We start from the raw sequence: 72,089 nt of genomic DNA, 5'->3' as shown, positions 1-72,089 counted from the left end.
AATTAGCCGACGGAGTCTAAACGAGAGTTGTAGAGCCTTTTCACACCTACGTGTGCATATAAAGAACGTCAAAATTGGAGCTCGTACGCGAAAGTTACGGATTTTACAAGTTCGGGACACAAAACCCGAGGCTGACTCAGCCTCACGATGTGAGGGAACCATACTCACGACGTGAGCTCGTGAGTGATGGGTTCCAGAGTGTCAGCCACGTCAATGCGTCGAAGTGGATCATGCTGACTAAGCCTCACGACGTGAGCAATCCAAAACTCACGACGTGAGACCCCAAATCAGCCCCTATAAATAGAAGCTTAAGGGTGCCGGGTTTAGTGCTCATCTCTTTCCATCTAAGTGCCGTTACTCTGCGTGATTACCTCGAGAAGCCTTCCCGAAGCCCCGGTTTTTCATACTCGAGTCCCGAAGGAAGTTCTACACTCCCGAGATCCCCGTGAATCCTGAGATTTCAACTCTCTCTAGTCGAAGTTCGGCTCGATTCTTCTCTCGACTACTTCAAAACAACCACTTCAATCAGGTGAGTTCATACCCCCATTTCTACGCTTTTAACTGATTTTAAATGCTTTTGAACACTTTACGTGGGAGAATACAAGTAAACAAACGGTTAATCCTGTGTGAAAACATCTATCTTTCGTTATACATTTCAGACTGTTTTTAATAACTATCACATGGATCATGTCTAACATACAAAACATCTTACTTTACTTTACCCTCACGGAATGGAATATTAGTACAAATATCATAAGCTCTATTTATACTTTTACATCATATTTAGGGTAACCACTTTCGTTATGACATCTTTATATATACAAGAACATACAAATCATTTTATGCCTTTATTATCATTATGAAAAAGGATAATCGTTACAGAAACAAACATATACATTTTAATACGTGACTTAATTGAGAATTCGTGAGGCATTCATCTTCAATATACCTTTCAAAGGTACCACTAGAAGTCCTGTTTATAACCAGAATCTCCCGTCCGGAGAACGTGACAAGTGTGTATAGATCTATGTGGGACTAATGATCCCGCGCCCTGACTGCTAGCTACAGTCCCCGGGGTGACAAGTGTCATCTCATTTCGACGCCTGAAGAACGTCGCTATAGGCAAACTATGATAGTACGGTTATAAAAACTCACTGGATAGACAATTATTATGGTATTACGTTTTAATGGGGAAAAGTAACAAATACAGCTCTTTTCACATTCACATTCAAATACAAATCTTCTTGTAGTTTTGTTTTATAATAAGACTATACATCATCTTTTGAGCATGTCATATTTGCTTACAGGTTACGGTCTTGGACATTTGAGACTACATTTCACTTTTAGGAAAATATAGGATTTTCCTGGTTCAAATACATACATTTTATACAACGATCTTTCATACTCATATCATACACGAACTTTCGAATGGCATACATTTTATCAAAACACTACTTATGAACTCACCAACTTTGTTGTTGACACTTTTTCTTTGAAATAACTTGTATTCTCAGGAAAACGCTAAGTCAGGTAGCAACTACTTTTTTGAAGACTAACGCGCTGGCATTAGTAACATATTTTGGATCACCATATTGTATTTGATATTTAAACATGTAACACATACAATCATGTAAACTTTTCAAATATATTTATATTATGGTGGTGTGTACTTTCTTTACTATTCAATTGTTATGATACTATACATGACGTCCTCCGCCCCCGAACGTTTCTGCCGTTCTGGTTTGGGGGTGTGACAGATTGGTATCTGAGCATTGTTTATAGTGAACTAAGTATATCAAAACCATTTATTTTTGATATACAACTATAAACACAGCTGGGCAAAAACACTCTGAGTGAGAGTTATACTTTTAAAATGAAATTTTTATAAAGTATACATGCATACATTATCTAACAAGGTCAGTATCATGATGAAAAAAATATAGAAGTATTATAGATGAGTTGTGCACTACAATTATGCCTTGAGATATGTAATTGGAACTGGGATGAATATAGCCTGATCAACTATATTTGTCCGAGAGCCGACTAACGTATGCCAGGGAGTAGCTGTAGTGGACAACAAGTCTTAAACTTACCAAACATAACCTCTTTGAATCAAACATAACATTTAGAATACTATAGGAGTATTTGGTAAATGCAATAAGTTTAAACTTTGATACTTCAGTATGTGCTTTAGTTTATAGTAAATTCTTAACCCTATTCTCGTATAGACACTATGGCTGGATTCCACCTACCAGGAGACCCCTACTACCCCAATCAAGGCAACGGGGGATGGGAGGAAGACGACCCAGAAGAGGATGAGGAACCCATGGAGGAGGAGGAAGAAGAAGGCTCTGATGGGACATACTCGGAACCAGAAATAATCAATCCACCTGCCGTCCAACCTCCTGTGGTTCGAAGAGGTTTTCAGGGACCAACTCCCGTCTGGGGGAGTCACATTCACCATTGGAGTCAACAGCAAGGATTGCGCCCTCCCTACGGCATGTGTCGGGACTTCTACGACGTCAGTGGTGGAAGTTCAGCTGACTGGGCTCTCCCAGTCATGGTGGGAAAAATAGCCAACCAGTCCTACCAATCAGGAGTTCAAGCGAACCGGATTCACAAAACCGACGTAGAGGTACAAGGTAACGCAGCCGATATCCGTCGCCTGGACAGGATGCAGGAGGATGCCCAACTCCACACCGACACACTCCAAGACCAACTAAACACAGCCCTCTCTGAGATAAGAGAAATGAGGGAGCAGCAAGCCACCTTTGACAGGCGTCTCATGCGGGCCAAGCACTCAGACACGGAGTCAAGCTCCAAGCGCAAACCACATCGCAAGTAGTACTTGCCCGAACCCCCAATATTTTGTTATAGAATAGGATCTCGACTAAAAGTCTTACTTTTCTCTAACTTTTGCAATCGGAGACCTTTAGAAAGGTCGAAAATTTTCCTGACTCCAAAATGTAACCCAATATATGTTTAATATATAAGGAAGTATTCTTTTTGTGTGTTAATTCTTTGCCTACCACTCGAATTCATAAGTTATCTATAAACTCTAATTATGAATCAAAATCGAGAACCTTGTTTATGTCAAACCCAATTCATGAAATGTTGAAAATGGTTAACTCATTAACACACGACTTTCAAACATGTGAGACTTATTGTCTTCCATTAACTTTGTTTCAGCACGATGCCTCCTCGTAGGTCAGCACGCCGAAATACGACACCAACCCCGCCACCACCACCTCCAACTTACGATCCCGCTATGGTACAGGCTGCCATCGCCGCAGCAGTAGCAGCTGCGTTATCCCAAATAAACTCTAATGGAGCCGGAGGGAGCGGGAGTAGTACCAATCATCAGAACCATGGCACTAGTCATGGTCATGTTAGGGAATGCACCTACAAATAATTCTCGAACGCCAAACGAAAAATGTTCAATGGCACTGGAGGAGTCATTGCACTTATGCAATGGTTTGAAAAGACCGAGACGGTCTTTGAAATCTGTTCATGCCAAGAAATAAGCAAGGTCAAGTTTGCTGCTTGTACCTTCACGGTCCGAGCCCTCACATGGTGGAAGGGCCATGTGAAATCCGTATCTCTTCCAGTCGCCAACGCCATGAGCTGGGAGGACTTGAAGGTCCTACTGTTAGAAGAATACTGCCCGAGGGGCGAAATTCAAAAACTGGAACAGGAATTATGGAACTTGAAAATGGTTGGTTCTGACCTAGCCGCCTATACGGCCAGGTTCAGTGATTTGTCAGCCCTATGCCCGGGAATGGTCAACCCGGAGCAGAAGAAAGTGGAAAGATACATCTGGGGGTTGTCACCCCAGATTCAAGGGCATGTTTTGGCTTCCAACCCAGTCACATTCAATAGCGCAAAGCGCCTGGCTCAACGACTAATCGATCACGGGGTTAAACAGGACACTATCACAGTTACTGCTGACCCTCTGAAGGAGGTAGAGGACCGAAGGAAACCCTGCAACAAGAGAAAGGGGCAAGCCCCGCAAGAGAACCCCAAGAGGCAACAGTTAGTGACAGCTCACGCTATTACTGTCCCTACCACCCCCGCACCAACAAAGCCGTACATCGGCAATCTGCCGAAGTGCAATAGGTGCAACTTTCATCACCACGGACCTTGCCGTGAGATGCATTGCACCAATTGCAACCAGAAGGGACACAGTGTCCGCTTCTGCAAGGAACCAACCCAACCAACCGCTCCAGTCGCAAATGTGGGAATAGGTCGTGCTTGTTACGAGTGTGGAGCAACGGGACACTATCGAAGGGACTGTCCGAAAGCGAACAATGGGAATACGGGTGGAAGTGGCCGAGTATTCGCAATGGGCCAGGAGGAATCCGTTGCGGACCCCACTATTGTTACGGGTACGTTTCTCCTCAATAACTCATATGCCTGTATGTTATTTGATAGTGGAGCGGAGAGGAGTTTTGTGAGTCATAGTTTTAAAAACCTACTCAAACAAATCCCTCAATCATTAAGTGAAACTTTTATAGTAGAAATGGCTAACGGGAAAACAGAAAGCGCCAAGGAAATATACTTAAACTGTACCCTCTCATTAAACAATAATTCCTTTCCAATCAACCTCATGCCAGTCTCAATAAAAAGTTTCGACGTCATCATAGGCATGGATTGGCTAAGTTCTCATCGTGCGGACATTTTATGTTACGATAAGGCCGTTCGCCTTAATCTGCCAAATGGCGAAGCCCTCGTTATTTATGGCGACAAACCTAGCACCCCTCTTCGTATCATCTCTTACATCAAGGCTCAAAAATATCTACGCAAGGAGTGTCACGCGTTCTTGGCACATGTTGTGGATGTGAATCGAGGAATAGAAGACTTCAAGGGCGTGCCTGACGTCTATGACTTTCCTAATGTCTTTCCTGAGGATCTTCCAGGAGTACCGCCTGCGAGACAAGTCGAATTCAGAATCGACTTAATTCCTGGAGCCACCCCTGTGGCCAAAGCGCCCTATCGCTTAGCCCCAACAGAGATGCAAGAACTATCCAGTCAACTGAATGAATTACTCAGCAAAGGATTCATCCGACCAACCTTCTCACCTTGGGGAGCACCAGTGCTTTTCGTGAAAAAAAAAGACGGATCATTCAGAATGTGCATCGACTATCGGGAACTCAACAAACTTACCATTAAGAACCGGTACCCCCTACCACGAATAGACGATTTGTTCGATCACCTCCAAGGAGCAAACTACTTTTCCAAGATCGATCTGAGATCGGGATATCACCAGCTGAGAGTCCTAGAGAGCGATGTTCCTAAAACGGCCTTCCGAACCAGATACGGTCACTACGAATTCGTAGTGATGCCGTTCGGACTAACCAACGCACCCGCCGTGTTCATGGACTTAATGAATCGAGTATGTCGTTCGTTCCTGGACAAATTTGTGATAATATTCATAGATGACATACTCATTTATTCAAAAAGTAAAGAGGAACATGGTCAGCACCTGAGACAAGTCTTAGAGACGCTGAGAACTGAGAAGCTTTACGCAAAATTCTCAAAATGCGAATTTTGGATTAGGAAGGTGGACTTCCTAGGTCACATGACCAGCAAAGAGGGAATCCACGTGGACCCTTCCAAGATCAAGGCTATCCAGAATTGGTCTGCGCCAACAACGCCAACCGAAATTCGCCAATTTCTAGGCCTTGCTGGCTATTATCGCAGGTTCATACAGAACTTCTCCAGCATTACAAAACCTCTTACCTCCCTGACTCAAAAGGGTGTAACCTATAACTGGGGGAAAAGCAAGATACTGCATTCCAAACCTTGAATCAAGCCCTGTGCAGTGCACCCATCTTGTCCCTTCCAGAGGGGACAGAAGACTTCGTAGTATATTGCGATGCTTCCAATCAAGGGCTGGGTTGTGTGCTAATGCAGCGAGGAAAGGTTATTGTGTACGCCTCACGGCAACTGAAAACACATGAGGTTAACTACACCACTCACGACTTAGAACTTGGAGCAGTGGTGTTCGCTCTGAAAAATTTGGAGGCACTACCTATACGGTACGAAGTGCACCATCTTCACAGACCACAAAATCCTTCAACACATATTCGATCAGAAGGAACTTAACATGAGGCAAAGACGTTGAATTGAGCTACTTAACGACTACGAATGCGAAATTGGTTATCATCCAGGAAAAGCCAATGTGGTGGCAGATGCCCTTAGTCGTAAGGAGTACTCTGGCCGAAGAGTGAAGTCATTGACTATGACGATCCATTCACACCTGTCAACACAAATCAAGGAAGCTCAATTGGAAACCTTGAAACCCGAAATCATGACAGGTGAAGCACTTAGAGGGATGGACAAGAATTTTGAGATCAAAGGTGATGGAGTTCGTTACCTCATGAACCGAATCTGGACACCGAAGTTCGGTGGGTTCAGAGAAATGGTTATGGACGAAGCACACAAGACCCCATACTCCGTGCACCCAGTTTCAGATAAGATGTACCTGGATCTCAAGCAACTCTACTGGTGGCCAAACATGAAAGCAGAAATTGCTACCTATGTGGGCAAGTGCTTGACTTGCGCCAAGATCAAAGTAGAACATCAGAAGCCCTCAGGTCTACTCCATCAGCCCGAAATACCTGAGTGGAAGTGGGAGCAGATTTCCATGGACTTCATAACCAAACTACCCAAGACTCAGGGTGGTCACGATACCATTTGGGTGATCGTCGACAGGTTAACCAAATCTGCCTACTTCTTGCCTATTAAGGAGACCGATAAGATGGAGAAACTAACAAGAACCTACATCCGAGAGATTGTGCGACTTCATGGAGTACCAATATCTATCATCTCGGACCGAGACAGTAGATTCACTTCAAGGTTCCGGCAGACGCTACAGAAAGCTTTGGGAACTAGGCTTGACATGAGTACAACCTATCACCCACAAACTGACGGGCAGAGTGAGAGAACGATCCAAACCCTAGAAGACATGTTGCAAGCATGTGTAAATGATTTCAGTAAAGCATGGGACGTCCACTTGCCATTGGTGGAGTTCTCTTATAACAACAGTTATCACACTAGCATCAAGACTGCGCCATTCGAAGCCCTTTACGGCCGCAAGTGCAGATCACCTCTGTGCTGGGCGGAGGTGGGCGACACGCAGTTGGCGAAAGGTCTAGTCCCTGATAGTACTCTCACTGGTCCGTAAATCATAAGGGAAACGACTGAAAAGATCGTTCAAATTCGAGAGCGACTGAAAGCCTCACGAGATAGACAAAAGAGCTATGCCGACAAAAGGCAAAAACCCTTGGAATTTCAGGTTGGTGACCGCGTTCTACTGAAGGTCTCACCCTGGAAGGGCATGATACACTTCGGAAAACGTGGAAAGCTAAACCCAAGGTACATTGGACCCTTCGAAATTACTGTAAGGATTGGTCCAGTAGCTTATAGACTCCAACTTCCAATCGAACTTAACAAAGTACATCCGGTGTTTCACGTGTCTAACTTGAAGAGGTGTCTATCCGACGAAACCCTTGTAATTCCACTCGAGGAAATCGAGCTGAATGAAAATCTTAACTTTGTGGAAGAACCCGTCGAAATCATGGATAGGGAAATCAAACGAACTAAGCAGAGTCGCATACAAATAGTGAAGGTTCGCTAGAATGCTAAGCGGGGACCCGAATTCACTTGGGAGCGAGAAGATCAGATGCAACAAAAGTACCCGCATCTTTTCCCTAGTTCATAAACTTTTGCTTTGTAATCAATTTCAGGACGAAATTCCCTCTAACGGGGGGATGATGTAACAACCCGATATTTCAAGACAATGTATTGACTAAAAGTCAAATGTGGTAATCCCTTTTTGAATTAATTGAAATAACATCAAAAAATGAAATGTTCGAAAGGCTCACTTTGAGTGTACTAAGTGGTAGATATCGTAACAATGTTTCCAAAAACATAAAGAACATTAAAATCCGAGTTATAACGAAGGAGTTATGACCAATCGAAGATCCACAACAAAACCGACAAAACACTGTTAAGCGTAAAATACGAAATTCCGATAAAATACTTTTTAGCCTTAAGTATCTAAATGAAAGTCGTAGATATCATTAACCCGTAAACATACATAAAAAGAACGCCCAAATCTGACTTCGTATGAGGAAGTTATGATTTTTCGAAGTTTCTGACCTAGCAGTAGACAGCTAAAAACTCGAAATAGAGATCGAGCGGTCTTTAGCCGACACAACCTAAACGAAAGTTGAAGACCCCGACAGTAGGAGTACAACAGTAAAAAGTCTGACGAAAATGGACATCGGATGAAGGAGTTATGGAATTTAAACGGACTTTTGCAGGCCCGGCCTGTTAAAAATAATATAATAAAAATAAATTCAAAATTAGCCGACGGAGTCTAAACGAGAGTTGTAGAGCATTTTCACACCGATGCGTGCATATAAAGAACGTCGAAATCGGAGCTCGTACGCGAAAGTTACGGATTTTACAAGTTCGGGACACAAAACCCGAGGTTGACTCAGCCTAACGACGTGAGGGAACCATGCTCACGACGTGAGTTTGTGACTGATGGGTTCCAGAGTGTCAGCCACGTCAACCCGTCGAAGAGGATCATGCTGACTAAGCCTCACGACGTGAGCAATCCAAAACTCACGACGTGAGACCCCAAATCAGCCCCTATAAATAGAAGCTTAAGGGTGCCGGGTTTGGTGCTCATCTCTTTCCATCTAAGTGTCGTTACTCTGCGTGATTACCTCGAGAAGCCTTCCCGAAGCCCCGGTTTTTCATACTCGAGTCCCGAAGGAAGTTCTACACTCCCGAGATCCCCGAGAATCCCGAGATTTCAACTCTCTCTAGTCGAAGTTCTGCTATATTCTTCTCTCGACTACTTCAAAACAACCACTTCAATCAGGTGAGTTCATACCCCCATTTCTACGCTTTTAACTAATTTTAAATGCTTTTGAACACTTTACGGGGGAGAATACAAGTAAACAAACGGTTAATCCTGTGTGAAAACATCTATCTTTCGTTAAACATTTCAGACTGTTTTTAATAACTATCACATGGATCATGTCTAACATACAAAACATCTTACTTTACTTTACCCTCACGGAATGGAATATGAGTATAAATATCATAAGCTCTATTTATACGTTTACATCATATTTAGAGTAACCACTTTCGTTATGACATCTTTATACATACAAGAACATGCAAATCATTTTATGCCTTTATTATCATTATGAAAAAGGATAATCGTTACAGAAACAAACATATACATTTTAATACGTGACTTAATTGAGAATTCATGAGGCATTCATCTTCAATATACCTTTTAAAGGTACCACTAGAAGTCCTGTTTATAACCAGAATCTCCCGTCCGGAGAACGTGACAAGTATGTATAGATCTATACGGGACTAATGATCCCGCGCCCTGACTGCTAGCTACAGTCCCCGGGGTGACAAGTGTCATCTCATTTCGACGCCTGAAGAACGTTGCTACAGGCAAACTATGATAGTACGGTTATAAAAACTCACTGGATAGACAATTATTATGGTATTACGTTTTAATGGTGAAAAGTAACAAATACAGTTCTTTTCACATTCAAATACAAATCTTCTTGTAGTTTTGTTTTATAATAAGACTATACATCATCTTTTGAGCGTGTCATATTTGCTTACAGGTTATGGTCTTGGACATTTGAGACTACATTTCACTTTTAGGAAAATATAGGATTTTCCTGGTTCAAATACATACAGTTTATACAACGATCTTTCATACTCATATGAACTCATACATTTGTTAAAAAATATCGGATTTTCTGGAAAACATACACGAACTTTCGAATGGCATACATTTTATCAAAACACTACTTATGAACTCACCAACTTTGTTGTTGACACTTTTTCTTTGAAATAACTTGTATTCTCAGGAAAACGCTAAGTCAGGTAGCAACTACTTTTTTGAAGACTAACGCGCTGGCATTAGTAACATATTTTGGATCACCATATTGTATTTGATATTTAAACATGTAACACATACAATCATGTAAACTTTTCAAATATATTTATATTATGGTGGTGTGTACTTTCTTTACTATTCAATTGTTATGATACTGTACATGACGTCCTCCGCCCCCGAACGTTTCCGCCGTTCTGGTTTGGGGGTGTGACAGCCCAGCACAGAGGGGATCTGCACTTTCGGCCATAGAGGGCCTTGAATGGAGCAGCCTTTATGCTCATGTGATAACTGTTGTTGTAGGAAAATTCGACAAGGGGTAAATGAGTATCCCATGCTTTCCCAAAGTCTATCACACAGGCTCGCAACATATCTTCCAAGGTTTGGATAGTCCTCTCACTTTGTCCGTCGGTCTGTGGATGGTAGGATGTACTCATGTCTAGCCTAGTTCCTAGGGAACTTTGTAGCGACTGCCAGAACCTCGAAGTGAATCTACCATCTCTGTCTGAGATAATGGATATGGGAACACCGTGCAGTCGTACAACTTCCCGAATGTAGGTTCTTGTAAGCTTCTCCATCTTGTCTGTTTCTTTGATAGGCAGGAAGTGTGCGGACTTGGTCAATCTGTCGACGATGACCCATATGGTATCAAGTCCACCCTTTGTCTTGGGCAACTTGGTTATGAAGTCCATAGTGATCCGCTCCCACTTCCATTCAGGTATCTCCGGCTGTTGTAGAAGACCTGAGGGTTTCTGGTATTCGACCTTGACCTTGGCGCAAGTAAGGCATTTACTCACGAAGGTAGCAATCTCTGCTTTCATGTTAGGCCACCAGTATAGCTTTTTAAGATCCAGATACATCTTATCTGAACCTGGGTGGACGGAATAACGAGTGTTGTGTGCCTCGGTCATGACCAAGTCTTTGAAACCACTGTGTTTCGGTGTCCAGATCCGATCCATGAGATATAAGGCTCCGCCACCCTTGACTTCCAAGTTCTTATCCATCCCTCTCAGGGATTCACCCGCCACATTTTCAGGTTTCAAAGCATCGAGCTGAGCCTCCTTAATTTGTGTGGACAAGTGTGAATGGATAGTCATAGTCAATGATTTGACTCTACGACCATAGTATTCTTTCCGACTTAGGGCGTCAACTACTACGTTGGCTTTACCCAGATGATAACGAATTTCACATTCGTAGTCACTGAGTAGCTCGACCCACCATCGTTGTCTCATGTTGAGCTCCTTCTGGTCAAATATATGTTGCAGGCTTTGGTGGTCTGTAAAGATAGTGCTTTTTATACCATACAGGTAGTGTCTCAAGATCTTCAGAGCAAACACAACCACTCCTAGCTCAAGATCGTGTGTGGTGTAGTTGACCTCATGTGTCTTCAGCTGTCTCGAGGTGTAAGCGATGACCTTACCTCGTTACATCAGAACACGTCCGAGCCCTTGATTTGACGCATCGCAGTAGACAACGAAGTCTTCTATCCCTTCGGGGAGGGATAGTATTGGTGCGGTGCACAAGGCTTGCTTGAGCGTTTGGAACGCTCTCTCCTGCTTCTCTTCCCAGTCAAAGGCCACGCCCTTCTGGATCAGTGTTGTAAGAGGTTTCGCGATGCGGGAGAAGTTCTGAATGAACCTGCGATAGTAGCCAGCGAGGCCTAGAAATTGACGAATTTCTGTAGGTGTCTTCGGTGCTGACCAGCTCTCAATGGCTTTGATTTTGAAAGGGTCCACGTGTATTCCCTCTTCGCTGACCACGTGCCCTAAGAATTCGACTCGTCGGATCCAAAATTCACATTTCGAGAACTTCGCATAGAGTTTCTCCGAACGCAGCGTTTCTAAGACTTAACGTAGATGTTGACTATGCTCCTCCTTACTACGAGAGTAGATAAGTATGTCATCGATGAAGACGATGACGAACTGATCCAAGTAAGGACGACACACCCTATTCATTAAATCCATGAATACTGCGGGCGCGTTTGTTAATCCGAACGGCATCACTACGAATTCGTAGTGCCCATAACGAGTTCGGAAGGCTGTCTTCGTAACATCCTCCCCTAGCACTCGTAGTTGGTGATATCTGGATCTTAAGTCGATTTTCGAAAAGAAGTTCGCCCCTTGAAGTTGGTCAAATAAATCGTCAATGCGAGGCAGAGGGTAACGATTCTTGACGGTCAGTTTGTTGAGCTCCCTGTAGTCGATGTACATACGAAACGATCCGTCTTTCTTCTTGACGAACAAGACTGGAGCTCCCCAGGGACAGTTCTTGCATCTCTGCAGGTGCTAGACGATAGGGCGATTTGGCTACGGGGGTAGCCCCTGGAACTAAGTCGATTCTGAACTCGACTTGACGTTGCGGAGGAAATCCTGGGAGTTCTTCCGGAAAGATGTCGGGAAAGTCGCGTACTACTGGAATGTTCTGGATGACTTTCGTTTCTTGGCTCACATCGACCACATGAGCAAGGAATGCGCGACATTCCTTTCGCAAGAATTTCTGAGCTTGAATGCTCGAGATGATACGAAGGTTTGTGTCGGGTTTGTCACCATAAACTACTAGAGTTTCGCCAGACAGCAGATTAAGGTGAACTGCCTTTTCGTAACACATGATGTCGGCACGATGAAGACTCAACCAATCCATGTTGATAATGACGTCGAAACTTTTAATTGAGACCGGCATGAGGTCGATCGAAAATGAATGGCTATCTAGTGTTAGGGTACACCCTATGTATATACTGCTAGTGCTCTCCGTCTTTCCATTAGCCATTTCTACAGTGAACGTTTCTTTAAGTGCTCGTGATTTTTGCTTAAGTAAATGAGTAAATTTTTGGTTCACGAAACTCCTCTCCGCTCCAATATCAAACAGTATGCATGCATAAGAGTTATCGAGGAGAAACGTACCCGTGACTACTGTGGGGTCGGCAACCGCTTCCTCGTGGCCTATGGCCAGAACTCTTCCCACTCTACCAGCATTCCCTGCCTTTGGGCAGTCCCTCTTGTAGTGGCCCACCTCGCCACAACTGTAGCAAGCTTGGCCCACACCAGCGTCGGGGACTTGGTTGATTGGCCTTGCCGGAGCTTTGCAGAAACGGGCGGTGTGCCCCTTCCTGTTGCAGTTCAAACACTGCATTTCCCGGCAGGCTCCTGTGTGGTGGAAGTTGCATTTGTTGCACTTAGGCAAACTTCCAGCGTACTGCTTTACCGGAGCAGCAGCGGCAGGTGTTATCGCAACATTAACTGCCACGACCTGCTGCTTTTTGGCAGCCTTCTTCTTCTTCTTGTCATCCCAGAACTTCCGCTTGGAATCAGCGGTTCTGGAAGGTTCTGAGATGGCCAGGGTTGTTGCGGCCGGGGTACAAACCCCATGGTCTATAAGCCGCTGTGCCAATCGCTTGGCACTATCGAATGTAGTGGGATTTGAAGCCAAAACATTTCCCTGGAATGGAGGCACCAACCCCCATATGTATCTTTCTATCTTCTTTCCCTCTGTATGAATCATGTTGGGACAGAGGGCCACCAGCTCACAAAACCTGGTGGTGTAGGAGACTATGTCAGAGCCCTTCATGGTTAGGCTCCACAGTTCCTCCTCCAGTTTTTGGATTTCGCCCCTCGGGCAGTATTCCTCAATCATTAGCTCTCTCAGAGCTTCCCAGCCCATAGCATTAGCCACCACTAGAGATAGTGACTTGACATGGCTATTCCACCATGTCAGGGCTTTTTCCTCAAAGGTGCAAGCAGCAAACTTGACCTTGCTTCCTTCTGGACAAGAGCAGATTTCGAAAACCGATTCGCTCTTCTCGAACCATTGCGAGAGGGAAATGACTCCGCCAATCCCTCTAAAGGACTTGGGCTTGCAGTTAGTGAAGTCCTTATAGGAGCACTCTCTCAAGCGCACAGGAGCTTCACCATGAGTAGATTGAACAGGGGTTCCTCCTCCAGTGGAACCGGAAGAATGATATTGTGCCATGGCTGTAGCCACAGCCACAGCTACAGCAGCATTTAGTGCTGCCGTATCGATTTGAGGAGCAGGTGGTGTTGTAGTGATTGGAGGATCGTGTCTCATTGATCGGCGTGGAGGCACCTTTTAACTATAAGTTTAGAAAGATGTAGATATTGTTAAGAAAATAGGAAAATTGATGATAATGACTCATGGACTAACTCTCCATAGCCCAACAACACAATTGGATAGCACGATTGAATGTAGATCTAGTACTAACAGATGATAGCATTTGGATAATAATTTCCATTAGATTAGATATCTGTCAATAATACTGGGATTACAGATGTAATAAGTTCGGGAAAAAATGACCTAGAAGTAGGTCTTACATCAACCAAGATGGGAAAATTTTGACAGAATTACGACCTAATCAAGACCTAACAGGTCTAAGATTTTCAAAGATAGGAAATTAGACTAGAGTTTTTACATAAACTAAGTTATATCCAAAAAGAGAAGTCGAGGAGACTCTATCGGCGACGAGAACTACCAGAGTGAGTTCTTGAATCCGACAGAAGGCGTTCTATGTCCCTTATGCGCCTTTCATATCTTGCTTGCTGAGCTCGAAGTTCCCTGACTTCAGCTTGGATTTCAGTGAGTTCCCTTTGCAGAGCTGCATTGCGGACCTGAGTCCTTTCATGAGCAGACTCTAGCTGGCGAATGCGGACCGTGTTAACGCCAGAGTTGGCGTCAATCTCCATGACTCGGTCGATAGTTGCTCGACCTTGCTCGGTGTTCCGAGAAATCCTACGGGCCATGATGGGTAGGACACGATCAGCGGAACCTCCCTCGGTGAGGTTGTAGAAGCTTCTGTCTCCATTGTAGGGAATGGGTTGACCCTGTTCCCGACTCCATCTGTTCAAGTTTGTGGCCCACAAAGGTATGAGTCCTTGAAATGCTGGGCGAGGGTTTAGGTTTGGGTTTTGAGCAGCTAGGGGTAGGTTGTTGACTTCTGGCTCTGAGTTAGAACTATCGGAAAAACCTTCAGCTAGGTGATCATCCAAAGGAATTGGGTGATCATCTTCTGGCTCTTCCTCAAGCCATCCAGCATTGCCGTGGTTGGGATAGTACGGGTCTCCTGGGATATGGAATCCAGCCATAAAATCTACGCGAGAAAAGGGATAAAGAAATAATTAATAGACGAAGTAATTAGATAATTATAAGATGATCTTTATCAGTTACTTCATCATTTGCGTAGTGCATACCAGTCATATGTAACCAAGACTGGATAGACCTTCGAATAAGTGACCCTAACTCTAAGCCCACAACCAAACAAGGAACATGAAGTAAAGCAAAGATCCTAGATTCTAAGTCTATGATATCCTAGATACATATAACCTTAGCGTATCCACTCAACAACTATTGATATACTAATAAAGACCTTTAGTTCTCAGATAAGTAATTATAGTAACACAAAATACTCCTATAGTATTTTAAGTTTGTGTTATGTTCTAATGTTTTCCTTGTAGTAGTGTTGGTAAGTTTTTAGACTTGTTGCAACCTCACAACCACCCTTAGGCACATGCTAGTCACTCCTCGGATAATATAGTTGATCAGGCTATATCTTCCCAGGGTTGACTATATGTCTGTAAGTCTAATTGTGTTGCCCAACAATCGTAATACTTTTGTTCTGTCCTGGTGACACTGATTTTAGTATGAATGCAGGTATGTATACTTGGTTAAATATTTTATTATTTAAAAGTATAAACTCTTTATTAGAGTATTTTAATCCCGCTGTGTTTATAGTTCGTATATCTTTTATGGGTTGATATACTCGATTCACTATAAACAATGCTCTGATACCAATCTGTCACACCCCAAAACCGGAACGACGAAATCGTTCGGGGGTGGAGGACGTCATGTACAGTATCACAACAATGCAAAGTAGTAAACAAGCAACAACATCATCCATTGCATTAATAATATAATTTAATACAAGTGTGTTCTGTCAAGTTAAATAGACACCAAAAATATGAATCAAAATAAAAGATGAGTCTTGAACGAGCTCCATCTTCTCAAAACCTGGCACTGGTATCTGTCTACTGGTGACCTGAGAATACAAGTTATTTTGAAAGAGTTTATCAGATTTAAAGCTGGTGAGATCATAAGTATATTAGTGTCTGTATTTGTATGAAAGTGTTTGTAAGTATGTAATGTATAAGTTTGTAAAAGTTTGTAAGTGTTTGAATTCTCCTAGAAAACCCTATGTTTCCTACTAAAAGTAGCCTTCTACCAAGGCATCAAGTGTTTGTGTGTGTGTCTCTTGTAAGAGTAGGTATTTTCCCAAATCTGACTATCATTAACCAAAAATATAGTTTTTACATTACTATTTATTGTGTGAAGATCACAAAGTGAATGCAATGGGAAAATGAAATAGTACTGTAGTGCTGTATTAAGTAACTACTGCTATACTAACTACCTTAAACCAATTGTTATTTAAAGTACCATGTGATCGGCCTGTACCATACTACTGACTATAAACACGACGATGTAAGACGTCGGAAGAAATGACATTTGGCACCCGTAGACTTGCAAGTCCCACTGTAGCGAGCAACAAGGTGCAGGATAGTCAATCCAGTATAGATTTATACACAAACTCAACGCTCTCCATTTAAGGAGATTCTGGATACAAAACGAGCCATGACAGGTGATGCCATGCCCCGTTACGTGGCTCACATAACTGTATTAATGCACTTGTGAATGTATTGTATGTACTAGCTGTATTGTATGTTCTCTCCCTGTCTAGTATGTATGTATGTTCTCTCTGTATGGTATTGTTTGTTTCTCATCATAGTATTCTCTATCTGTATGTCATGTTCTCTCTGTATGGTATTGACTCATGTATGAACTGACTCATTGTATGTTTCATTGTTCTAGTAATAGTATTAGTAACTTCCTAAACTACACATATTGTAGTTTACTAGTAGTATTGTTGTATATGTGTGAACATGCTTGTATACCTTTGCTACCCAAAGGTATTGAATAGAAAGAAGGAACTTTTATATCTATATACATATACATAATACATAACTAGGATCCAAACGACCTTCGGACAAACAACTGATACCCTAAGTCCACAACCAAACAAGGAACAGGAGGTAATGTGAGCTATCAGTCCTAAGTCCTTTCAATCCTACTTATATAACTATATTTATATAGATACACATTTAACATAATATAAGTTTAAAAGGGTTTAATAAAAGTATTTGACATGTAAAAGAGTTTGTAAAACAGTTTGAAGTAGTTTGCTTGATAACACAGTTTGAAAAGTAAGAAATCCACTAGTTTGGTAGTTATTAATCACATGTGATTGATATAATAACTATAATAGTTCAACTTGTATTCCCACCCCCCCCCCCATAAAAGCATTTAAAATCATTTAAAAGGTTGATTTAGGGGTATGAACTCACCTGTAGTGAATGGTTTGGATGAACGGATGGTATAGGATGCTAAGTGTCAAGTGAAGACTTGAACACACACACAGATCCTAGTTAACATATAATAACACATTTATGTACTCAATTAGTCATTTAACAACTAATTAATCAAGTTAAGACATACTAGGACATGAAAAACACTTGATTTAAGTGCTATAAGTACTAAGGATTGCATCTAAAGGTTGTAGGGCTTTGCATTTGAGTTTAGGGTACAAAGGGACACTCTTTTGGAGTTTACGGTTTTGGGACCAACTCCCATGGAGTTTACGGTCGTAAACCCATGCGTTTACGGCCGTAAACCCATGGTACTTCTACCATTTTGTGTTTTGAAGTCCTAAAAGTCATAATGAAGCATCCTTACTTCAAGTCTAAGCCTTGGGAAGTGATTGTGCCACTATTTCACCCCTTTGTAGAGTTTACGGGCCATGGACCACTTCTCCATGAGTTTACGGCCGTAAACTCTAATGGTCCTTGATGTTTTCGAAGTTTAAGGTCCTATACACTTCAAGGATATGATCTAGACTAGTAACCAAGGCTTGGTAAGGGACTAGGGCACACAATGGCCCTTTCATTAGGGTTTACGGTCCAAGAACATGTTTGGACCGTAAACACCTTTGATCTTGTGTTTCTTTGTGTTTACTAGTTGATTAAGAAGTGTAACAAGCCTTATAACACACTAGGGTAAGAGTACTTACAATAAAGGAGCTTGAAAGGGTGTTAAAAGTCCAAGAACACTAGTGTGTGTTCTTGGTGTTCTTGGTGAAACTATGAACACTTGAAGATCTACATAAATGGAATGATTTCACGGATGAAATCATGTAAGATCACTAGATTAAGTAAGATATCAACTAATTAGGGCAAGAAACGCTTACAAAGTTGAAGATGAAGAAGGAAAATCGGATGATACTTGAGAGGATTTTGATGTTCTAGACTTGAAAAGGTGAAAAAGTGATAAAAATGACTAAGTGTCATATTTATACTCCATGGAGTTTACGGTCGTAAACCCATGCGTTTACGGCCGTAAACTCATGGTACTTCTACCATTTTGTGTTTTGAAGTCCTAAAAGTCATAATGAAGCATCCTTACTTCAAGTCTAAGCCTTGGGAAGTGATTGTGCCACTATTTCACCCCTTTGTAGAGTTTACGGGCCATGGACCACTTCTCCATGAGTTTACGGCCGTAAACTCTAATGGTCCTTGATGTTTTCGAAGTTTAAGGTCCTATACACTTCAAGGATATGATCTAGACTAGTAACCAAGGCTTGGTAAGGGACTAGGGCACACAATGGCCCTTTCATTAGGGTTTACGGTCCAAGAACATGTTTGGACCGTAAACACCTTTGATCTTGTGTTTCTTTGTGTTTACTAGTTGATTAAGAAGTGTAACAAGCCTTATAACACACTAGGGTAAGAGTACTTACAATAAAGGAGCTTGAAAGGGTGTTAAAAGTCCAAGAACACTAGTGTGTGTTCTTGGTGTTCTTGGTGAAACTATGAACACTTGAAGATCTACATAAATGGAATGATTTCACGGATGAAATCATGTAAGATCACTAGATTAAGTAAGATATCAACTAATTAGGGCAAGAAACGCTTACAAAGTTGAAGATGAAGAAGGAAAATCGGATGATACTTGAGAGGATTTTGATGTTCTAGACTTGAAAAGGTGAAAAAGTGATAAAAATGACTAAGTGTCATATTTATACTCCTTGGGGTTTACGGCCGTAAACACCATGTTTGGGCCGTAAACTCCAAACTCTAGAAGTTTTGAGATTTTATTGATGCACAATAAACCCTAGGGTATCCTCTCTCCTGTTATCCCTTGAAGTACTAAGCTTTAAAACACTCAAACTCACTCTACACAGCTCAAAAGTTAGCAGAAACAGTTCTGACTTCTATTGAAGTGAATGGTTGTACAAGATAGAAATTTCGGGTTGTCACAACAAGTTGGATCTTCTATAAGTAGCGACTTTCCTTTTTTCATATGATTTAGTTCCTCTTTCCAAATATTCCAATATCTTTATCTATTTTCATGGCATCTGCGTGCAGAAACACCAACAAGTCCTCTTCTTGTAAATCCTTCTGCTTACAACCCTTCTTTTCCCTTCCAACCATTAGGAAACTGTCATTTTGGGAACCCATTTTTGCCAAATAGTTCACTCAATCCTTCTTATAGATATTCATTTAATTAAAAGTCAAATTTCAATCACTAAAACACAAAAATCTTGTTATGAGATTTCATACAAGAAACAGAGCAAAAATTTAACCTTTTTGGTAACCTGAAGCAAGTAAGGAACATTGTTGAAATACACAGTTGCTAAAATGGTTGAATCGATTTCTAGAATGTTCTCATTGATGATCTTGACTAAACTCTAGTAGAAACTTTTGATTCTAGTGACAACTTTGATGTCCCTTGATCGAATTCTTGAGAGTGCACCAATGTCAAGAACAAGGATTTTTACATGATTGTTCTAATGGACCTAAATTTGGCCTTCTTATTCCAAATTTTTACATGTTTCCGAGGATCAACCACGTGAGGATCAATATCATATTATCTACCAGTCATATAGGTAGACATTTCATCAGCATCAACACCAAACTGAATGTAGATTTTCCCAAGATCTCACATGATAATACATGAACCTATGATTAAATAAAAAACATGGAGTAAAAATCTTTAATTAACGAATGTTTCTTTTCTTGGAAACGATATATTTTTTTATATAGGGTTACTTGCAGAGTTTCGAACCACCATTGATGGCTTCGCATTATGATTTGAGAGATCAAGAGAGACTTCCATGCCAGAGTTTCCATAACCAACAACCAAAACTTTCTTTCCGGTGTATTTCTCATTGGGCTTGTAGTAGTTTGCATAGATAACTTCACCGGAGAAGTTTTGTAAGCCTTCAATTTCCGGTACTAACCCTTCATCGTTTTCTCCTGTTGCCACTACAAGCTTCTGGCAGATATACTCCGTCTCAGAAGAGACATATCCATTGTCTGAGACACTTTTAACCCTCTAGAAGCCATATGTCTTATCATCTTTTGTTGACCGGATGCTTTCATTGAATTGAGGCTTGATGTCGATCTTTTGAGATGATTGTTACCGACAATAATGGGTAAAACATGATAAATGCAATAAATAAACCCATTAAATAAAACTCCACCCTTTAGTGAACTCAAGAAAATACAAAAAGTTAAAACCAATAGTTTTCTTAAAATTTAAGGGTTTATGACATTTGTCCTATTTTTATTGGGTTATAGAAGATGTTTTGGAATGTTTTGATGAAGAGAAGTAACACCTCAACATTTTTGTTTATTTTTCTAAAAATATGTTTTAATATTTATGTAATCTTTTTGTGTGAATATAAATAAATAAAAGATTTTTGTTAAAGAAAGAGTGAAGAGTTTAAGTTATAAAATAAAATTTCTAATGTTGAATTAGAGACGTAAATTTGTGTAAAAATTGAAAAAGCCGGTTAACCTAACTAATCACTTGGAGACGTGGTGCACTTTCCTGACTTCATCACGACGTCTTTGGAATTAATTTAATTTCTTTAATTACATTTCCACTTTACTACAATTCTATTCATAAAATAATAGAGACGATTAAAGGTCTATGGCCCCAGGACGACCACCAAACTTTTATTAGAAAAACCGTTGCTTTATGTAAAAGTAAAACCCAAACGTCATATATAGTGTCAAAAAAACCTGATTCATAATTTAGGATTACATTTTTATTTATTTATAATTTTTTTTTTTTCAGATTGCAATCAAGATACTTGCCTACTTCGGTAATTGATTTTGGATAATACAGAAGACCCAAAAATATTGATGTTAAAAATACGAATCATAAACTAAAATTTATCTTATTCTATCTAGCTATACAATATCGAAATAAAAAATAGCTGTGATATGGTGCATGCATGAGTATATTGTTTATATATTTTAGAAAAATTAGAAACTGTTTAAAATCTTTTGATAAGCTTTTCACGAGCCTGCTTGCTTATATTATCGCCATTGTTCCTAAACAATTGCCAAAATTAAAAACAATAGTTTATTAAAAATAGCACACCTGTAGGTCAGTATATTCATGGTGAGGTACTACATAGAAATGTGGGACCACCAAGTTGGCCATAATCCAATCTAAGAATCCTACAGAGTCTATATATATATATATATATATATATATATATATATATATATATATATATATATATATATATATATATATATATATATATATATATATATATATATATGGAGATGCAGGAGAAGGAAGTTGGCAAGCATATATTGAAAAAAGTAGCTAGCGAGGCTTCGATCGATATATAACTAACTAAATAAGATGGGAGGAGGAGGAGGGCGTTCCCCGTGCTGTGACAAGAGTAAGGTGAAGAAAGGGCCGTGGAGTCCGGCGGAGGACGTCAGGCTCGTCTCTTTCATTCAGAAACATGGCCATTCCAACTGGCGTTCTCTCCCAAAACAAGCCGGTACCTATTTTCACTCTTTCTTTCTTAATTAACCGCTGATAAATAAAATCAATGCATGCAAAAGCACGATTGGTTTTGGTCGATAATGATCCATCTGTTTTGTTCTATATATGGTTGGTCTATTGGCTGACGAAATCGAGTAGTCTAAATAAAAATCCATGAGTACTATTTGCAGGCAAATATTAACCACCTTCTTGAAAATTCAAATCCAAAACAAAATGCACACCAGGTATTGAAAGAAATACTAAGTAAATATCTAATATTAAATCGTTGGGTTTGAAGGTCTGCTAAGGTGTGGAAAGAGCTGCCGTCTGAGATGGATAAATTACCTAAGGCCAGATGTAAAGAGGGGAAGTTTTACTCCCCAAGAAGAGCATTCCATTATTCGCCTTCACGCCACCTTCGGGAACAAGTAATCATGCATTTACTAGCTACCTCTATATATTTCCTCCTTGTAGTAACAGTAATAATAAATTTAATGTACGTATGTATGTATGTATGTATGTATGTATGTATGTATGTATGTATGTATGTATGTATGTATGTAATGAAGTAGTTTATGGCTTCAGGTGGTCGAAGATTGCATCTCAGTTGCCTGGACGAACGGACAACGAGATCAAGAATGTGTGGAATACACATTTGAAGAAAAGATCAGTGCTGATGAGCAAAAATGAAACTTTCTTGTCAACACCTTCAACGTCACCGGCTTCCAACATCTCAATTAGTATTGATCAACCTCACATTAATAGTCAAGAAATTTCTTCTAATCACCTGGATAATGATCCAAAAGTGATAGCCCGAGAGGGAGCTGGTGGAGGTACATTATTGGTAGAAGATATAGATCAATCATCAACCCCATCTTCAACCGCGTCTTGCAATACTCATGATGAAGTAAATCTTGAAATTCATTCAGAATCAGAGGTTGAGTTTTGGAACATGCTTGAGGACATACAATTACAGCCACAACCAATCGCGGAACACCATGGAGCCCATATTCCAAATGGATCGATAGATGTTGAGTACTGGATGAGATTGTTAGAGGAAGAACTTGGATTAGTAGATACAACTCCTGCTACTCAACAAATTCACCAAAATGATCTAACCAAGACGAAGACCAAGCTGAACGAGGAGCTGGCAGTATTTGGTTACAATACGGAAATGTGGTGGAAAATAAGTGACGAAATATCTACACTGTGGCCTACTTCCCCTCAAAATTTTGGGTTTTAGTTTTAGTTTGATAATTGTTATGTTAGACTTGGCAACCTTGTTTCAACAGAAACAGTAGCAATAGCTAGGTCTTCTATTGTTGCATTAGTCAACAGAGCTACACGCTTATCCTGGTACAAATTGATCAATTTGTCGTGAGTAGGTGAGTGGACTAGTATTGGCTCATGACTTACACAAATTTATACAAACTGTTTCACAATTTAGATACAAGAAATCCGAGCATTTTTCAAAAGATATCGAAACTTATTCTTACATAATATTTTTTTTGGTAGACAATAATTTATATTTTATAAAGTTGTTCAATATAACATTTTAAAACATAACAATCTCTATTCTAATCCCTATTCTAATAAAACAATAGTTTTATTCTTCTTTTTGATATGTATAATACTATTAGACATCCTAATTAATATATATTTTATTCTTTTTGTCAACTTATTATATCTACTAATTAATGCATGACACTTGTCAACTCCATTTCAAATTTCAAATTTTAAATTTTCCACTTTAATTACACTAAATTAATAGCATTAAAATAAAATTAATACAAATTATAAAATGACATAATTTCACATATTTATATAAATCAATGATTAAAATTTATATAACTAAAAAAATATCTTAATTAATAATTTATTTAAAATAATTAATTAATAATTTTGAGTTTTTACTATAAAAATTTAATTAAATTTGTAACCGTGGTTTTCACGGGTTATAAACTAGTTTGTGTATAAATAAATAATTACTATGTACAAATGACCGCCAAATAAAATATTAATCCTTTTTTTTCCTCAAAGAGCAAGGCCTTTATTAAAAACAATAGCAAAAAATTATGCACTTAAGTCTAGTGGATAATTAGCCCATAAATCCCAGCTCAAACATTTGCCTATTGTGATCTATGTGAGACTTGTGAGAATAGGCTACCGTTTGGCCGCACTCAATGCCACATAGGTAGGGGAACACCCACCCCACCCCTATGTACTAAATTTTGATTGGTGGAAGGGTTTGGTGGACCGTTGAACAGTCAATTGTCTAATAATTTTTTTCCTTATAAAACCATATTTTCACCCCTATTTCTTCAAACCAAAACCAAGTTTTTAAATCTTTCTAAACTTTTTCTCTTAAAATCAGCAGAAAATATCATCTTCTTGGTCATCTGATGAATTTCAATTTATTTTTGATGTTGCTGTCACTTGTGGTTAAATGGCGCGGCAAGCCTATGTCGCTTTATGCAATAACGCTGCTGAAAGTTCTTAATGGAGAACACGAAGATATATTTACAGAAACTGTGAAGAAGCCAACCAACGCTTAATACAATACTACTTTCACGAGAATGTCATTTATCAAGGGGAAAAAAAACTTAACCCTAAGTTCACATGCAACCTAGTTGATCTAAGTTTTCTCTATTGATTGCAACAAACAATTGAACATCAAGAACACTAGGAATATTCTATTATTTTCGAAATTAATAAAGGGTTTCGGGGTTTACATACCTTTTGATTATTGTAGTAAATAATCAAACAATTCCTTGTTAGACAAGCTTTAGAAAGCAAGCACCAAAAATCTCGTGCCTCTAATGGTTTGTACCCAAACCCTAGCAATAGAAGACTTGAGAGGAAAGATGAGGGAGAAGGTGATTTCGGCTTTCACTTCTTGAGAAGGAGTGGCCGAAATTATGAGCCCCAAGGCTCCTTATATAGTTGAACAAGAAAACCCTAGAGAACACTAATTTGAATATAATACTAATATCTCAAATTAGGTAATTATCCACACTCTTAATTATCCTTAAGGATTGATCTAGAAACCTAAGGTGGCTTTAAATTTCCGGGCATCCTTGTATTATTCTAGAATCCTTCTCTTGTTCAATTATTGAACAATTACATCTTAGGTCCTTGTACTTTTAATTAATCCAATTAATCCCAAAATAAATTTCAATTAATTTCTGATTAATTATTAATTAAATAATATTATTTCTAATTAATATATTATACTCATAATATATCAATAAATTATTTATTTCTATTTATTAATCTTATAATAACCAATAAATTAACCTCTCTCTCCAAAAAGTCATTGTGTCAATTATTAGTTTTGAGGGCAAACCAAAAGGATTTTGCGTTTAATTCAAGTACATACCAATTTAGTTATTGACTTAGACACTTAATCCAACAGTCTCCCACTTGGATAAGTCTATAACTACAATTGCAAGTATAACTTCTAAATCAAACATCAAAGAGTGCTTTCCAAAGCAACTCCATACTCTAATCTAATCAGATATCGGTCCTAAGATAAGTGCGAAAATATTCCTTCCTTCTAAAAGATATCATATAGACATGAGACATGGATTATAATCAATCTTTTGTCCAAAAAAAATTTCTCGATCTCCCGATTGTGATGACCTCATAAGACATACTGTTGAACACATCAATTTAGTTGTAACACATGTTTCCCGAAGAATGTTGGTCAGTATTAAAGGAATTCAAACAAGGTTTTTTTGGAGCAAATCCTCAGCCACAACGTGGGAAAGGGATGCCCACGACGTGGTGTGAAATTAATGGATCGTATGTTTAGAGGGCTGCCACGACGTGACAATGGATGGCCACGACGTGGCAACGGTGGCAGCCCAAGCCCATGTATTTTTAGGGTTTCTCCCATATTTAAGCCCCTTAACTCCCATTCTAAGTCATTTCCTTCAGCCTCCATCTCCCCATTCTGAAACCCTAGCATGTTTTCCTTAATTTTAACCTTGGTGGCTTTATCTTGAGGTTGTTTGCTTCATTTGGTGAAACTTGGAAAAGAGGGTAGTTCATTTTGGTGCAAGGAAGCAAGGATCAAGTTTGGATCCACGCTCTTCTTAATATTTCTAAGTTGTTGGAGGTAAAAAGTTCATATATTGACCTTTGTTCTTCTTGTTTCAAGTATGAGCACATTTTTGGATGTTTTGGTCCCATTCTTCAGTGCTCTTGGAGTTTGAGGAACTTCAGAGCTTGATGTAGTGCTTATTTGGTCATGAACTTTTGAGCTAGTGAGAAAAAGGTCTTATCTTGAGTAATGTTAGCCCCATGTTTGAGTTTTGGTCATATTAAAGACTTAATGGACTTAGGGTTTAAGATCTTGTCTTATGGTGAGGTCCTAATGGATAAAGTTGGAAACTTTATCCATTAAGTCAGTGTGGAGAAGTAGATCTGAAAGTACGAGCTTAGATATGAAAGGAATAAGCTCAAAATGAGGAAATTTGTCATTTTCCAGTGGCCACATCGTGACAAAGGTATCCACGGCGTGGCAGAGTCAAAAATCACGACTGTATTGTTCTGATCTGTCCACGACGTCGCCAAGGAGGGCCACGACGTGGAAATACCCTGCATATTGACTATTTGACCTTTTGACCCTACGATGTGGCCAAGGAGGACCACAACGTGGCGTTGACCTTGACTAAGTTTGACCATTGACTTTGGTGACCAGTGTGACTTTGGGTCAAATGTGAGGGTTTTGGACTGTTGATTAAGATTCTACCTGGTTTGGCGATTAGTGGACTCACGGGATCTAGCAATGCAGAAAGGGAAGTGTATCTCAGTTTTTTAGGATTCTTCATTCAGGTGAGCTTTCCTTACTATACCCGTGAGCCGAAGGCACCAAAGCCAGCCCACTCGTTTGGTTATCATTTAGTAGAAGGATGTTGTTGATTTGAATAACTCTTAGATCGATTAGATCTTCAACAGATTAAACAATAAAATCAAATAAACACAGAGAACACAACACGGAATCAAATAATGCTGAATGATTCAAACGTAGTCATGCCTCAGCAGAGCTCGACAAAGAACTTCCACTGTAGAGGCGAGCTAGGGTTTTGTAATACAACTCAAAACAATAATTATAAAAAACGTATTTGACAAAGGCTGCATGCATGCACCTTATATACAAAACCCTAAATAAAACAATCACAGTTGGACAGGCCCAAACTGGATAGGAAAACTGGGTTAAGGACCGAGCCTATGACGCAACACTATATAACCCAACAATCTCCCTCTTTGCGTCGAATGAGGCGAGAGTTTATTTCTGTTGAGTAGCCTTCACCGTCTTCACAACTTTGAACAGCCTAGGAATTATAGCAAGAAGTGTCTGCCGAAACTGAATATACCATCGCAGCATGTCAGTAAACAACTTCTTGTCAGCTGCAGAATTCTGATTGCACTTGTGGATTATCTCCAAAATATGCTCCAAGCAAGCAGTTCAGAATAGGTGCTTATCACAAAGAGCGAAGATACATTTTTGCTTTTCGCCCCTAACGAACATCACAGTGTGAAATTGGGGATCGATTTTACCCTTGACCATGACATTCACATTGCCAATGCTGCCCGAAGGTTTGATCGTTGGACGCTTGTGAATGACAGAGGCAGTTTCTTGGTCCATCTTCGCTACTTCATGAATGTAGCAAACAAGCATTCGCTTGATATGGTCTATTATCGGCTGATACTCCTGAGGATTGGACAGCAGAATGTTGTTAAGGAGTATCCAGCCGTGAGGGTTAAGGTTAGGTAGATCAGCCAGGGAAAAGTTATGGACCGAGCCTTCAGAGCCTCGAGTCATTTTGAATTTGACATTGACAAATTTCCCAGCTGAATAAGGCTTCAGCACCTTGACAGTAGTGATTTTCTTTGAGCTCCATGTCAGGTACTGTGGCTGAGCAAATTCCAGATAGAACTCTAACATATCCCGATCTACCTTCGGGTCTGGAGAAGGAATGGTAACAGTGGAGTTGAAGCAATGAAAGATGAATGCCTTTCGAGTGATTGGCATATCAAATTGATCGTCCTTCGAGTTTTCAGGGCCGAACGACATTACAGGTTCGAGCCAATGAGTACTCGGTTCATCTATAGCTTCTCTCTGGAGCGAAGTAATGGTCCATTCAGGAAAGAGCGACTTCTTTTTCTCCAAGAGCTCCTTTTCTTTCTGCTTCTTTTCAAGCTCTACCGATTCCCTCATAAGCTTTGCTTCAAGCTCCTTATCAGTCGGTTTCGTTTTCTGAAAAGGGTTAGTGGGATCTGCTCTGAAAATATCTTCAATATCATCATCATCAATTTCATCATCTTCTCCAATTTTCTTCTTCTTTTTATCCCTTTTGCTGACCGAAGCTACATTAATCTTCGGTGCAGCTGTTGATGTGGGTTCGGGAGGAGGTTGAGTGTTGACCTTTTCCTTTTCCTTTTCCTTTTCTCCCCCTTGTTTCGGCTGGACAGAAGTCACCGAAATACCCTCTATCCGACTTAGGATATCCAACGCAGGTCTGAATTTTTCAGCCAAATGGCGTCTAATGGATATGGTCAGAATTGAGTCGTGAGCATCAAGAAGATGTAAGAGGATGGAATGAACGTCTCCCACGGAACTTCGAATTATTTCCCTCTCAGACTTCAAATCATTAAGCTCGGTTGTGGCAGTGCGAAGCTTAAGATTTTGAATTTTGAGCTGAGATGTGTGTTTGTCAAGCTCATCCATAATTCGATTTTCAACAGCCAGTTCGGCTTCCAGCTGAGTCAGACGGTCGTTGACATTACCATGAAGTTTTTCATTAGCAGCTTCAATGGCCTGTCGAGCGGCTTCAAGATTAGACCGTTCGGTTTCAAGAGAGCGCTGGAGATTATCGACAGAAGCATTTACTGTCTGAGCGTTCTTTTGAGCAGCGACTTGTAAAGAGTCGAGGAATAACTGAGCCTCAGAAATTAGTTTTTCGACTTTTGCGGTCGCATCTTTGCATTCTTTCGTTGAGGCCTCAACAGCAAGCGAGGCCTTCTGACACTGGGAAGTGGAGGCATCAATGGCCTTTGTTGCGGCGGAGAGAGATGTATCGTGCTCTTTAACAATAGAGGAGAATAACGCCTTCAGAGCAGCTTCAGAGTAAGACCCGGCTGAAGAAGAGGAGAGAAGCTGATCAAGTTTGTCAGTAACAACCTTTAAATGGCGCTTGGTAACAGGTGCATCGTCATCGTCATCACTTTGAACACGGTAGGGACTGAAGTAAGTAGAATCAAACTCCAAGTCCTCACCGCCAAGAACAGTGTTGGTTTCGGTAGATGTGGTTGGTGATTGTGGTTCAGTTGTTATGGGAGGTTCGGTAGTGACAGGGGGTTCGGTTGTGATTGGAGGTTCGGGTGCTGAAGAACGAGCCCCCGTATCAGATATGTTGGTTCGAACTCCAGTAGTGGTGGTAGTAGTAGTTTCAGTGAAGATGGGTGTAGGAATGGGAATAGTAGAGGATGGTTGAGATGGAATGATAGGAAAAATCGGAGGGATGGAGACAGGAATAGAAACCAGTGGAGGAGAAGGAGCATGGGACCGAATGGGTACCTCTGGTGTTGGCGAACGTGGTGGTGTATCACCACGAACCGAACCTTCATCCTCTGAGCTTTCGCTGTCAGATGCTCTTGGAGGATTTGTTGGTTGATTAGGAGGTACATACTCTGAATCAGAATCACTTGATGATTGGAGAATGAGCCGACGAGTAGGTTTCTTGGCTTTCTTCGCTTTAGGCTGAGCTGGCGCTGCTTTCTCCAACTTTCGCTTCCTAGGGGTTTGAACTTTGGAAACTTGGCCCCCCTTATCCCCCTTTTTTACTTCTGCCTTTTTGCCTCTTTTCGCAGGAATGTCTGCTTCTTCGATTGATTTTATCATATCAGCAGTGAGTTCCCTTGGTCCAGAGGAGGGAAGCTTCTTGTATTCCTGAATGATTTTGCTGGAAGGAGGCACAGACGCATACATTGACTCAGGAATGGAGCCAGTAAAAATGAATTTTGAAGCATGAGTAACGATGATGTTGGTAGTGTGAAATGTAGCGATGGAAGAGAGCATGGAGTCGGCCATGATTGGAACATGAAACCGATCCATTATCCACTGAGTGACAATAGTCCAGAATCGAGCACAGGAAATTTCGGTGTGGCGAGATGAAGATGATAAACTCTGAATTAGTTGATGCCATAGAACCGTTCCAAAATCTAGATTAAGACCGTGGTACACACCATAAAGAAGAGACATGAAGTACTTACTCGCACCGTCAGAACCAGCACTTCTTTCAGAAAGCCCTTTGAAGAGTAGTGTGAAGAGGCCATTCCATTGAGGTGGAAGGCAGGACTTTTTGAACCTAGTTACGGTGGGTAGGGTTTCAGTGTAACCCATGTTGTAGAACATTGAGAAGAGTTGGCCTGTGGTAATAGAATCAGAATTAACCATGGAGTCTTCGATTGCAAGCCCTAGAAGTGTGCAGAAACGATTCTTTGAGATTGAAGCCTTTTGATTGAGAATATCGAAGAAAATTTTGTCTGTCCCTTTGTCGTATGTTGCAGACGAGTAGATTTGAGAGAGACAAGACATCGGAACAACTTCAATTGTGGTTAGGGCTTTGACGAGTGGGGAATACTTCAGACATTCCACCACTTGATACATGTACGTATCATAAAGAAAAGGAGAGAGATCGATCAGCAGGTTCTGATTAGGCTTGATCGCAAGAAGAGTGGAGCGTGCAGAGGTCTCTTGAACTGATGATGATTCTGCCATTGATGAAGCTTGTTGAAGAAGAAGATGAACAGTGAGAAATTGATCGCCTGCGTTTGATCTAGTGAATAGAAGTGTGGTAAGGAACAGTCGCAGAAAAAATAGTCCTTATATACGATCTTGGAGAGAGAAAAATCGTAAGTGATGATTGCTGAAATCTTGGAAACGGCTGCTGAAAAGGCGTGATTTTGACAGCTTGCATCCCCGATAAAGTAGAGATGACACGTGCTGACCAAATCAAATTTTGGCGCCTTTTAATCTTATCCTTAATTCAAATCGTTAGCCGTTTAAACTTCCTGCTGAGTCATCGAATCAATCTTCAATAAAAAGCGATTACCATAAGATTCAAAAGGCGTTATACCAAATCGTCGCTTTTAATTTCGAAACCATCTGCATTAACTTGTTAAGAACTGAACAAGACCTCTTTGACAATATAGAATGTGTGTGCATAAGGGTGTAAATGAGAAAGAAATAAAGCAAAGTGTTTGTGAGAAGGTGTGATGTCTGTTGAGACATAAAGCTATTGATCCCGGGCATGAATCTCTTCCTTCAAAGTCAAGAGAGACTTCAAAGTGCTTGTGTGGCTTCCCGTTGAATAACGATCAAGTACTTGTTAAGAAGCATTGAAAGGCATCTTTTTAATTAAGGCTATAACGGGTGGCTTTCGCTTCAATTCATGATTTCGGAACTTGATATAAGACCGAAACAGAACGAAGTACTTGTGAGGCCAATGTAGCCTGTTGAACAAGTAGGTAGGTTTCATATTCAGTGACTTGTTGGAATTATGATAACAGGAAATCTAAAAAAAATAAAACTGGATCCTTTTGGAAGAAATAGTCTTGGTGAAAAACAATTTCATAAAGATCTCGCAAAAATAAAATTTGAGATTTCCCAAGGTGACAAATAATAGCTAGAACTTTGAAGAGTACACCGTTAATTCATTATGGGAGTTGGATTTTGGGTTTCACTTGATTCGTGGTGGACAAATCAAAGATCATTAACACAGAACTTGTGTAACCATAAACCTCAGTGGTCAGTTCTGAGAGTCTCAAGGGTTACATAAGATGATACGAACCGTGATGGAGAAAAATAAGATGGGTAAGAGAACCGAATGTGCCTCTGCTAGAAAAGAGTGACAAAGCAGAAAACTCTTAACTCAATTTGAGAAGAGTAAGGCAGCTCATGATTAGAGTAAATGTGACAGCCTGATTGGTAAGACAAGATTTGTATGTATCAAGTCATTAAGGCTTTACTCAAAATCGTTCGAGGCTTTGGTCAACATATAACAGCATGCTTCTAGGGACACTTAGCTAGTACATAGTTTGAGATTGATACCTGCCCCAGCTGCACTAGTGAAAGATATTCTTGTACACAGAGAAACGAAAGAATTAAAAAAACAGAAAGAAAATATTTTTGGATTTTATAAAATATACTAAAAAAAATTAAAAACAAAAAGAAAATATTTTTGGATTTTATAAAATATACTGAAAAAGAATTAAAAACAGAAAGAAAATATTTTTGGATTTTATAAAATATACTGAAAAAGAATTAAAAACAGAAAGAAAATATTTTTGGATTTTATAAAATATAGAAGAAATGCACACCGGAACCTGCTGGAAAAGAGTATACATACTATACAACCGAAACCATAAGATTGAAAGTAGAAGCGAAACAAGCCCGGTGAAACCGAACCCGAAATGGACCGAGCGTTCGGGGTATTTCGGTTCCTAGAAATGGACCGAACCTATAATGGACCGAACCCGAAATGGACCGAACCCGAAATGGACCGAACGTTCGCTCTATTTCGCTTCTAACTTTTATTGAAATGTTGGAGATTTTGGTACGGATTCAACTTCCATCATTCCTAAGCCTTGCAGTATTTTATTAAAACTTGCTTCAGGCAAGGCCTTAGTGAAGATGTCAGCCAATTGATCAGTGGTTCTTACAAAATGAATTTCAACGTTACCATCTTCCACATGATCTTTAATAAAATGATACCTCAGTGCGATGTGTTTTGTCTTTGAGTGTTGTACTGGGTTGTGACAAATCCTAATAGCGCTTTCAGAATCACAATATAGAGGGATTTTCTTCATATTCAGGCCGAAGTCACGAAGTTGACTTTGTATCCAGATGGCCTGAGATGTGCATGATGCTGCGACAATGTATTCTGCTTCGGCAGTGGAGAGAGATACACATGTTTGTTTCTTCGATTGCCAGCTTACGAGTTTGCCATCCAGAAATTGACATCCTCCAGTGGTACTCTTCCGGTCGAGTCCACATCCCCCAAGATCAGCATTTGAAAATGCTTGAACAAAGAACCCTGATTTGGCTGGGTACCACAACCCGAGAGACGTAGTTCGTTTCAGATACCGAAAGATGTTCTTTACTGCCAGTAGATGAGGTTTGCGTGGATTTGCTTGAAACCTGGCACAATAACAAACAGAGAACATTATATGTGGCCGAATAGCAGTAAGATACATTAGAGACCCAATCATTTGACGATAAAGAGTCATGTCAGCGGCCGGTTTGTCCAGGGAAGGCGTTAACTTTGTGCCGAACGCCATAGGAACCTTCACTTTTGAATCTCCCATCATACCAAACTGGGCAAGCAATGTCTTCGTGTAGGCCTCTTGATTAATGGAAATGCCTTCTGGTCCCTGTCTTATATTCAGACCAAGGAAAAAGTTAATAGGACCCATTGAACTCATTTCAAATTTAGTTGCCATCAGCTTCCTGAACTCAGCAATTAAGCTTGGATTTGTGGAGCCGAAGATGATGTCATCAACGTAAATTTGAACGATCATAAGGTGGTTACCCTCTTTCTTACGAAAGAAGGTTGGGTCATCCGAACCTTGTTTAAATTTGGACATTTTCAAAAATCTAGTTAGAGTTTCATACCAGGCCCGTGGAGCTTGTTTGAGACCATAGACTGCCTTGTCCAGGACGTAGCAGTGATCTGGATAACTTTCGTTTACGAAGCCCGGAGGTTGCTCTACATACACGGTTTCTTCCAGTTCCTCGTTCAAGAAGGCGCACTTTACATCCATTTGAAAGACTTCAAAGTTTTTGTGTGCAGCGTAGGCGAGAAATATACGAACCGATTCTAGCCTTGCCACTGGAGCGAAGGTCTCTTCATAATCTATTCCCTCCTCTTGACAATAACCTTTCACGACCAGCCTTGCCTTGTTGCGTATCACGTTCCCTTCTTTATCCATCTTATTTCTGAACACCCATTTTAATCCGACCACATAAGCATCTTTTGGTGTTGGAATCAGTCTCCACACTCTATTTCGTTCAAATTCATGTAATTCATCCTGCATTGCTTGCACCCAATCAGAGTGATCAAGTGATGTCTTGACTGTTTTCGGTTCAACTTTAGAGACGAAGGAATTAAACATGCAAAATTCTACTTTAGAGAAGAGTGTTGTTCGTTTCTCTTTTAGTTGAGACCGTGTGAGAACTTTTTCTGTGGAATCACCAATAACTTGTGACTGGGGATGATCTTTGGTCCATTTGATGAGTGGAGGATAATTGGGATCGTATGAGGGATCCAGTTCAACATTCACTTCTACTTCGCACTCCGACTGAGTGTCATCATCGTTTGTGTTCATTTTCTCCCCCTCGAATGATGATACCTCCTCAGTCGCAGGATTAGAGTTCTTTACTTCGAAAGATGAGACTTCCTCAGTTTCAGGATCAGAATTTTCCGTTTGGACTAGACTTTCGGTTGTAGAATTCTCCCCCTGGAATGTTGGATCATGATTGGGAAGATCAGAACAACCCTCCCCCTGAGACTGAGAGTAATCCTTTTGAGGGTCACTCGTGTCTGATCTGCCGGATTCCATAGGTTCATCTTCTTCCATATTCGCTGCAACGTCATCAATTATCTTCTTCAAGTTATCTACCTTGTTGTCTGCAGCTTTGGATTCAGAGAGAATAGCCTCTTCGGGCTCATCAAACAACAACATGTATTGTTCAAATAAGTTTGAAATAGGTATTGTAACCTGACCAGAGTTTGGAAATATGTCCCCAGCAGAACCTTCGGTGGTTTTGAGCCTCTTGACGTAATTATCATCGAATGTAACATAATAGGTCTCCTCGATTTTCTTTGAGTGTTTGTTGAGAACCCTATATGCTTTGGAGGTTAAGGAATACCCTAGAAAGATTCCCTCATCTGCTTTCACATCAAACTTATTTCGGTGCTCCTTTGAATTAAAGATGAAGCACCTTGAACCGAACACATGAAAGAACTTGACATTTGGCTTTCGGTTGTTTAAGATCTCATAAGGAGTGAGCGAAAAACGTTTGTTGAGATAAGATCTATTCTATGTAAAGCAAGCAGCAGCAATGGCATCAGCCCAGAAATACAGAGGTAGTGAAGCGAAGCTCAGCATTGTTCGGGCTGCTTCACTCAGAGAGCGGTTTCGCCTTTCAACAATGCCGTTCTGTTGTGGAGTGTATAGGGCCGAGAAGTTGTGAGTTGTCCCTTTTTCTGCAAGAAACTCTTCGAATTCTTTGTTCTTAAACTCCAACCCATTTTCACTTCTTATGTTACGAACAACCTTTCTCAACTGGACTTCGACCTGTTTGATGAAGAACTTCAGTTTAGGAGTGGCCTCTGATTTCTGTTTTAAAAAGAATACCCAGGTGAATCGGGAGAAGTCGTCTACAATGACAAGTATATACTTGTTGCCCCCAACACTTTCGATCGAAGATGGACCACACAAATCAATATGAAGTAATTCAAGTGGTTCAATTATTTTTGTGTTGACGCGAGAAGGATGACTCTGTCGACTTTGCTTCCCCATTTCACATGCAGCACAGCGGTGTTCTTTATCGAATTTCAGAACTGGAAGACCCCGAACATGATCTCCAAGCACCAATTTGTTGATGTCTTTAAAATTCAAATGGGAGAGTCTTCGGTGCCAAAGCCAGCTTTCGTTTGATCGAGCCTTTGACAACAGGCATATAGCTGGTTTTCCCCGTATGGGATTGAGATTCAAAGGGTACATCTCTCCTTTTCGCTTTGATTTCAGCAGAACAATGTTTGACTTCTTTTCAGTAATCTCTGATCCCTCGTCATCAAAAGACACCTTTAGACCCGTTCCAACCACCAGTTGAGAAACACTGATAAGGTTGTGTTGCAAACCCTCAACATATGCCACTTTTCTTATCGAGAACTCGCCATTGATAATCATACCATAACCTTTGATCGTGCCATAGGAGTTGTTACCATACTTGACACTTCCACCATTCGTAAGAGACCGATATTCCCTCAGTTCTTCCCTTCTACCTATCATGTGACGCGAGCAGCCACTGTCTATGTACCATTCATCATCAAACTGCTCGTCACGTATAACCTGTAAAAATTAAGCAGATTTAGGAACCCAAAGTGTCTTGGGCCCTCGTGAGTTTTTTACAGAACAAGGATTTGTTAGTGAAACATCAACTAAAAAGGTTCTTTTTATTAACGTCGTTTCATCTTTTTTTGTTAATGTGAAAACCTTAATTTTATTTTTGGGTGGAGTTGTCGAATATGTGTAATCTACGTTAGCATACTTTCGATCAACATTAGGCTTGGTTGATGAATCCTTTGAGTTTGATGGACAAGGCTTTTCATTTGCCCTTTGATCATTCTGTGAGAGAAGGTTAGAGCTAGGAAAATTGGATTTGGAAATGGAGTTAGCCTTTTGGATAGGACTCTTTTGTGATTGAGAATGAAAATTGTCATCCTTTCGTTTCTGCTCACTACTCAGTCCGGAACTGAAACCGCCCTTTCGGTTCTTCTCATCTCGAGGACCGAAGCCCTATGTTCGATTGAGATTATGTTGTGGACCGAAACTCTTCTTTCGGTTGGTTTGATGTTGAGGACCGAAACTCTGCTTTCGGTTGGGTTGATGTTTAGGACCGAAACGCTGCTTTCGGTTGTTTTCGCCATGAGTGTGAGTGCCAGGATTTACTTTTCCTACCTCCTTTTGCTTAGAAGGTTTTTCATAGCGAACATAGTTGGGATTTTGAGAACGCCAGAACTGCTTTCTTTCAGTGAGGTTTTTCTTGTACCTCACATTTCTTTGATGCTTTCGATCTTTTACCTGTTTCGGATTGCTGTGAATGTTAGCCTTTTTCTCAGATTTTTGAACATAAGCTTCGCTTTTAAGTGAAGAGGTTTCGCTTGTGACTGCGACTTGTTCGACTGGAGAACTTTTGGTACCACTTGTGCTAGGCTCGTCAAAACGAGTAGGATCATTAAGTGGTTCGTCTACATATCTTCCTTTCACTCTCCATGAAGTTTTCTGTGACAAACCTACTGTTTCATCAGCGTTATCAATGGGTGCTGACCAGAAAAACTTATCACAACCTTCAGCATTGTCTTCTGCAACAATTGCTGTCAGTTCGGCTGTTTGTTGCAGAGTGACTCCATCAACTTTGTATACCTGATTTGGAGTAGTTTGGACCTTTTGATATACAACAACATTTTTTTAAGGACTTTGGTCTTGTCTTTGGATAAACGAGCAAACTCAACCGAATTTTCAGAAATAAGATTTTTGTTAGTTTCAGGTTCGCTCTTGACAAATTTCGAACAATCAACCACATCATCTACGGAAATGTCACTCATATCATCATCCTCATCGAATTCAGAAGTATTTTCAACAACAATTTTATTTTCTGAACTCAACTTAGCATTCAACAAGTCAAATTTCTGTATGGTTTCAGCTTGGATTTTCAATTTGTCATTTTCATCCAACAAATTTTTGAGCATGTCCTTATGGTCTGTGGACTTTATAAAGGACTCTATTTTGTCAAGACCAATTCTGTAGGCAGGAGAAATCTCCTCAGAAGAAACAAATTTTTCACAGTCGTATGCGTCGGCATCGATTTCATCCTCCTTTAACTCAAGGAAGGGTAAAATCATACGATGTATCTTCTTCCCTATCTCACAATCAAGATGCAATTGAGTAATATTGGTGTATAAACGCTTAGCAATTAAACAAAACACATTTCGTTGTTTTAAAAGCTTCAAATTATCTCTTTGCAAATAAATTGTTTCATCCCTAGACCTAATCAACTCCTTCTCCTTCTGCTCAATCCACATTCTCCTCTCCTCACTCTTCGATGACACCCTGCTGATTTGATCAATTAGGTTAGAGTTTGTGACGCGAGTTTGAGTTAAACTTCCACTTAAACTAGAAAATTTAGATTATAAACTATTGAGTTCATTTTCGTAGTCAGTTATTGGAATTTTCAGAGAGATAAGAATAGATTGTACCTTCTGGATCAACTCGTCATAATAGTTGATCTACTGACTGACAGGCTTTGCAGCGAAACAACGGTCTACTCTTTCCTTCTCTCCATCATTTCCTCCATCAGTGGTATAGCCTCGCATGTGTGACACTCCAGACGTCACCATCAAACATCTTCCTGTGTTGTCCTCTTCCTTCACCAACAGAGCCTTGCCATGAGTTGGTTTCCTCACTTCTTCGTCCTCTGAATCAGTCGACCAAATTTCAACGCCTCCAAATTCATCATCGATCTTGTTTCCCTGCACAATAAGAGCATTCATGGTGTTGTTAGATCCTGCTTTCTTCTTCCTGATTTCCTCCAAACGCCTTGTGAGGTTTGCTTCCTCGTCCTCATCTTCGTTCTTCTCAGACATCTTTCTGAGCATGCAGTCTTTTGCGAAGTGATTTTTGCCTCCACAGTAGTGACAGGTAAAGCCCGAGTCACCTCCAAGTTTCGTTTCCTTCTTCGGTTCTTCCTTCTGAGAAACACTTTTCGGTTCCTCCTTCGCTTTCTCTGCACTGTAACTGCCTTGCCAGTTTCGGTTTTTGTTTGTTGGAGATCTTCTCTTGATGAATTTCTTGGGATTTGACACCATCAGAGAATACTCTTCGCTTGTTAGATCATATTCAGAGAGATCTAAATCTTTTTCCTCCTCAGCTGCATTCTTACCTTTGGAGATCAGAGCTAAGGATCCCATGCTAGAAACTACATTTGTTTCTTTGGTCAGGGCACTCTCATGCGACTTTAGAATTCCCACCAGTTTTGCAAGAGAATAACTCTTGAACTGTTCATGTGCCTTCACTGTTGACACCACATCCATCCATTCCGTTCTAAGGCCATTGATGAATGTTACTTTCTGTTCAATAACCTTCCTTTCGATCCCATGCTTAATCATCTTGCTTAAGAGATGATTGAAGCGATCGAAGGATTGAACGAGCTTCTCTTCAGGCTTCTGCTTAAAATCACCGAATTCTGAGAGCAACAGTGTTTGGATAGAGTGCTCAAGATCTTCATCTGTAGAGTACAATTCCTTTACCTGACCCATATTTCCTTTACTGTCGTGCATGAGCTTACCAGCCGAAACGTATCTGACTGTAGTGCACACCTTATCATCCTTAAGGCCTTGATATTGCACTGAAACTTTTCCTTCTCATCCCGAGGGATATCTTTCACGTCACCGATGAGTTGATTATATTCCTTTTGAGTTTTAACAACTCTTGAAGTACTTGCATGAACAAATGGACCAACAGTGATCGCCTCCCAGATTAAGTATCCATTATCTTCTGAGCCAATCACGTAGTCTTCAAAGTGATTCGCCCAGACCTCATAATCTTGAGTGTATAAAATAGGAATCCTTGTTGTCGATCCTATGCTGTTTGAGATGTTGATTGGGTTTGACTGAGAATCGTCCATGGATGTGTTGATGCTTGTTTAAACCTGCTTAAGATCAGACTTGTAAATAACGTTAGGGTAAGATCAAATATTTGAAGAAGCACGTCAATAGCAAGTAACGGCTTCTATAAATATCAATCTAAGCGTAAAACCCTAAGATCTTCTTCAATAGAAGAGATGTGTATGGATTACACAGTCTCCTGCTCTGATACCAATTGTTGATTTGAATAACTCTTAGATCGATTAGATCTTCAACAGATTAAACAATAAAATCAAATAAACACAGAGAACACAACATGGAATCAAATAATGCTGAATGATTCAAACGTAGTCACGCCTCAGCGGAGCTCGACAAAGAACTTCCACTGTAGAGGTGAGCTAGGGTTTTGTAATACAACTCAAAACAATAATTATCAAAAACGTATTTGACAAAGGTTGCATGCATGCACCTTATATACAAAACCCTAAATAAAACAATCACAGTTGGACAGGCCCAAACTGGATAGCAAAACTGGGCTAAGGATCGAGCCCATGACGCAACACTATATAACCCAACACATGTCATAAGGACTGTATATATGATCACGTAGGATAGACTAAGGACTCTTGATCTGGGCTTTGTCACATGTTCCTCGTTTTGTTGTGGCTCTAGAGTAGGATCACCTGTCCGGGTGTCAATCTCACCTCTAGGAACATATTGTTATGCATTCCTTGGATTGTTGGTTGTGTATCCTTGTGTATAGTATGTTGTTGTATTGTAGTTATCTTCTAGATTTATGTATATATCCTTCCATGATAGGATGAAGCAGTAGTTGTATGCTGGTTAGAATACCAGTACGTTGGTTATCGTCTAGTGGAGTCCCTAGTGGTTGTATGTAGTCATGTAGGATTTCCTGAGAACTCTTGATCTAGGATTTCTTGCATGTTCCTCGTTTGGTTGTGGCTTTAGAGTAAGATCATCTGTTCGGGTGGCTATCTCACATCTGGATACTTATGGTTACGCATTCTATGGAGGTTAGCTGGTAGCGGAGTAGTGTGCTGAGAGAGGTCTAGTAAGCGGTAGTGAGTTGCATGATTGATGATTGCATGTATTATATGACTACTTGATCTTTGATTGTTTATATATCAACATATGGTGGTGGATGTCGTTGAGGCGGTCCTGCTTTGTGTTGTAGGCCAAGATACCAGGTGCGGGCCGAGTGTAAGTCGTAGGCATAGAGGCTCGGTAAGAGCGATTAGGTTGAGGCGGTAGGACAACAAACCAAGGGTATTCCAGTCTGATAACTAATTGGACCCGTTTCATGTTGGCATTCCAGTTCGATGATTGATTGGGCTAGGGTATTCCAATCTGATGATTGTAGGCCCATTCTGCATGCTGGTACGTTTGTTGTATGGGGTATTTGGGGGAAACTCACTAATCTTTATGCTTAACTAGTTGTTTATGTTGCGGGTTCTATCGGTAATCGTAGGAAAGCGAAGGCGGGACTATACATATGCATCAACAACATTGAGGATTCTGTGTTATTTATATTAGTCAAATTTTTGAAAAATGTAATTCGGAATAATTTGTTTTCTTAAAATGGATTTATAATTGGGCAGTTTTACCTTAACAATATTAAAAACTTTTGGTTGTGAAAATGGGACGTTACAAGTTGGTATCAGAGCCCTGGTTTGAGCGAATTGGAGGAACACTTGTGAGAATCCCAACTCAAACTAGGATCCAAGAATTTTCACAAAACGTTTTTGAAAAAGAATTTATAATAAAAGGGTTGGGTTAGGGACATGTGCTCGATTTCTTGTCATGTTTTTGTTTGATTGTTAACTTTGGTTTTACAGGAAGATGCGGTGTGTACAATCAGCCAGAGCCCGAACAGGAGAGTGGTTCCCAAAATACCCATACTTGTTATTTGTGTTGAATTTGAACTTGTTGATATATGAATTGTTAGAAATGCATGCTAGTGGATAATCTAAGGTTCTCATAGGGACTGTTGGATAGAAGTGCTTGATTTCGGTGATGCCTTATGATATAAGGAATTGCTTGTTATATGTTATTTAGTTGTGTGATTGTTGAATGTATGTTGATTAGTTGTATATGGTTAGGATTAAATAGCCTTAGAGTGATCGAATTAGCCTTATTTCATGTTCCTTGTTTGGTTGTTGACTTAGGCAGAGTCGATTATTCGACAATCTATCTGACCCCGTATTGTGTACAACAAGCATGCACAAAAGCAACAAGTGGTGTAGGAGCGAGGATAATACCAGGAAGAGTGCCTAGAAAGTTAGTTGTAGCTCATGGGATAAGCAGGTGTTATCACACCTAGGAGCGGTCTAGTGTACTGACTTATGACCTTGGGATGAATTCTGAATCGACTATGGATAGGTGCGGAAGGTAGTATGGGCCCATAGTATTAAAAGCATAGGATTCGTATGAGAATAATGAGGAATTTCGAGGCTATTAAGGAACTAATAGGAGGGTGTTCTGGTGTGTTGAGCCTTGTATTTTGATGTTTGATCTTTCCATAGTGTATTTTCAGTATAGCGGCTATTGGAGGCTCATGATCGGGTGATGGTTGCATTGTAAGAGCAGGTCTGGAGGAGGAGGAGATTCGCGAGGAAATTGCCACCGAAGTGGCCTTGGAAATCAGAGAGGCGATTCCGGAGCTTTTTGGGTCGGTCAAGTCTGCGTTGATCGTGGAGTTTGATCTGCGTTATGCCGCCGTCACACAGGTAGCTGCTGCCACAGCCACAACAGCCATCACCATTGCAGGATCTCAGAGAGGTGGGGGGATGTAGTACCGAGAGTTCAGTTATACGAATCCTCCGGAGTTCATAGGCGACATGGAACCAATTATCGTTTTGAGATGGATTTCTGATATGGAGAAATTTTTCTTCACATGTTTGTGTCCTGAGAACCAGAAGGCGAATTTTGCGCTTAATCTTTTTCGTAGGGGTGTGAAGGATTGGTGGGAGTTTGTAACTCAGGGATTTTCGCAGGCAGAACGAGTCGCGGTGTCTTGGGAACAGTTCTTGGATATATTATGTGATGAGTATGTTCCTCTTTTGGAGCGAGAGCGACTGACACAGGAGTACCTGTCGGTCAAACAGATGATGGAGTCAGTGACAGAGATCACCAGCATGTTTATGGAGAGAGCTTTTTTTTTGCCCATAGTATGCTTCTTCAGAGCAGGCGCAAATGCCACGATACTTGAGTATGCTCAAGTCGGAGATTAGAGAGTTTGTATCTACTCAATAGTACCTGACCTTAACCAAGATGCAGTCAAGCACCAGGAGGAGGGATATTGGGTTGGAAATTTAGAAGAATGAGGAAGGGATAGCTTTAGGAAAGTATCAGTCGGCGGCCACGCGGTTCAAGTCCACCGACCCGGGTTAAGGATCAGTCTAGAGGAGGAGATCCGAGTGTGGCAAGTTTGGAAAGTTTCATGATGGTATGTTTCGATCTTTTGTATGTCACAGGTGTGGCGAGGAGGGTCATTTTGGTAGAGATTGCAGGCGGAGTACGAGAGTTTGCTTTCATCGCGGCCATGAGGGCCATATCAGAGCTCGTTGTCCCTTTCTCATTTTCGATAAGGTGCTGGAACCTACGCCCCTAGCTTGGCAGTTACCCAACGGTCATCGTCGGACAATAGGAGTTTCGGGGGCCGAGGTTTGAGTTATCAATTCATTGATTTAGTACTGTGGTGTTGGTATCATATATGTCTTTTATTATCATTTAAAGTTTAGTTGTAAACTTGGATGATCAGTTGAATGGAATTATCATAATTAGCTCTGGTGTTATTTGATTTCTTATTATGAAGGGATTGACTATTGTCTTTGGAATTATGCATGCATGTTGAAATTGTGAATGTTATTGTGGATTTAGACTCTTCTTTGTATTTGGTAGAGTAGGGGTCAAGTAGTAGAGTTCAAGTTGGTTTGGGATTCGAAGGATGGTGAAGTTTTCAAAGTCTAGCATGTTCCAAGTGGGGGAGAATGGAGACTTCATAGTAGGAAGAGCGTATGTCTAAGTTCAGTTCTCAGTCAGATCTCTTCAGTTCAATACTTTCGCGTAATTGCTAATCTTTTGATTTTCACATTGGATTCATCGTCAACCGTGGAATTTCCCTTCGAGTTGTCTTAGTTTTAGTTGTGATAGTAATTTGTAGGTCAACCTCACATTTTATACTCTAGAGTGTTAGGAGCGCGGGTTGAGGGTTGTGTGGAGGGATTCCTTGTATGTTCTTGTTTGATTGAGGCTTGAAAGCCTGAGACACGACCCAAAGATCTGGTAGGGTTAGATAAGTCTTGTTGGTATCGATGTGTGTTATGATAGGCTATGAATGCAGTTGTTGGTTAGTAGATCGGGGTAAGCGCGAGTGTTGTTGTTGGTTAGTGGATCGGGGGTAAGTCGGAGTGCTGTTGTTGGTTAGTGAATCTGGGGTAAGCTCGAGTGTTGTTAGTGGATAGCTGAGTAGAGATGTCAAAACGAGTAGGAGTATGGCTTAGATTAGTATGTGACCGCTTGGTTTGATGGGATTTATAGGTTACAAAAATCTTATTTTGGCGGAAAAACTTAAACCCTAAGTTCACATGCAACCTTATGGATCTATATTCGCAATATGATTTTCAACAAACAATTGAATATCAAGACCCTAAAAGTACATTGCTATTTTCGAAATTAAGAAAGGGATATTAGAAATAACATACCTTTAGTTTATTATAGAAAACAAACTAGTATTCTTTCTTGATAGGTCTTTGGAAAGCTAAAGATGAGAGAGGAGAGGGAAGGAATTTTTAGATTTTCTCTCTTCGAAGAGGTTAATCCCGAAACCAAAACCCAAGGGGGTTTATATAGGTGATAAGGAGGTTGAATATAAGGCAGGTTCCTTTTAGATAAGCCTTATCCCTTTTCTTGCTCCCTAAGGCATTCTAAGCTTACTTAGAGCCCAAGAATACCTTTACAAACCCTCTAGAAACCGTCCCCCTCTTTGGGAGGTTCTAGAATTGGTTAATGTCACACCCCAAAACTGGAACGGCGGAAACGTTCGGGGGCAGAGGACGTATTGTTTAGTATCACAAGACATGCATCATAGTAATCAAAGTAATAAACAACCATTTCAATTAGAAAGAAAGTGTTTACAAAGTATGTGGTTCACAAAACATAGACTACATATGTAAATAAAAAAACAAGTCATGAAGATATTATGCTCCATCTTCTGAATCCCATTGCGCGTACCTGACTACTAGTTACCTGAGAATACAAGTTATTTTGAAAGAGTATATCAGCATTTAAGCTGGTGAGTTCATAAGATTTTAGTGATGTAAGTAAGTTGTAAGAAAGTTGTAGTATGTTGTCAGTAAATTGTAAGTTCTGTTTAGAAAAGTTCGCCTGTTCCTCCAGAAAATCCTATATTTCCGGCTTTGATGAAAGATAACTAAATATGACTCTACAATCCTTTCTATGAGTACTAAATGGATACAAGTTATATAAAACCCAGAGTAAACAAAAAATCGGTTGTGTGTATCTGCCCTAAGCCCACAACCAAACAAGGAACAGGAAATGAGGCGGAAGGCACACATCCCATTGGTTGTTACATCTTCGTTGTATATAACCTTGGTGTATTCACTTGGTACTCACATAGTTAACTGTAATAGTTCCTTTATATTTGATGAAAACATTCTTTAAGAAAACCCTTATTTCTTTTAGTAAAAATGGTAACCACAATGGTTCCTTCTATAATCACTTTGTTTATACTAGCTATATATAATCTAATATCGAACAGATAGTTAATTCTGTGAATCTGCCCTAAGCCCACAACCAAACAAGGAACAGGAAATGAGGCGGAAAGCACACATTCAACTACCTATCGGGTATTAATTATATATAACCCTGATGTATAAACTAAGGTATTATAGAATTAACCACCTAAGGTCCTTTAGGTTATACTGGTTTAATAAAATGGATTAAACCCGTACTGGTAAGTTTCTAGTTTTGTATACCAAATGTTCCATTTGAAAAGTAAGTTTTCTACTTAGAAAACGGTGCATTGAATTAGTGTCCTATGACCTGACCCATACCTGGTACTCCTTATGATTTCTTGGTGTATACAGAATACATACATACATATATATATATATATATATATATATATATATATATATAGATATATATATATATATAGCTAAGATCGAATAGATAGTAGGTTGGGTGAATCTGCTCTAAGCCCACAACCAAACAAGGAACATGAAATGAAGCGGAAAGCACACATCCTACTACCTGTCGGATCCGATTAATATATATTCCTGATGTATAAACTAAGGAATCATAAAGTTAGCATTATAGGTCCCTTTCTACTGAATGTACTAGACTCGACTGTTCTGTTTGTCGTATGAAAAGATGTAAGTTTTCCCTAGTTTATAACTATCTTACTCGAAAATAGTTTTCATTAACTTTCAAGTGGAATTGTCACAATATAAAAGTAATGGGAAAATGTAAGTACACGGTTGTCTTTTAAATTGACATCATGAAGTACTGATTACCTTAAAACAAGTATGTTTTATTAAGGTCATAATGTGGTGTGGTTGTACCCATACTATACGCTCTCCCTGCAAGACATTCTGGTTACAAAACGTGTCTTCAGCAAACAAATTGCTAAGCCGTGAAGTAGTCTCACATTAAAGTTATAGTAGTCTTGTATACCCAATTTATTATCACCTTTTGTTTAGAACAATGAGTTAGTGATCATTGGTATATTTTGTAAATCATGATTTGTTCTTCTGTTATAGTATGTAGTGTGTTCTTTCTGTTATAGTATCTTAGTATGCTCTTTCTGTTATCATGTATTGTATCTTCCTCGCTGTTTCTCTTTATAGTATGTTCTCTAGGTTATCGCGTATTGTATCTACCTCCCTGTTTCTCTTTATAGTATGTTCTAGTATCTAGTATGAATTGAACCCCTAAACTATAACTATTATAGTTTACTAGTATGTTTACTTGAACTGTTACTGAAAAGACTCATTTATCTACTAAGTTATGATTGTACTTTAAAAACGGAGTTTTATAAACTATAAAGTAACATAACTTAAAAAGAGTTTTTGAAATGTTTTGATCACTTAAAAAAACATAAGCAATCCTTTGAAAGATGTTTATAACAAACATTTACACAACTATCATTGTGTTCAACTTGCATTCCCCTCCCCCTTAAAAGCATTTAAAATAGTTTAAAAGATTGATTATAGGGGTATGAACTCATCTTATGTGGGTGATTCAAACGAATATGCGCATAAGGATGAGAAGTTCCACGAATGAAGTCTCGAGACACAAACGACTTCTAAATGACATATATGGCATATATTGGCATGATTTAGTGTTTATAAGCAACTAACATGCAAGGAAACACTCTTAAGGACTAGGAAACACTTGGACCAAGTGTTAGAATCACATGTGATTTATCAAAGGGGTGTTTACGGCCACACATAGATGTTTACGGCCAAGGGGTTTACGGTATAGGGTGTTCACGACCAAGGGCTTTACGGCTGTAAACTCCTGGAGATCATCCTCAAATCGTTTGTTCCAAGCAATTAGGCTAATGATTCTACTAGGTAGCAAGTGTATGGAAGGAATACTCACAATTTAGAAGCCTTAAAAGGGGTTTTCGGCCACCAAGAGCAAGTGTGTGTTCTTGGTGTTCTTGGTGAAAGTTGATGATCTTGAAGATCTAACCAAAAAGACGATTTTCATGGATGGAATCAAAGGGTGATTCATGATTAAGAAGAATAACAACAACTAGATGGAGGAATCACTTACGTTTTTGAATATCGGGGATGAAGAACTCGATGATACTTGAGAGAGAATGGAAGTTCGCGGCTAGGACTTGAAGAAATGAGGAAAAATGAAGTAAACTCTCATATATGGAGGATAGTTTACGGCCACCAAGAGTTTACGGCCGTAAACTCCTAGTTTGCGGCCGTAAACTCCTTGTCATTGAGTTTCCGACTCGATTTCAACTCGATGAACTTAAGCTGATACAACCCTACCCCCAATCCTTAAGTGTACTAGGCTTTAAATCCTTAAACAGACTCTAAATAATGCTAAATGATAGCAGAAACGAGTCTTACACACGATTGAATTGAATGGCTGGACTTACGAGGCAAAAAATTTCGGGTTCTCGCATCATCCCCCCGTTAGATGGAATTTCGTCCCGAAATTAGCTTTCTTAGCAGTACTACTGGGGTTGTGTTCCTTTGATTGGCAGAATACCCACTCGTAGACCTGGCAACTTTGACCTATTGTTCATGATAGGATTCATACTTGGTCCATCTATCATTACCTCGTGCATACAAGTCATATATAATTAAGATTAGTAAGACGGCCGGATGTGCGACCCTGCCCCAGGTCCACAACCAAACAAGGAACAGGAGATAGGGCGGAAGCACACATACTAAATCTGCGTAATCATAATCATATACCACCCTCGCATATACACTGAATAGTGATATGTGGGCTGTATTTGTCCTTAGCCTCTGTGCTTGAACTTGGTCTGTTGAACGAGTGGTATTTCGGGAAGGTTTGTTGAACATACGGCGGCAAGGTTTCGGAGAGCAAAGTACTCTTCACATGAGTACTTTGGGGTTTTAGAATACAAGGTAGACGATTTCGAAGTCTGGGTCGGACTGTCGTTATGAATGACGAAGGTTTCGCGAATTTGACGGTTAAGGCGATAGAAACAAATGAACTTAGTATGGTGAGGACCACGCCAATTCATGACGAATGATAGCAACGGACCCTCTACTGAACAAAAGTTTGGCCGATTTGAAAGAAACGTCTGTTATACGATGATGTATCCCTAGTGTGCTCGACAATGTACTCTGTGTATACTTTCTAGTGCTTTCTGATTTCCCCCTTGATGTTAACACTTCTACGTATCGTACCACGATGAGCGAGTACATACTGTGAAAGTGCTTTGATAACTAGTGTCGATACTTTATACTACGATACTCCTCGGTACCACTATGATCGCTTGGAATATACAAGTTATGAATAATTAAGATGAATTAGACATTCGACTGAGTAACTCTGCCTCAAATCCACAACCAAAAAAGGAACAAGAATTAAGGCGGAATCACTCACTCTAAGTGTGCAATACTAAGCCATCATAGCTTCTTTCAACGGATCTTTTAGTTCTCTTGAATACTGTGACGTGTTTCCATAAGCGATTTATTATAATTACTTTTAAGTGTATTCCCCAGATTTTAATCTTATATAAATATAAATTAATTTTTAAAGTAATTATTTAATTCGAAAACGTACCGCTGCTCGTTGGTGATTCCGGGGTTGATTCTCCTACGGTGATCATCAGAATTCGTCCATCGGCTCCTGAGTTCTTTGTTATCAGACAGTCCCTCCTATAGTGTCCAGTCTCACCACAGCCATAGCAGGCTTGGTTTTCTTCAACTCCGGGGACTTGGGAGATCGGTTGAGCCGGTGCCCTGCAGAAACGGACTGTGTGTACCTTTCTGTGGCAGTTCAGGCACTGCATTTCCCGACATACTCCGGTGTGGTGATAGTTGCACTTTCCACACTTCGGGAGAGTTCCAGCATATCGACTGGTAGGTGCTGGAGTAGCAGGTGTTGTGGCGGCGTATATAGTACTCGTTTGTTGATCCTGCGGGGTTTCCTGTGTTGTTCGCTTCTTCTTCCTCTTGTTCCCCGACTTCCGTTTATAGTCCTCTGCCCTCGATGGCTCGGGAACGGGGACTACCACGTCATGGCGGACTCCATGGTCAATGAGTCGTTGGGCCAGGCGTTTGGCACTATCGAATGTAGTCGGGTTAGAAGACAGCACATCTCCTTGGATCGGGGCAGATAGACCCCAGATGTATTTTTCTACCTTCTTGCTCTCCGGGGTAACCATCCTGGGGCATAGTGTTGCTAGGTCGTTAAACCTGTCAGTGTAGGCCACTATGTCTGAGCCGACCATAGTGACCTCCCATAGTTCTTGTTCCAGCTTTTGAACTTCGCCCCTCGAGCAGTATTCTTCCAGCATCATCTCTTTTAGGTTCTCACAACCTATTGAGTTAGCTACTGTTAGGGTCAGTGACTTAACATGGCTATTCCACCATGTCAGGGCTCTGTCGGAGAATGTGAAGGCAGCAAACTTCACTTTGCTCCCTTCTGGGCACGAACATATTTCGAAGACCGAATCTATTTTCTCGAACCATCGCATCAGAGCGATGACTCCACCATTTCCATTAAAGGAATTGGGTTTGCAGTTCATGAAGTCCTTGTACGAACACTCCCTTGGGTGTTTGTTAGTAAATCCGGTGTTGGTTAAGTGGGTACCGTTACCAGATCCGAAGGTACCACTTTTGCCGAAGTGAGCTAGAGCGGTTGCCACTGCGGCTGATATCGCTGCTTGGAGAGCAGCAAGATCGAATTGTGGCGGAGGTAGTGGCGGTTGAGTTGGAGTTATCAGAGTAGTGCGTCTCGCTGGTCGAAGAGGAGGCATCTTTGCTAAAAGAATACAAAGATGAGATGGAATAAGTCTATAGCAGTGGTTTATAAGCCAAAAGCTGAAAGAAAAGGTTATCCTAGTTCTGAGTGTATCGGGTCCTGACTTTCACAGGGTTCTGGATACAATTAATAAAAGAGTCTATACCAAATAAACTTTATGAATTAGAAATGGCTATCCTCGAATGAATATCTGTGACCTGAATAACTGTTACCAGTTGCACGAAAGAAAATAATCCTAACACATAATGTGAGCAGTGTCTCCGCCAACTCATTAAGTTATACAAGATTATTATTTATTAGTGTGACGCATAAGACGTTTTGGTTACTTCGGCTGATCCTTCTTTAAAAGTGTCACACCCCAAAACCGGAACGGCGGAAACGTTCTGGGGTGGAGGACGTCATGTCAAGTATCACAACATATGTAGTATAGTAATCAAAGTACAACAACCTATGCATTAATAGTAATAATTTTACATAGGTTACATTTAGCAACAACATCAAAAGTAAATACAGAGAATAACATATAATGCAGCTCGGTACAAGGCTGTCTTCACAAAAGCTTCCAGAGTGTACCTGTCTACGGATGATCTGAGAATACAAGTTATTTTGAAAGCGAGTATCAGCATTTTTAAATGCTGGTGAGTTCATAAGTATTTAATGACATTGGTATAAATACATGTTTTTCTTCAAAATAATCTCATAAAAGATGGTGGTTTAGAATTTACAGAGTATTAGAATTCCTTCCAGAAAATCTTATATTTTCTAATAAAAGTAGTCTTTTACCAAGACCCTATTGTTTTATGTTTAAGGAGTAATTTCCCCCAAAGGTAACTATCTTTATCAAAATATAGTTTTTACCTTAAAGAATATGTAAGGAAATCACAAGCAAAAGTAATGGGGAAAATAATATTTTTCCTCAGCAGTAACATTGCTGGTTTAAAAGTAAATAAAACATAGACTCCAGGCGGGACGCCTCGAAAAGTCTAAAAGAATGAAGTACGGACTCCAGACGGTATCGAATGAGCAATACGTCTCGCAAAGTCTAAAAGGATGAAGTACAGACTCCAGACGGTATCGAATGAGCAATACGTCTTGTAAAGTCTAAAAGAATGAAGTACAGACTCCAGACGGTATCAAATGAGCAATACTTCTAGCAAAGTCTAAAAGAATGAAGTATAGGCTCCAGACGGTATCAAATGAACAATACGTCTAGCAAAGTCTAAAAGAATGAAGTACAGACTCCAGACGGTATCAAATGAGCAATACGTCTAGCAAAGTCTAAAAGAATGAAGTACAGACTCCATACGGTATCAAATGAGCAATACGTCTAGCAAAGTCTAAAAGAATGAAGTACAGACTCCAGACGGTATCAAATGAGCAATACGTCTAGCAAAGTCTAAAAGAATGAAGTACAGACTCCAGACGGTATCAAATGAGCAATACGTCTAGCAAAGTCTAAAAGTAAATAAAAGGGTGAATGTGAACTCGTATGTAACCATGCTGATTGACGATCGAATACCTGATGACCCTCCAGGTCACACGTAGTATGGTGACATTATGTCACCCCTGGGCCTATTCGGCTCGGACTGTAGCTAGCAGTCGGGATGTGGGAGTGTCTGTCCTGTATAGATCTATACACATGATGTCCGCTCTCCCTCCAGGAGACTCTGGTTACAAGGTGATATCGCTAGGAAGCGTCGTATCGGGAAGTAGTACGTCACATTCTATTTATAGTATTAAAGTAATGGTATAGACTCACGAATGAACTGACTCCTGTGTAATTCTTCGTACTAGAAAGAGTAAATAGAATCTCCTAACTATTCCTATAATAGTTACTAGTATTTTAGGTATATGAATAATGGAAGGATGCCTTTGCTACCCAAAGGAAATGAACTGGCTGATAGAACTTTTATGACTATATATGTATACATGATATATAGCTAATATTTAAACGACCTTCGAACGGATAACCGATACCCTAAAGCCACATCCAAACAAGGAAAAGGAGTTAGAGCGAGCTAGCCTTCCTAAGTCCTTTAAACATTACTTATATAACTATACATATACAGGCATGCATTTGTCAATATAAAAGCATAAAAGAAAGTTTGGTAAAACCTTTGGAAAAGCTTTAATAATCTAAAAAGGGATATTCATACTTTAAAAGAGATTTGAAAACAAGATTTGAAAACCTTTAGCTGGATAAAGCAGTTTAACATGCAAAAATCTATTTGCTATACAGTTATTAATCACATGTGATTGATATAATAACTCTATAGTTCAACTTGTATCCCCCCCCCCCCCATAAAAGCATTTAAAATCATTTAAAAGGTTGATTCAGGGGTATGAACTCACCTGACGTGGGTGATTCGGATGAACGGATGGTATAGAATGCTATGAGTCAAGTGAGGACTTGAACACACACTCGGATCCTATTTAACATGTAATGATACATTTAAGTATCTAATTAGTCATTTAATAAGTAATTATGCAAGTAAGGGCATCCTAATGCATGAAAACACTTTGCTCCAAGTGCTAGGAGTACCAAGGGTTGCATATAAAGAGAGTATGGCCTCACATTGGAGTTTACTCCTCAAACGGTGGCCCTTAGGGGTGTTTACGGTTTCTGGACCACTTCCCGCATGAGTTTAAGGCCGTAAACTCATGGAAGTGGTGCCATTGGGTGTTCAAAAGTCTTATATCACTCTAGGAAGTAAGCTAGACTCGAATCTAGGGCTTAGGAAGTGACTAGGGCTCCAAATGGACCCTTGGTGGAGTTTATGGTCATAAACACATGAGTTTACGGCCGTAAACTCATGTTTGCCCACCCATTTGGTGTTTTGGTGTTCCTAGGTTAAGCATGCAAGGTTCTAGTCATTTATACAAGCCATAGGAGGTGTTAGGGGCACAATATCACCCCTTTATAGAGTTTACGGCCAAAGGACCATTTCCTTATGAGTTTACGGCCGTAAACTATATGTGGACATGGTTTCTTTGATGTTTAAGGTCCCTAGTTCAATGGTGGTTGGTTCTAGGCTAAGTTTTGGGCATAAGGAAGGAAGAAAGGGCATCATTGCAGCCTTAAAGGGAGTTTACGGCCCAAGAACATGCCTTGGCCGTAAACTCTCATTCTTCCATGGATTCTTGTTGTTTCTAAGCCCTAAAAATGTTAAACCTAGTATACAACGAGTTAGAACAAGAGTACTTACGATCTAGAAGCTCGAATAGTCGATTTTGGCCAAGAACACTAGTGTGTGTTCTTGGTGTTCTTGGTGAAACTTGAAGATCTACACAAATGGAATGATTTCATGGATGAAATCATGTAAGATCACTAGACCAAGTAACATATCAACTAGTTGGGACAAGAAACTTACGAGTTTTGAAGATCGGGGACGAAGATCGGGATGATAGTTGAGAGGATTTCAGCCAAAGGAAAAGGAAGGAATGAACAAATGGCCACATTTCACCATTTAAGGTGGAGTTTATGGCCCACATGGAGTTTACAACCGTAAACTCCCATGTGGTGGCCGTGAACTCCGGGTCAATGTGTTACAAGCCTGTTTGTCGTACTATAGCTTCGGCAGATAAATCCCAACACTTATTCCTTAAGTGTACTGGGCTCAGAACACTCGAACAGACTCTAAATTGTGCTAAATGATAGCAGGAATAAGTCTGACACTAATTTGGATTGACTGGCTGAGCTTTCAAAGCAATGGAAAATTTTGGGTTGTCACAAAAAGCTTCTCCTGAGCCTGCTCTCGTTCCTCCTTGACTCTTTTGTTGTCTACTATGAGGAAGTGGTTACATCTATCTGGGTTTGTCGTGCGAGAATGGAAGTGACTAAAGAATCTATGAGTTTTAAGTGAAACATTATGGGGTGATCCTTACAGAGTCCTCCTATAATTGCACAATGTATACAAGTTGTATATAATTTAAGATTAAATAGACCTTCGAATAAGTGATCCACTCCAAAACCACAACCAAACAAGGAACAGGTAGTGAAGCGTAGATCACAAATTCTAAGTCTATAAAATCTCAATTATATAAAACCTTGGAAGTATACATTGCAAGATTATAGACCTATCTGTAAGGGTCTTTTAAGTTATCACATAAGTTATTTATTTAGTGCCTAAAACACTCCTATAGTATTTTAATGTAATGTACTTGGTATGTTTTAAACTTGTTGTCGTGTTATAGTATCATAAAATACTCCCATAGTATCTTAACTTTATGTTCTGATCTAGAAATCCCTTGAATAGAGTTAGGTAAGTTTTAAGACTGTTGCAACCCACATCACTCCCAAACACATGTCGGTCACATCTCGAATGCATATAGTTGATCAGGCTATATTGATCCTAGCTATGATTACAAAACTGTCCAGGTTTGACCGTAGTGTTCAACCTTTAAATACTTCCGTTCTGTTCTTCTTGTGATACTTATTCTAGTATATATATATATATATATATATATATATATATATATATATATATATATATATATATATATATATATATATATGTATGTATAAGCACGTATGTATACTTTTATAAGGTATTGTTATATCCTTAAAATATATTATTATCCAGAGCACGTCGACCCCATTGTATTTATAGTTGTATATCTTTTATCGGTTGATATACTTAGTTCACTATAAACATTTCTCTGATACCAATCTGTCACACCCCAAAACCGGAACGACGAAAACGTTCGGGGGCGGAGGACGTCATGTTTAGTATCACAAGACATGCATCATAGTAATCAAAGTAATAAACAACCATTACAATTAGAAAGAAAGTGTTTATAAAGTATGTGGTTCACAAAACAGAGACTACATATGTAAATAACAAAACAAGTCATGAAGCTATTATGCTCCATCTTCTGAATCCTAGTGCGCGTACCTGACTACTAGTTACCTGAGAATACAAGTTATTTTGAAAGAGTAGATCAGCATTTAAGCTAGTGAGTTCATAAGAGTGATGTAAGTAAGTTGTAAGAAAGTTGTAGTATGTTGTAATTAAATTGTAAGTTCTGTTTAGAAAAGTTCGCCTGTTTCTCTAGAAATCCTATATTTCCTGCTTTGATGAAAGATAAGTACATATGACTCTACAATCCTTTCCATGAGTACTAAATGGATACAAGTTATATAAAACCCAAAGTAAACAAACAATCGGTTGTGTGTATCTGCCCTAAGCCCACAACCAAACAAGGAACAGGAAATGAGGCGGAAGGCACACATCCCATTGGTTGTTAGATCTTTGTTGTATATAACACTGGTGTAGTCACTTGGTACTCATGGAGTTAACTGTAATAGTTCCTCTATATTTGATGAAAACATTCTTTAAGAAAACCCTTATTTCTTTTAGTAAAAATGGTAACCACAATGGTTCCTTCTATAATCACTTAGTTTATACAAGCTATATATAATCTAATATCGAACAGATAGTTAATTGTGTGAATCTGCCCTAAGCCCACAACCAAACAAGGAACAGGAAATGAGGCGGAAAGCACACATTCAACTACCTATCGGGTATTAATTATATATAACCCTGATGTATAAACTAAGGTATTATAGAATTAACCACCTAAGGTCCTTTAGGTTATACTGGTTTAATAAAATGGATTAAACCCTTACTGGTAAGTTTCTAGTTTTGTATACCAAATGTTGCATTTGAAAAGTATGTTTTGTACTTAGAAAACGGTGCATTGAATTAGTGTCCTATGACCTGACTCATACCTAGTACTCCTTATGATTTCTTGGTGTATACGGAATATATATATAGCTAAGATCGAATAGATAGTAGGCTGGGTGAATCTGCTCTAAGCCCACAACCAAACAAGGAACAGGAAATGAAGCGGAAAGCACACATCCTACTACCTGGCGGATCTGATTAATATATATTCTTGATGTATAAACTAAGGAATCATAAAGTTAGCATTATAGGTCCCTTTCTACTGAATGTACTAGACTCGACTGTTCTGTTTGTCGTTTGAAAATATATAAGGTTTCCCTAGTTTATAACTATCTTACTCGAAAATAGTTTGCATTAACTTTCAAGTGGAGCTGTCACAATATGAAAGTAATGGGAAAATGTAAGTACACAGTTGTCTTTTAAATTGACATCCTGAAGTACTGATTACCTTAAAACAAGTATGTTTTATTAAGGTCATAATGTGATGTGGTTGTACCCATACTATACGCTCTCCCTGCAAGAGATTCTGGTTACAAAACGCGTCTTCAACAAACAAATTGCTAATCCGTTAAGTAGTCTCACATTAAAGTTATAGTAGTCTTGTATATCCAACTGATTATCACCTTTTGTTTAGAACAATGAGTTAGTGATCATTGGTATATTTTGTAAATCATGATTTGTTCTTCTGTTATACTATGTAGTGTGTTCTTTCTGTTATAGTATCTTAGTATGCTCTTTCTGTTATCCTGTATTGTATCTTCCTCCCTGTTTCTCTTTATAATATGTTCTCTAGGTTATCGCGTATTGTATCTACCTCCCTGTTTCTCTTTATAGTATGTTCTAGTATCTAGTATGAATTGAACCCCTAAACTATAACTATTATAGTTTACTAGTATGTTTACTTGAACTGTTATTGAAAAGACTCATTTATCTACTAAGTTATGATTGTACTTTAAAAACAGAGTTTTATAAACTATAAAGTAACATAACTTAAAAAGAGTTTTTGAAATGTTTTGATCACTTAAAAAAACATAAGCAATCCTTTGAAAGATGTTTATAACAAACATTTACACAACTATCATTATGTTCAACTTGTATTCCCCCCCCCCCCTCTTAAAAGCATTTAAAACAGTTTAAAAGATTGATTATAGGGGTATGAACTCACCTTATGTGGGTGATTCAAACGAATATGCGCGTAAGTATGAGAAGTTCCACGAATGAAGTCCCGAGACACAAACAAGTCCTAAATGACATATATGGCATATATTGGCATGATTTAGTGTTTATAAGCAACTAACATGCAAGGAAACACTCTTAGGGACTAGGAAACACTTGGACCAAGTTTTAGAATCACATGTGATTCATCAAAGGGGTGTTTACGGCCACACGTAGGTGTCTACGGCCAAGGGGTTTACGGTCTAGGGTGTTCACGGCCAAGGGGTTTACGGCCAAGGGAGTTTACGTCCGTAAACTCCTGGAGATCATCCTCAAATCGTTTGTTCCAGGCATTTAGGCTAATGATTCTACTGGGTAGCAAGTGTATGGAAGGAATACTCACAATTTAGAAGCCTTAAAAGGGGTTTTCGGCCACCAGGAACAAGTGTGTGTTCTTGGTGTTCTTGGTGAAAGTTGACGATCTTGAAGATCTAACCAAAAAGACGATTTTCATGGATGGAATCAAAGGGTGATTCATGATTAAGAAGAATAACAACAAATAGATGGAAGAATCACTTACGTTTTTGAAGATCGGGGATGAAGAACTCGATGATACTTGAGAGAGAATGGAAGTTTGCGGCTAGGACTTGAAGAAATGAAGAAAAATGAAGTAAACTCTCATATATGGAGGATAGTTTACGGCCACCAAGAGTTTACAGCCGTAAACTCCTAGTTTGCGGCCATAAACTCCTTGTCATGGACTTTCTGGCTCGATTTCAACTCGATGAACTTAAGCTGATACAACCCTACAACCAATCCTTAAGTGTACTAGGCTTAGAACCCTTAAACAGACTCTAAACAATGCTAAAAGATAGCAGAAACGAGTCTGACACACGGTTGAATTGAATGGCTGGACTTACGAGGCAAAAAATTTCGGGTTGTCACAATTAATGTTCAACTTTTGAACAATTTCACATTTAGTCCTTCCACTTTTAATTAATCCAATTAATCCCAAAATTAAATCTGATTAATTTCTAATTAAACATGACTATTTTAATTAATATTTTATTCTTATAATATATTAATAAATCATTTATTTTGATTTCTAATTAATTTATTAATCATATAATAAATTAATATGTCGTTCTCTCTCTCTCTCTCTCTCTCTCTCTCTCTCTCTCTCTCCAAAAAGCATTTCAGTCAATTACTACGTTTGAGGGCAACCTAAAAGGACTATGTTAATAATTCAAGATTATACTAATTTAGTTATTCGCTTAGACACCTAATCCAGCAGTCTCCGACTTGGATAAGTCTAAAAGTAAATTACAGGTATAACGTCTAAATCAAACAACAAAGGGTGCTTTCCAAAGCAACCGTCGAACTCTGATCCGCTCAGATATTGGTCCTTAGATAAGTGATTACGTTCTCACTAGGTCTGTAGAAAAAAATATCCAAAAGACTTTTGTGGGTAGCCAATGAAAATACATATCTCACTTCTAGGTTCTAGCTTGTCATGATTCTCTCTTCTAACGAAAGCATCACAACCCCAGACCTTGATATGTGCTAACGAGGGAAATTTCCCTGTCCACATCTCGTGAGGTGTTTTGGAAACCTTCTTGGTAGGGACAAGTTTAAGGATATGGGCGGCTGTCTCTAAGGCATACCCTTAGAAAGAAATGGGAAGAGAAGCTCGACTTATCATTGAACGAACCATGTCTAACAAGGTCCAATTACGTCTCTCAGCCACTCCATTAAGTTATGGTAGGAGGATTCAATTATGAAACAATTCCACATTCCTTGACATAGTCGTGAACTCGATACTAAGATACTCTCCGCCTTTGTCAGATCGAAGCATCTTGTAACACCGTAAATTTTCAAGAAAATTTTTCATTTTTAAAATCACATAAATGTCATCAACACATCTCACAAAGTCTCAATATATCAATTATAAAAACACGTGTTCATAATCATTTGAATAAAATCCAGGATCCTCGAAACACAACTCCATCTCGTGTGTACAATCAAGCCGGCGCCTTCCCGTGATCCTGAGAAGTACCTGAAACACATAACACATAACACGGTAAGCACGAAGCTTAGTTAGTTCCCCAAAATACCACACACATCACATAAGCCTCTCACGGCTATACCCGAATAAGACCCTCTGGTCAATGTGTCTCAGTGGAACCCTCTGGTCCCACAACTCGAGTGCACCCTCTGGTCCTATCTCAACAATGCACAGAATAATATACAACATAAATCACAAGATAGACTGCATGATATGACATATCTCAGTATAAGCACATAAGACCAACATATACACAGAATACTATAACAACATAAGTCACAAAGACATAATGCATGATATCACATATCACATTATAAACAAACAAGACCCTCCGGTCTATCATGTACTAAGACCCTCCGGTATACAATGTACTAAGACCCACCGGTCTACAATGTACTAAGACCCTCCGGTCTATAATGTACTATGACCCTCCGGTCATTAATGTAAATAAGACCCTCCGGTCAATAACACGAATAAGACCCTCAGGTCACACATAAATTACCACATGGATAAGTATAGTGAGAAGACTCACCTCGAATGGCGAACAGATCCTATAAATGCTGTTGTTGTACTCCGGCTTCTAACACTGAGCCAAACCCACCATTAACCCCATTAGGATCTTAGACCAAACCTTCACATATAGATCTAAATATGGTCCACCAAACCATCCCATAAATAACCTAAGCCTAATGGGCCCACCAAGGCCCAATACCAAATAGGTCCTCAAAGGTCTACTAATGGCCCAACTATGGCCCAATTTTTCAAATTGGGCCCAAACCCTCATATGGGCCTTACCCTAAAGCCCATCTAAATATTATAGTCCACATGATTGCTCTTGGATGGCCCATCAATAGCCCAAACACCAAAGCCTAATAGAAAGGCCCAACTCAAGGCCCAAGCAAAATTAGGGTTTTCACATAAAATGACGATTAGGGTTAAGTGTTCTCACTTAACCCATTAAGGACTTAACCCATTAAGTCCATTATTGCACTAAGCCATCATATAAAGGAATCGGCATGAGTCATAACTTCAGTCTACTGGTCCAAACGCGGGTCCCAATAGGTCCAAACCAACAAACCAAAAATTAGGGTTTTCTAAACCCTAATTAGGGTTTCTAGCCCAATCACGAGCCAACCCAGTCTAATAATAAGCAATTGGGCCAATTATGGTTCCACTAGGCCGAGCACCACCCACTGCCACCTCGGGTAGTGGTGGTCGGCGGTGGCTCACGGCGGCAGGCGGCGGCAGCCACCATTTCCAATGGTGGTGGTGGTGGTTCCTGTCCAAAGAGTGCATAAACAATATCACACATAAATACACACGCACACAGCCACCTCCCATGGTGACTGATGGCGGCAAAGGGCGGTAGAAAGCGGAAATGGGTGGCAGCCACCACCTTGAGGTGGTGGTGGTGGATTTTTTGGTCCCTTAATTCTCATACAACACCACAAACGCCGAGAATAGCTCGTATGCTCGATCATATACATGCTCAGCCACCTCACAGGCGGCTTCCATAACCGAAATGGGCAGAAACGATGGCCATAAGGTCACCGGAAGCAGGCGGCGACGTCCCATGACGTCCAACCGGTAGAAACGAAGAAGAAGAAAGAGGATGGTGGCTAATAGTCTTACCGACAACCTTCTCTTCACGTACAAACTGCACAGTGATGAACACGATCTCCTTTTTACCGATCTCGGTGGTCCAGGGCTGCACACAGCAACTCCGGCAGCAGGTGTCGTGATGGCGGCATCGTCGGCACTGTAGCGGCGGCGACGAGTCTTGGCGTTGCAACGAGAGCGGAAGGTACTCCCATGGCGGCGACTGAAATCTCGTGCCCTAGGGTTAGGGTTGAGTCGTGCGTACGGTAGGGAATTTAGATCACCGGTTGATCCCGCTTCCCTCCAAACTTCCATTCGTTCTTTACGTATTTGGCCCCTACTCACCAAAACTTCTCAATATAAATCCCAAAATTTACCATTCAACCCCTAGCCTTCAAATCCTTTCAATGTAAGTCCATTAGTTACCAAACACACCCTCACTTCTGAAACCCTTCTCAAATTAAATCCATAACTTACACGTTTAACCACCAAAATCCAAAATTATATCCATTGGCTCCCCAACAGGCACACCCCGCTAAATATTATTTATTTATTTAATAAACAGGATGTTACAATTCTCCCCCACATAAATTAGATTTCGTCCTCGAAATCATTCCTTACCATCCCTTATACGCCCAATAGCTTGAACGGCATGGCCACAAGTCTGAGCATAACCCCAGCCGTTCAATCCAACAGAGCTATCTCAACCAACCACATTGCACATGCAGCCACTTAGTTCGCTTTACTCCAAGAAATATTACAACCGCTCTATAGTCACACAACATTTCCGACCTCTGTCGTCTAACAATCAGTAACTCCATCCATGTTGTCGTCCTTCTCAAACCAATCGAACCGACCCTCCCAGGTCAAAAACATCAGATACTCATCATAACCACTCAAAATGAAAGCCATTAGGAATCTGAAATCTCAACTCATCTATCCTCTACACAGATAGGGCCAAGCACAAACTCGAGAGTCTGGTTCGACAGCAAAATTGGAACCACTCATATCCAATCTGATACTCAACTCATGACCTGCGATCTGCGAATCTACGCGTACAATACTTCTCCAATTCCTTCGGATTTGCGACAACCTCACCCCAATTCAAGATACAACGGATCCGACCAACATGGAGACCCCAATCTTGCCCCTGGCCCGGCCACCAGGTTCCCAAAGACTCAGTCATTAAGGTTACGCTCCTCTGTGTCACGCTCTGACTAGTGAATACTACTATGTGTCACGCTCTGACTAGTGAATACTACAGCTCCCCGCAGTTTATATCACTCTCTCATTGACTCGCAATTTCTATGGCTCCCCGAAGTCTTACGATACTCTCTCACTGACTTGTGATTGCTATGACTCCCCGCAGTCTTTCATCACTCACTCGCTTGCCATGGGCTCACCCATGGTTTTTCCTTGATAATCCCAAGTGATTACGCCCACCTGGATCCCTCCACTCTCTTATCACCCCACAATCTCATCATTAAACCATCACCATAATGCGTTCACTAATTTCATGCTCCGGGATCCATCATGGACAGGTGTACACACCCACCCAGGTTAAGCATCACTACCCCTAACAACAATCACCGTTACAAAACACTTTTCCCTTGATACAATTCATATTCTTGGACAATCCCCATCTGATGACAATTAGTTGATGAGTTCCCGCTGGAATAATAGTTACTCGGTACTCTACTTTCCATCTCATAAACTCGAGTCTCAACATAATCCAACAACTTAGGGCATCATAATCGGATACCCCGATACACCACCACAGAATCTCACGCTCGCTTTCCTGAACCACTGATCTTCCACTCACGGCATCATACTCGGATACCACGATACACCATCACAAAATCGTAGACTTCAAGAGCTCTTTCTCTGCGTATCCTCCTCTCATAATGTCTTGCTACGATCATTGATCTTCCTCTCGCACAACTCGTAACCTCGAAATACTCCACTCACAAATTGAAACACTGAGGAATCGTCAATGACTGAGAACACGTTGACGACCATCCGAAATCCCCATCCTCTTACTGATCATAACCCATGCGAAGCTACTCGTACCGACCCTGAAACTAATTGACAATTAATTGTTGCTCCTCCCGGAGTATAGATACAATCTATACATCACACTGGCAAATCCCAACAATTGAAACTGGACCTCAATGAACCAACCGCCTCGAACTCGACCATTGCAACCCGGAAGAGTCCCTGACCACAATGAGATCCCTGACTCACGGCTAGTCGCCGTGGATACACTCGTTGTTTCCTGAACACGTACAATATGCATCATCTCGCTCTGCCCCTTGCCTCATCCGACAATAAACCGAAGTCTCATATGTTCGTACTGCAGATCCCATAACCAAATCTTCTAACCGCAACTTCAACAGATTGTTGATCTTCCCAACAGAATACCCAGTTCTCCCCCACTCAGGATTCAACCATCACCAATTGACATATCAACAGTCTACTCCACCGGCTGTTTCACCAGATACACCTCACTTGACTCTTGAAACGTACTACGTAACACTGGATGATCTTCCAAAGAAAGACCAAGTGACTCCATATATCCCGAATCTCAGATGAAAATCCTCGGAACTACCCAATGTGACTGTCTCCAGTCACCCAGAACCTCGTCCGGCTGTACTTGAAATTATTCCGACGGTCCTAGAATAGCACTATCTCCATTCCTGGAGATAATGAACTACCATACCCTTCCTTCTCTGAATCTTCAATCATCACCCCACTGCAAGAATCGACATAGCATGGGAGACCTCACCCTCCCAGTCGATCTGCTGCATAGCCACGAAATTCTTCATCTCGTTATACTCCTCTCATTTTCCTGCAACAATTGCTGATATAAGACCTACAAAACTCAAACAAGGAATACTCGAGCCCTCGTTGTCACAGTCCCTACTGATGACTCCTTCCCGGCATAAGAATGTAACTCAATGCTCTCATATAACAAAATACTCTTGGTGCCAATATTGCAACTACCTGGTGCCCCACAGGGTCTTCTTCTAATCTCTGACATTAGAAACTCACTCACCCATCCTCTCAAAATGGGAAACAGGAACAATATAATCCTCAATATAGAACTTTGACATCACAGGCCATCGCCCGACCACTCAACTCAGACTGCAATTATCTACTATGCATCATCTCCACCCCCTATTTGAGTCTTGCGACTCTAACTGGAATCTCACCAGTCAAAACCCTCGAGATCTAAACTCAGATTTTCCCACCCACGGCATACTCCATTTTAACTCAACCGACATGGCCCTCTGGCCCCACAATCTCCCATATCCACTCCCAGTCTGAACAATCACAACTGGATAACTGATAAAGGCGAAAACACACTCTGCTACGAATCATGGTACCTGAAGCATGTTATTTTTTCTCATCCTGCTACTTAGAACCTCCAGAATTCTCCCTGTTTCGAGTATGGGTCCTCTACTTTCAGTAGTATGGGCTCATACTACCTGCCACATCTACCCATACTTTCCACACGGATCGTCCCAGATTTTCTAAGTAGCTGCTCAACCTTCTTGATCACTATTCCCATTACACATGTTCGCTCTCTAGCGAATACTAAGCTCTAAACAGCATACTCCTCCGACTAGAATTACTCCCTAGGTTCTCACACTTCTCTGCCATCAGTTGCTGAAGAACTCCTTGTGATGCCAGCCATTTACCTCCTGAATATCGTCAAATTCACTTAGTAGCTGACTCCCATCATTTCAGAGTTCCACAAAGCACAAAGCAAGCAACATTCGAGCATCGAATAATCTCCACCAACACATAAGACCACTCTAGGACACAACTCTACTTTCCCTATCTATAACTCAAAAATCATCACTGAACTCAGGCAATTCTTCCTCTCGTGGATTTCCAACTACTCTCTCGGTAGATTCCTCAGATGCTCATCTAGTTACCTCTCCCAGATTACTCCTCGACTCAAGACTCTCTCTAAAAGATTTCTGGTAGATACTTCTACTCAGTACATACAGAGCAAATAACAGATAATATCAATCAATAGCATCCCCTAGGCTAAGGCATCACGAACCAGGCAACTCTAGCCCTAATTTTCTGAAATACCTAGCCTATCCTCCAGCATGCAGCTCTAAAATCTCATAAATATCTCATAATATAAACAAATAATGGTATTTTAGGAAATCATCGTTCGGGCTCTGGCTGATTGTACACACTTCTCCATCTCGTTTTCTCTTCAAAACTCTTACTCGTTTTAGAAAAAAAATCATTTCTTTTTAGAAAATTTTCTCCAATCCTCAATTTGAGTTCAGACATACCCGAGAGCACATCTGAATCCCTCAAACCAAGGCTCTGATACCAACTTGTAGCACCGTAAATTTTCAAGCAAATTTTTCATTTTTAAAATCACATAAATGTCATCAACACATCTCACAAAATCTCAATATATCAATTATCAAAACACGTGTTTATAATCATTTGAATAAAATCCAGGGTCCTCGAAACACAACTCCATCTCGTGTGTACAAACAAGCTGGCGCCTTCCCGTGATCCTGAGAAGTACTTGAAACACATAACACATAACACGGTAAGCACGAAGCTTAATGAGTTCCCCAAAATACCACACAAATCACATAAGACTCTCACAGCTATACCCTAATAAGACCCTCTGGTCAATGTGTATCATTGGAACCCTCCGGTCCCACAACTTGTGTCAAGGACCCAAGAACGAGTACGTTATGATTTATTAGTTTGAATAGTGTAAATACCTGCTGACAGTGGCTGCACTTTTCCATCCTTGGTGTCCATCAAGTACTTGGGGCAGCTTCGTCTTCAATGGCCTTTATCATTGCAATAAAAGCAAATGGCCTCTTTGGGATCACTAACAGAAGCAATATCAGAATTGGTCTTTGCATTTGGGCCATTGCTAGACGACCCAACATGGGCCTTGCCCTTCCAGTTCTGCTTATGAGCACCTTTCCTTTTCTTTCCTTTGTTTTTCCCAATAGCAAGGACAGAAGCATTAGCATAGGTATGTGTTTCATTCTTCTTCATTCCTGACTCAGCCGTTCGTAACAGGTTGTGAAGTTGGGCCAATGTGGTTTCTGTGTTGTTCAAATGATAAGCGAAAATGAACTGATCATAACAAGGTTCCAACGAGATAAGGACCATGTATATGGCCAACTCTGCGTCAAAATTCACATTTAGCCTTTCAAGGCACTTCACGTATCTTTGCATTCTTTGCATGTGGTTGCAGACAGACTCTCCTTCCTTCAATTTGAAAGCCATTAGAGCTTTGAAGACCTCATACTTTTCTTGACGAACTCTCTTGTGAAACTTTTGCACAAGATCTAAGTTCATCGCGTATGGCTAGTAGTCTTCATATAAATTTTCAACTCAAGAATCATGGTGGCAACCATGATGCAAGCCACCTTAGTCGCGTCGTCACAGTGTTTCTTGTACGAGGCTATTTCTTTAAGAGTAGCAGTGGCCTCATCGATCTCAATGAGTTGTTTCTCAAGGACATACTCGTTGTACTCGTACCGAAGAGCCATCTTGATGTTTCACATCCAATCATTGTACTTGGTGCCATCCAATGTCACCTTGGACACGATCGAGAGGAGTGAAAAGTTATGGGAAGAGTATTGAGAAGCAGAAGCATCACCAGGAGTAGAAATCTATAGAGAAATGGAAGCTTTAGTTAGATGATATAAATCCTTAATATTTTAACCCATAAATAATATTTAAGGCTAGGATCCAATAAAACAATTCACAACTAAGAAGAGGTATGTATTAATCTTATTACGAATTTATGAAAGATAGTTAAAAGCAGTTCCCCAATTGCGAACTATGAAATTCCTAGATCTATTAAGATTCGTTGATTCTTATCAATGGCATGTTTAATCTCATATTATACTCTTCTATTTGTGATTGGATGCCGAGGATCATAAACAAGATGTGAATAACCATACAAATATTCTTGGCACTCTCGATGTTATTTATCATCTCCAATTAATGTGTCGGTTAAGCACACGCGCTCCATTAACAATGATAATTTTTTCGATGCCCATTATTTCTCTTTATAGTCACTATTAGTGTGCTGGTTAACCACACATGCTCCACTAACTACATATAAAGCATAATGTACAATTTTATGGATTAGCATAATTTTCACATGTTTCCTAAAGTAACTAAGAGTGAAATTTTTGAAAATAGTTTAGTTACTTTATATCATTATAGTTATTAATGAGATTATGTCCTATCAAATCCGTTCAGCTAACGACCCTCCACTAAGAGAGCGGTGGGTAAAAGTGGATACCCAATGTCGGTCATTTTATAGGCCGCTTCCTTAAACTCCCCTCATAGTATGGCTTCGTGAATGAGGCGTACTAGCGATTTGACTAACTTGTCTTATACATATAATATATTAATCTTTTAATTATATATAGTATAAGGTGTATTTTAAAACTTTTCTAAAATACTAGGTTTAAATTCAAAATTTTCAAAATTAATAAAAAATTTAAATTAATTTAAAAATAAACCAATTTGGATTTAATCATTATCTTTTAATTAAATTAATTAAATCATTATGGATTAAATAATTATTTACAATTAACCAATTAACAAAATAATTCAAATTTAGTCCTAATCCTAAGCCTTCTAATTTTCGAAAACTGGCTAGGGTTTATTAGGTTTTAATTGCTCAAATTTTAAGGCTTTTAAAATAAAAAATATGGAAACAATGTAAACCCTAAAAGGGACACCTTAATTTTTGAAAATAGGCAAAGGAGGCTAGGGTTTCTAAAATCCTTGCTAAAATCGAAGTTATGAGGGTGGAGGCTAGAGTTTAAAGAGCCCTAGTAAATTCCGAAAATTGCCTCATTACGACTTTAGTTTCTATAAACCCTAATTTTGATCTATTCAACTTTGTGCAAGATCAATGATAACAATGGATCTGATACCACTGATGGGATTTATAGGTTACAAAAACTTATTTTAGCGGAAAAACTTAAACCCTAAGTTCACATGCAACCGGATCCACGTTCTCACTATGATTTGAAACAAACAATTGAATATCAAGAACCCTAAAAGTACGTTGCTATTTTCGAACTTAAGAAAGGTATATTAGAAATTGCATACCTTTAGTTTACTATAGCAAATAAACTAGTATACCTTCTTGATTGGTCTTTGGAAAGAAAGCCCCAGAAGGTTAATCCCTTGAAAAAGGTTAATCCCAAAAACCAAAAGCCACGGGGTTTATATAGGTGATAAGGATGTTGAATATAAGGCAGGTTCCTTTTAGATAACTCTTATCCCTTTTCTTGCTCCCTAAGGCATTCTAAGCTTCCTTAGAGCCCAAGAATACCTCTAAAAACCCTCTAGAAACTGTTCCCCTCTTTGGGAGGTTCTAGAATTGGTTAATGTTAAACTTTTAAACATTGTCACCTTTAGTCCTTCCACTCTTAATTTATCCAATTAATCCGAAAAATAATTCTGATTCTAGTTAAACAATACTATTTCTAATTAATATATTAATCTCATAATATATTAATAAATAATTTATTTTGATTCCTAATTAATTTATTAATCATATAATAAATTAATAAATCAGTCTCTCTCTCTCTCCAAAAAGCATTCCAGTTAATTACTAGGTTTGAGGGCAACCCAAAAGGACTTTGCTAATAATTCAAGATTATACTAATTTAGTTATTGGCTTAGACACCTAATCCAACATGGTTTTCGTCGCATTTGTGCATTTATATACGGGAATTAGCTTGACAATGTTAGGCCGAGAAGGTATAGGACTGATTAAATCTATGGATTTTCGGTCAGCATAGTGGATAACATGTGACATCCCCAATTTCACGGCCAGAAAATACTGATTTGTTTATGCTTATTTAAAAATTAGAGTATCCTTTTGAAGAATAATATTGCGGAATTTGTTCCCAGAAACATGATCATGATATTATCAAAGCATTTTCGAAGAAATGTATTTTATTTATATTAAAACATTGGGATGTCATCGTCAATACAGAAACATAATCATAACAAAATATTACAAGCGTTACAGTAACTAAACTACTGGCCTAATACTCCTTGAATCTTTCAGCAGAATGTATCCTTAATATCGCTACCTGTGATACAATAAACTGAGTGGGTCGGGTTGGAAAACCTGGTGAGTAGATAGGGTTTTCAACCCACAATAATATAATTAATATGTTTAATCATCAAACAATTAACCCAATTTCCCAACCCCATTATCTTCTTTATTCTTAAGGATCTACCCTAAGGATCATATATGCTGATAGCAGTAGTTCAGGGATTCCTCCATGATATTTGTCAATAGGTATTCATCTATATTTATTCCTAAGGATTTGTCCTAAGGAATAGGCACGAAGTCCATCGCTGCTAGGGTTTATCTGATAGGCACTAAATCCATAGTTGCCAATGTTATCTGTTAGATCCTAAGTCCATAGTTGTTAATGTTCATCTATAGGGCACTAAGTCCATAGTTGCAAATGTTCATCTATCGGGCACTAAGTCTCTAGATGCCATGGTTTATCTCCTTTATTGACAATCTTATTTTAGGGAGTCCACCCACAATACATGTCAATGGGTTTTTAGAGTACATTTGGTGAACACTTAGTTCAAAAACACTTACAGGCTGCGAGTCTGCTAGCGTTCCACTGGACTATCTAGAATAGTCTGTGGTTGTCATCTATACTCTGCTAGATGACATCATCTTTACAGTCAAGGCCTATCATCATCTATTTCATCTTTCATCTCTCATTATATATATCATCTTTCATCTCTCATCTTCTACATCATCTTTCATCTACCCATCTTTACCCAATATATTTATAGGTATAAAAATTCATATATAGTTTAAATCGAGTAAAACATGTATAAATCATTCATCTAGCATAGATATTAGGAATACATATAATAAGCACATATAGCATGTATTCATATTAAATACTTCATATCTACGTGTAAGATGAAAGTAACTATGCACTCACTTGTTAAAGTGATGACTTGAAACTCGGACATCGCTTTGCTTCTAGCAACTGTATTTTCCTTTGATATAACCTAGTATCATTATCACTAATTCTTAGTCTAATATTTATTGCGACTAATTATTAGTCTATATTTATCATTAATTCAAAGTCTACTGATCTATAGCTGATAAGGGACAACCAGGTAAGATCATATTGGAGGTAGGGTCCGTTTGGCATACATAGTATACTGTTTGGAAAACCCACTTTAAACACATCATTAAATCTAGCCTTTTCCATCATCCCCGTAAGTAGATCCATCATTATAACGACTTGGAATCAATTATAAATCTTGTTTATACGTTCGTAATAATGATAATGAATTTAAACATAAGTTACACTTAAAGCGTACTAGGTGTAGCTCAACTTACAGGGTTTCTAGTTAAAACTTAGAACTTCGTGGTCAAAACTTCGTCGTTGAATCTTTCTTCTAGAAATATTCTTGTAACGCTTCAGCGCTCACCTTACTATGCTAAAACTACAGAAAGAGAAGTCGAATCACGAGGGACTAAAATGTCCGGGGATAAGAAGAGAAAGTCTCTTGAATCAAGGGAATTGTGCAAGAAATATGAGAGCTTAGAGCCTCTTATTTATAGTAATTGAATTTTCAAAAACCACCCTTGAATTTTTAAAAATCACCCTTTATACTTACTTAAACGACCAAACGCCCCTTTATAATTCCATTTTAAATAGATTTAGAGGTAAGTTATCCAACTAGTTATATTGTTCAATTGTCAACTTGTATGCTAGTTAGGATGTGTTCTTTGGAAAATCAAATTGCATGTATAATTAGAGAAAACATAGATCCAAAGCATCTAGGGTTGCATGTGCACCATAAGGTTGTTAGAGTGCTCAAAACCCTTCAGTGGTATCAGAGCCTAGGATTGTTTTCTATTATATTGATGCTAATGTGTTATTTTTCAAAGCTGAAAAATTGTTCTGACAGCTTCTACTCGACGAGTGCATGTTTGAACTCGACGAGTAGGTTGCATTGTGCCTTGAACTCGACGAGTCCATAGTTGGACTCGACGAGTTGGTTGATCAGACAGCAGTTTTTCGAGTTTTTGGCCAAGAATTGGATTAGGATCATTACCACAAACTATTTTTGAAACATAAAATCTGTTTTCTTGATATGGTAGTGATCATGTTCATCCAATTAAAAGATAATTGTCAAAATTTCAAGATTTTTATTAGTTTATATGATTAGGCTAACTTCTTGCAAATTGTTGATATGAATTATCTTTACTTATGAGTTTAACTAGATCATAGATAAATTATTTGATTATTTTGTTAATTAAAATATTGATATAAATGCCTTTAATGAATTCCATAACTTGTCCTCAAGTTATGGTAAATGAAAAGTCTCACTTTTAAAAAGTCATTAAACTCATAAGTTATGGAAATGAAAAGTTTTGAAGAGTTTCAAAACTTGCCCTCAAGTTTTGGAATTTGTAAGTCACACTTATGAACACTTTAATTCCAAACCCTAGAATTTTTAAAAGGTCAAAAATTCAACCCTTATACTATTATAATACTGAAAGTTTAATACATATATACATATATACATATATATATATATATATATATATATATATATATATATATATATATATATATATATATATATATATATATATATATATATATATATATGTATATATGTATAAGACAAGTCAGTCTTACCGTTAGTAGGCCTCATTCACGAAGCCGGTCTATAAGGGGGATATAAGGTTACTGCCTATAAAATGGTGGTTTAATGGGTGTCCACTCTCACCCACCGCTTTCTTGACTGGTGGAGGGTCGTTAACCAAATGGGTATGATAGGACATTAATTCTCGTTAAAATAATAATGATAATTATAAAGTAACTAAATGTTTTATTAAATTCTCAATCTTAGTTACTTTAGGAAAAATGTGAATTTCATGCTAATCCATGAAATTGCAGTTTGCACCTTGCCAAGTCGTTAATGGAGCATGTGTGGTTAACCGGCACATTAACTTGGACTTGTAAGGGTGGCAAAGGGTAGCTTTATGTTTTTCATAAATCAATGAAGCGTGTGTGGTTAACCGGCACATTGATTAGGTGATAAATGACATCGAGTGTACCAAGCACATTTGCATGGTTATTCACACCTTGTTTGTGATCCTCGGTATCCCAGTCACAAACTTGAAGGGCATAATCGAGATTTAAACATGCCATTGAAAAGTTCAATGAATCTCAAAAGAATCTAGGAATTTCAATCCAATTAAAATTTAATAATCAATTTCGTTTTTCATGGTGGAAATTGGTAAATCGTCATTTACCTACCTTCAAATATTTTGCAAATTGAATTACGGCATCCCTCTTCCAAATTGTAAAATATTGTGTTGGGTTCTGGCCTTAATATTTCATTTGGGTGTTATATTAAGGACTCTTATCTAATCTAAACTTTGTCTTTCTTTTTCAGATGTCTTCCAACAATGCTTTTGGCTCAAACCCTACTGGGTCTTTCTCCCTAATGAACTTGTGTGGGAGAGTTATCTTTGATGGTTCCAACTTCAATGATTGGATTAGGAGCATCGGGATGGTTACTCGGTACGAGGATAAGGAATATGTCCTCAACAAAGAGCTTAAGGAAATTGATGAGTCTTTTGCTACTCCTAAGGAGATCGCTGAGTTTAGGACTCATGAGAAGGATGCCACTAAGGTGTCTTGTATCATGATGTCCACTAT

General features: G+C 39.6%; 1 protein-coding gene and 1 pseudogene across 1 annotated transcript; one reads left to right on the top strand and one right to left on the bottom strand.

The window, feature by feature from the left end:
- Positions 1 to 14,026: 14,026 nt before the first annotated feature.
- LOC145127747 (putative indole-3-pyruvate monooxygenase YUCCA5) lies at positions 14,027 to 20,525 on the bottom strand (annotated as a pseudogene).
- A 1,144-nt stretch (positions 20,526 to 21,669) lies between these two features.
- MYB63 (myb domain protein 63) lies at positions 21,670 to 23,307 on the top strand. Its single transcript, XM_079060467.1, has 3 exons — positions 21,670 to 21,866; positions 22,149 to 22,278; positions 22,436 to 23,307. Exons 1-3 carry the CDS (start codon positions 21,722 to 21,724, stop codon positions 23,091 to 23,093), a joined length of 933 nt encoding a protein of 310 aa, XP_078916593.1. The 5' UTR covers positions 21,670 to 21,721; the 3' UTR covers positions 23,094 to 23,307.
- The last annotated feature ends 48,782 nt before the right edge of the window (positions 23,308 to 72,089 follow it).

This window comes from Lactuca virosa, chromosome 7 (genome assembly GCF_052849685.1).
Source record: "Lactuca virosa cultivar CGN04683 chromosome 7, Lactuca_virosa_CGN04683_v6, whole genome shotgun sequence".
NCBI classification, from domain to species: Eukaryota; Viridiplantae; Streptophyta; class Magnoliopsida; order Asterales; family Asteraceae; genus Lactuca; species Lactuca virosa.
Note: the sequence above shows the minus strand (reverse complement) of the source record. Positions and strands in the feature narration are given on the sequence as shown.

Excerpts from the sequence above, each read along its gene's own strand:
- MYB63 (XM_079060467.1), top strand. The coding sequence starts at position 21,722 with ATGGGAGGAGGAGGAGGGCGTTCCCCGTGCTGTGACAAGAGTAAGGTG. Across the intron at positions 21,867-22,148 it reads TTCTCTCCCAAAACAAGCCG|GTCTGCTAAGGTGTGGAAAG; the intron begins GTACCTATTTTC and ends TTGGGTTTGAAG. Across the intron at positions 22,279-22,435 it reads CACGCCACCTTCGGGAACAA|GTGGTCGAAGATTGCATCTC; the intron begins GTAATCATGCAT and ends TTATGGCTTCAG.